Below are 62,599 nucleotides of genomic sequence, written 5' to 3'. Positions count from 1 at the left end.
TGCCCATTTTACAGTTTAAGTTCACTGAAACTTGAGGGAAGCTACGAAAACGGCATTAATTTAGGAGGGGGATTGATTGCATCCAGTGTTTTATGAATGTCCACAACAACCCCATCTGAACCACTTAATTCAGTGAGAAACTGACCTTGCCTGCAGCTGTTCGTTCATTCAACTTATTGCGCACATTTGCTCTAGACACTGGATTTCGTGCATCTTTAAAACGGCGTTATGTACACAATCGTACATACAGAATGCTACTAGAAGCGCCTAGACAAACAAGCCTATATAACACTTTGACCTGAGTGTGTACGTTCCCTAAATCTGTTCATAATAACACTCAGTGGTAATACACAAATTTTTTAGGCGGGGAAATTAAGGTTCAGAAAAGTTAAGTTACTTGCACAAGGTCAAGCAGCTTGTAAATGACCCAGCTGAGACTAGAACCCAGTCCTGTCATCACAGCCTGTGCTTCCAGGCTGCTCTTTATGTTTCTTAAGGGCCCAGAATTCGTCTTCTGAGCACAGTACAGAAATATGATTTTAGTAAGCAAAAGGAAAGGAGGATGTGGGAACAGAAATCCTTGGCCAGATTCCTTTAGGATGCCAGTTTTCTCTTAGGAGTAATTGTCTTTGAAAAAAAAGGTGGCTTCTCTTTGCACACATGTAGGGAAGTAATCATGTGAGTGTCAAAACCACACTTTTGAATCAGACTTTCATAGACCATAAGCTTCAAAAGGACAAGGGCCAGCCTATATTGTTCATCTTCTACCTTTCATGCCTGGCACATGGTCATTAAGTACTGGTTGAATAGCAACCTGGGTTTGAAACCTTGTTCTACTGTATGTGAACCAGAACAAATTATTTAACCTCTGTGCGGCTCCTCTGTAAGTACCTCATGGGGTTGATATAAGAACTGAGTGAAAAAATTCATATAAAGCACTACCATAGTGTTTCACATAAAGTGAGCACTTAATGAATGACAGTATGATTAGACTGTTTCAAGTACATCATTTAGAAGATCCATAGCAGACTAAATAGCAAGAAAAGATAGCTCTAGGCTTACTTTTAGTAGTTTGCTGCTAAGTCGCTTCAGTCATGTTCGACTCTGTGAGACCCCATAGACGGCAGCCCACCAGGCTCCCCCGTCCCTGGGATTCTCTAGGCAAGAACACTGGAGTGGGTTGCCATTTCTTTCTCCAATGCCCAAAAGTGAGAAGTGAAAGTGAAGTCGCTCAGCAGTGTCTTGACTCTTCGCCACCCCATGGACTGCAGCCTACCAGGCTCCTCCATCCATGGGATTTTCCAGGCAAGAGTACTGGAGTGGGGTGCCTGTGTAGTTTAGCAGCTACTAAAATACTTTTGTACACAATGTTAATAGGTAAGGCTATGTAGGTACCAAAGAGGAAATTAAATCTTCCCTCTGTATCCTTCAAAATGAAGTGAGGGAATGAATACTTTCCCTATTGCACAGGAGATGCGTGCATGCATGCTAAGTCACTTCAGTTGTGTCTGACTCTGTGCAACCCTATGGGCTGTAGCCCACCAGGCTCCTCTGTCCATGGGGATTCTCCAGGCAAGAATACTGGAGTGGGTTGCCATGCCCTTCTCCAGGGCATCTTCCCCACCCAGGGATTGAACTGGTGTCTCATGTCTCCTGCAGTGGCAGGTGGATTCTTTACCACTAGCGCCACTGGTAGCAGGATTTTAATTATTTTCTTGAGGCCAACAGTTTGTTAGTCACTAAGTCATGTCCAACTCTTTGCGACCCCATGGATTGTAGCCACCGGGCTCCTCTGTTTATGGGATTTCCCAGGTGAGAATAGTGGATTGGGTTGCCATTTCCTTCTCCAGGAGATCTTCCCGACACAGGGATCAAACCCGAGTCTCTTGCACTGGCAGGTAGGCTCTTTACCGAGTCCCTGGGGGAAGCTCCAGGGCTAAGATACCACCTTCTAATTTTCCATATCAACTGGAGTTTAAAAACGAAACCCCAATAGAAAAACTAGCTTGCGAAGTATGAGCCAGGTTCCTCTCACTCATTCATGAGATTCATGCATTAAATCTCCATGGAATACATTACAGATGATCCTCACTTGTAATACCACGTTTGGAAAAACTGCAGCAGATGGTTAGCTCTTCCACTGTTACTGCCCTTTGAATATAGGTATTTTCACCTCCTCTCCTGGGCAGCAGTTTCTTGAGCTCAAGGAGGACCCAGATTCTTTTCACAGCAGGAGGCTCTGCCCACTGAAAGCTCTTACTAGTGAATTACGTTGTATTCCCGCCTTTGCATCTTCTGTTGTCTTGGAAAGGACAGACTTTTGGCTAACAGAGACCTTTCCATCAAGGTTTATTAATGGCTGTATCCTGCTCTGAAGTGAATGAAATCACTGACTCCTAATTGATTTGTTTCTCTGAGTTTTATCCTGCCAGATTGTGCCACAGTCAAAGTTGGCAGGGAGTTAGGACTCTGGAATAGCATTGCTTTGAGTTTCAGAAGGCTCTTCTTGTTCTAGTCACAAGTGGTAACAAAAGGCCATCACCACTTCCAACATGCTTGACCTTGATACTGGCAGAATCATTTCATACTGGGATAGCTGAATCAGAAAAATATGTTTTACCAAATATGAGACAATGAGGTAAAAAAGTAATACTTAAGACTCCACTGAATTCTTAAAAATAATTTTTATTTTGTGATTAGGTAACATATATACACCATGATAAATTCAAAAGGTACAAAAAGTATTAAGTGAATGTTAAATCTCTCTCCCACCCCTGTTCCCTGGCCCCTCATGTCTCCTTCTCAGAACCAACCAGTTACCCACATTCTCTGTATCCTTCCAGAGACACTGTGAATGCAAATGTTTCATCCACTTTACACCCTGATGTATTTGAACCACTATTCTTGGTGCCAAGACCCCAACTGGAGTTTTACCACCAACTATGAGACCCAGAGTGAGGGGCTCGACCTCTCCGGATTCTAATTTCTTCACCAGGAGAAACTGGATTAGAACCGGATGTTCTTTATGTTCCTTCTCTGAGTCCTCCTAAGGAGTTAAAATAACTGCTATAAGCCCTAACTTTCCTTTTGATCTAAAGTTTGCACTCTTAATTTTTCATTAGAGCACAGACTGAGCCCGGCCTGCTGATCACGCCGCATACATCTTCTAAATGAGTGTTATTCTTTTGAATCTGTGTTTTCTTTCCAGACCCCTCCAGACCTATATGATACGTTAAGATTTCACAGCTTCGGAAGTGAGATTAATTAACTCAACACTGGAAGATCTTCAGGAAAAGCTGTGTCCTTCGGACACTTTTGAAAACCAATTTTCTTCCTGAGAAAGCTGGAGTGTTGCTGAGGGAGAATCTAAAAGAGATATTAATTGATGCTTGGGAATTGACACCCATTCCTCTTTCATCTCTCCTAAAAAACATTCTTTAAGGGAAGAGGAAAGATCAGTTCTTCCCATTGCCTAAGCCTCTCAATAGAACGCAGTGTTCTTTATGTGACAGTTCTGAGCTTCGGTTTCTTACACGAAAAGTTCAGTCCCAAACGCACTTCCGTACATCGACCATTTACTTGTTTCCCCTAATTCCTCGTCCTCCAAATCCCAGAACACGTCTGCCAAAGGATAGGAACTTGTGGTCAGAAGGTACAAATTAATCTCCAAATTCTAGCCAACCTCCACGGCTTAAGAGCCCGTATCTTTTATGAAGTCTGTTTCTATCATATCTCCCTTTTTTAAAAAATAAGAGGTTTTTTTTTTTTTTTTTTAATGTGAACCATTTTAAGTCTTTCTTGAATTTGTGAGAATACCGCTTCTGGCATGTGGGATCATAGCTCCCCGTCAGGGAGAGCTGTACTGGGAGATGAAGGCCTACCCGCTGGATGGCCAGGGAAGTCCCTACCATATCTATTCTGGCCTTCATTCATCTTCTTCCTTCTACCACCCAACTGAGAACTTAATATACTCACTGCTTTGCATTATTTGTAATATGTCTGTTGTTGTTATTCTATTAAATCAAGGGGCATAAACACTAATACATCCTTGAATTATGGAGAAAGCTTAGACAGCAGATTCAAGCTTGCTTAGTGATGGATAAAGGAAGAGAAAAAACAAAAAAAAACAAAAAACCTGACATTTGTTGAGTGCCTAAGGTGTACAGGAAGACACAGTCTCTACCCTGGAGGAACTCAGAAAGCGGTGAAGACTTGACTCGGGAAGCTGACAATTCAGTAGAGTTTATGAGGGGAAGCCCTGACCTGCTGGTTAAGAACATGATACATAAGTGTTTCAGGGCCACTTGCTTGCTGAATGATTTGGGCAAGTTCCTAATCGATCTATGCCTTGGTTTCTGTCACCACCTGCCTCACAGGTTGATTTTGAGGATGAAATGCGGGGCCTGATGTCTCATAGGTACTCAACAGTTGGTCTCCCCCTCCTCCACCTTCCAGGGAGAAACATGACTGGAAGTTTCTGGGAAGAGAAGCAGCAGGAGAGAAGGGAAAGAAAGTGGCATGGCTGGAGAGCGCAGCACACAACTCAGACTGTTTGGGGACACCATTATCTTCCACGGCAGCATTTCCATCAAAATTGTTTTGTCTGTTTCACTAAGACTGAAAATTTCTAGGACATCTAATAATTCCTGTGGGGTTCTTGTTTTTTTTGCTTTGATTTTGTTTTTTTTTTGCCAGCGCTGAGCTGAACATACACTTAGTATCAGCCACTGTTACTGATAGCAAACCAGGAAGCGAGGGAATGAGAACAATCTAGCATGTTGTAGGAAAGACTCCCACAGGCCAGGTACAGTAAGACCTTCTTGTTGGGGAGGCCAGAAGTAGGAGGATAAAAACAAAGCGGAGGAACAGACTGATAAGAAGCAGGAACCAAGACCTGTAGCCAGATAGCAGTTTGCTGAACTACAAACAGAGGCGCATTCCAAAAGGCCCAATCGGGCATAAAACTGTGAAGCTGGATTTGAAACACAGGAAGTAAACAGTCCAGAGAGGTCGCTAAAGAAAAGTAATAAAAAGCTCAGAGAATTGATGGTGAATTTAGGGGGTCCTGTATATCCAAGGTTTTTTCCCCCTACAAATTCACAGGGCTTCCCAGGTGGCACTAGTGATAAAGAAGCCGTGTAAGAGCCCTGAGTTCGATCCCTGGGTAGGGAAGATCCCCTGGAGGAGGGCATGGCAACCCACTCGTGTTCTTGCCTGGAGAATCCCATGGACAGAGGAGCCTGGCAGGCTACAGTCCATGGGGTCGAAAAGACTCGGACACAACTGAATGCACACGCAGGCACAAATTCACAAGGTTGTAAATTTCCTTCATGCTACAGCGAAACCAGGGATGGTGCCATCAGTTTTTAGTTTTCAGCCTGTTTTCACAAGGTCCAGCCCAAGAGTGGGTGCACAAGATAAATGGGTGTGATGCACCTGCATTCACACTCGAGCCACACCATGCACAGAGCACATTAACAAACCTGAATGCCAGCTGTGGGCTCTATCCTGTGCCAGGAGGAAGCCTCATTAATCTACCCCCATAACTCAATGCCCTTCTAGGCTCCTGCAGGGCTGCCTGCCTTTCTATACAGACCCTCAGAGCACTGGTTCCCTGCAACCTAGGTGGTACACCCATCACTCAGGCCAGGATTCAGCCAGGATTCTGACTGCAGGAGTCCTGGTGAGCTGGCTACCACTGCTCCCCTACGCCCTGACAACCTGTCACCTCAACAAGAGGACGCCTCCTGCCCATGTTGCCCAATCACCTCTTCCCAATCTGAGAAAAGCAGAAGTCGCCTTTGGGGAACTTGGGAGTAGCAGATGAAACCAAATGGGGATCAGGACAAAGTCTGGGGCAGTTCCTCTTTCCTCCTAGCAAAGGAAGTAATAAAAAGATTCAGGCTCCTGCCAACTCCACAGGAGAAGAGAGGACCAGGTCAGTGGTTTTCTTCTCTCCTCTGGTTGGGGAACAGAGAAGTAGGGAGTAAGTATTAGAAAAGAGGGAAATGTACTATACTGCTCTCTGCCTTACCCCAACCCAGTCACACTCGGGTGAGGTGTAAGGCAACACGATAAAGTCCTTAGGGTCTGGCACCCAACAAACCTAAGTGAAGGTTAGTTGTTATTATTAGTAACAATGGTTCTGAACTTTTCTGGGGCTCTGATGAAAGCCACAGACTTGCTCCCCAGAAAAACTCACCCAAGTATACACAAATCTAATTTTGCTGGTGATTTCAGGGAATGTGCAGCTATTTGTGTAACACTCTGATTAGGACCCCTTGAGGTCAGAGGGACGCTACTCCAACCAATAGACCTGCATAATTTGCAGGTCCAAGTGCAAAATGAGAATGTAGTGACCCCTTGCTCAAAAATTAAGAATTTCGTGACGACAAGAGCACAACAGTAAACCAAGTGCTGGACCCTTCTCCGCATGGCATGGCATGACTGCACAGGTCCCACACCCACCCAGCTGGCTCACCAAGACCTCAGAGCTCTAAGGCAGACAGCTGTACCTTTGCTTTAAGCAAATGCAGTATCTCAAGAATGGAACTTACAAAAAAATGCATTTGAAAGCTGGCTGCCCATAGGACTCTTACTGAGCAAGCTTGTAGACATCAAATACTTGAATGCCAGAGATCCTGCCCAGCAAAGCCTTTGCAGCCTGGGGGGAAAGACCCATAAATTCTAACAGCTGTGATGACAGGAACCAGCCACAGTTGCTGTGGACACCGAGAGTGGCCATACTTTAGGGAGGAGAGCACCCCCAGGGGCTGACTCCAGGGTGAGCACACTGAGATTAACAGGTGCTAGGTGTTCCAGGCAGAGGAAGGCGAGAGAAGGGGCGATGCTGTGCCCAGACCAGCACTCTCGTGCAAATGAGATGTCATGCCTGAAAAATCCCACTTCTGCCCCTGCTTTTCAGAAATGTCAGCAAACAGCAGGCTGTGTGCCCCCTCCCTTGGACACTCAGGTGTGGGTGAAGGCTGTTCCTTTACCACAGGTGCTGTAGAAACAAACCATGGTGAAGAAGCTAAAACTGAAAGACCTCAAGGAGGTCATGTAAGGAAATTTACCCTGGGACAAAATGCCATGGAGACTCAGTGGCAGGCGAGACCCTGCCATCAGGCGCCTCTGGGACTGAATCCCATTACCTCTAAGTAGTAGCTTGTGGCCTTGTGCCTCAATGTTTTCATCCGTAGAATAGGGATAATCGGAGTATTTATCTAGCTGGGTTATTGTGGGTATTGAATGCATTAACATATGTGAAGCATTTAGAACAACCTCTTGTTTATGCAACTGCTACATAAATGCTAGCTATTATCGTCAGCAATAGGACTGATAACAATGATGGAAAAAATGGGGGTGGGGGGTGGGGAAGCAATTGCTGAAGGGTCCCAGATCTCAGAGATGGGAAGAGGCTTGGGTGTGGGTAAATGAGGAAGCGAAAGTTGGAGGCACTGTAACCACACCCTCTCAAAGGGCAAGAACTTTGGAATGAGAGGACCTTTGATGGGACTTCTGGGAGGAACCGCTTAAATCATACAACCTTTGTTGACCTCAATTTCTCCAACTGTAAAGAAGGAATACTACGTCCCACTTACTCCTCTCCCCACCTCTAAAGAGGGGGTGCTTCTCAGGTCTCCAGCCTACACTCTACACACTCTTCTCGGCACCCATACCCACACCTTCAGGTCTCTCCATGCTGGTGCCTCATGCTCCCACCTTGAGCCTGGTCCTCCTTCTCAACCTCCAGGCCCATGTAGAAAGTGCCCACTAGGTATCTCCATATGGATACCTCAGGCACCTGCAAACTCTGTCTGTGGCTGAACTCATCATGGCCCCGAATCTCAGTGAAAGTTTCCATGGTCCACCCAGCAGAAACCAGAGTGTGATCTCTGATTCTGCCACCCCCCAACATCCATCAGCCATGTGCTTGTGCTAATAAATATGGCCCCAGTACAGCTACTTCTCTGAAGTCCTTTCACTCGTTTCCACAAATCCAGGACACCTCTCCTCTCCTAGACTCTGGCAACAACTTCATCACTCGTCAGCCTAGAAGACTTCACTCACTCCTGCTTGCCTAGCTCTTACTCATCCTTTGGGTTTCTCCTTAAAGGTCACTTCCTTTAAAAAGCCTTCCTCCACCACTCACTGAGCATTTCTAGTCGACTTAAGCAGCAACCTGTACTTGCTAAGGTCCTGTACCTCTACTGAGGTCCACTGCTAACCTCTTAAGTTCTAGGAGGTCAGGGACTGAGTTTCTTCTGTTTACCACTGTCTTGAGCAGCTAAGAGCAGAATAAAGACCAGAAGCTGAAAATGCCTGCTGAACATTGCCAAAAACCTTACGTGGTTTGCAAAGTCACACTTAGCTTCTTAACTCATATTTCCCCAGACACAGCGCTTCTACAAAACATCTGCTCCGGATGGCACCCACAACAGCACCACACTTTGGACAGTGGGGAAAAACCATGGAAACCGTTTCAAAATCCTGACGGCAATTTAAATAGAAGCCTGGTTGGATTCAGGTGGGTAGCCATCTTCGGTGCTGAGCATCCTCAGCCGAATACTCCTGTTTGGGAGCTGGCTGGGAAGTAGTGGGAGTTGGGGAAGAAAGAGCCAATACATTTCACAAGGAGGGGGTTTGGACAGAAACAGCACCACAGTCTGAATGAAAGGCTTGCTTGGAGTGGTTGGGAGTGGAGGAACAGTGGGGCTTTTTCTAACCCGTGTGGGACCCCAGAGCATTCATACCCCAGGCTTCCCCTTTTCTATGTGGGCAGAATCAAAATCAATGCTCCCCGTTCATCTCCCACGCTGTCACTGTGAGCACCTACACAAAGGGAGGCTGGCGTCTCCTCGGCTGAGTGCTCCGCACTCCGTCCTGCTCGGTGCAGACACGTAACCAGAAGTGCTGTGTGAACGCGCGGATTTCACTGGTTCAGAAGAGCTTTAGTGTTTTAATAAACCTAGCTGAGTTCATGTCCCTTCACCCTGAATTACTCTAAAGAAAAAAATGTATGTGTGTGTTTGTGCGTGTGAGCAGGCGCGTGTGTTATATAATGTTTGAAGAAGTACTAACACTATTCTGACAACGTTCCCCCACAAAACACCATTTTCTTCCAATTATAAAATACATGCTCTTTGTGGAAAATCTGGAAGTACACAAAGCTGTAAAAGAAATAATCACAAGCAACAATTTGGTCTATTTCTTATCAGGTTTCTTGCTATGCACATAAGTTTGAAATCCTGTGGGCTTCCCCTGCCCCCGACCCTTAACGTAATATCCTATTATCTTTCGTTATTAAAGAAACTTATTTTTTCTTTTTATTCAAATATTACAGCTTCACTGGAGAAAATGCTGAAAAGGAAAAAGCAAATTAAAATCATTTGCAATTACCATCCAGAGGCAATGTTAATAGTTTGTTATTTGTCTTTTCAATTTCTTTTCTAGGTATGTATTTTGGGGAAAAGACTATTAAATGCACCAGGATATTCCTTTATTGGATGCAGCATGACTTATGTGAGCATCTTCTTTTGCTGAGCATTAAGGTTGCTTTCGATCAATTCTGGTATGATAAGTGTTCTTCACAATAGCACTTTACATTGTTTTTTTTCCTTAGAAAAATTATTTCTACAATTAATTTCATACATTCAATTCTTAAGAGAGAAAACTGAAATGAAGGAACAGGGGAAAAAGCAATACATAATTTTTGCTTAAGAGTCCATCGCCATTTTAAATACATCTGTTCTTCAAACAGAAGAGAACTCTAATATAGAGGAATGGGGACAAAACTATTCTAAAATGCCAGACATATATTTTAAAATATAATTTAAATATAATTTTAAAAGCTGCTGCTGCTGAGTCACTTCAGTTATGTCCGACTCTGTGTGACCCCATAGGCGGCAGCCCACCAGGCTCCCCCATCCCTGAGATTCTCCAGGCAAGAACACTGGAGTGGGTTGCCATTTCCTTCTCCAATGCAGGAAAGTGAAAAGTGAAAGTGAAGTTGCTCAGTCATGTCCGACTCTTAGCAACCCCATGGACTGCAGCCTTCCAGGCTCCTCCATCCATGGGATTTTCCAGGCAAGAGTACTGGAGTGGGGTGCCATTGCCCTCTCTGCAGTTGATTTCAAATTTTTGAAAGACAAAATCCAGGGCCAAATCTTTGAGTCTGAGCAACAGCTTAAAATAATTTTGCATCCACATGTCAGAATATCTACCACTCTTAAAATGAAAAAGAAAACCCAAACAAAACACAACAGAAAAACAAAACAAAACAAAAAAACTGGCCAGAAGAAATAAACAACCAGGTTTATTCAAATATTACAGCAATACCCAAGGAATATATAATAAAAAATTGTTGGGTCAGTGATAAGGGTATAGACATCATTACATGTTTAAGGACAACAAAAACAGTGTTAAAAGAAACCAAGGACCCTCAGATGACATCTACATAAGCATGCCAGAAATTCTCCTGTTCTGGTATACGACCTGGTAGAGCCTGGAAAGGCAGGAAGGATGTGGTCTAGACACTTACGCTATGATTATTTCGAAGAAATCCATTGCCCTGCTCAGAGATCAGGCTTGGAGCCTGGTGTGTGCCTTTTATTTTTATGTAACCCAAGTACAAATGACTAAACAAAAGGGAAAGCGAAAGTCACTCAGTCGTGTCCAATTCTTTGTGACCCCATGGACTGTATAGTCCATGGAATTCTCCAGGCCAGAATCCTGGAGTGGGTAGCCCTTCCCTTCTCCAGGGGATCTTCCCAACCCAGGGATTGAACCCAGGTCTCGCGTATTGCAGGCAGACTCTTTACCAGCTGAGCCACAAGGGAAGCCCAAACAAAAGGGAAACCATATGTTAAAAAAAGAAAGTCAGCTGCCCCACTGGGGCCTATCTTCATAGAAAAATATAATCAGTGGGTCCTAGGGATTTCATCATTTCTTCAAAAAATATCCTTTGTGTATTATCATAATTTACAAATGATCTGTACCACCAATACCTCATATGGTAACAACCTCATATAGCAGAAAAGGGCAGGTATTATCACCATTTTATAGATTAAAAAAACTGAGGCTTGGATATTAAATGATTTTCCCAAAGCCACATTACTAGAAAGCGATGGAGTAATTGCAAAGCTAGGCCCTCTCCTAGTCTAATGATCATCCCAGGCCCACCATGTTCACCGGGCCAGACTTTGGAGGAAAGAAACACTTCAGTATCCTCTCAAAGGGCTGGATGGTGCTCCTTCCAACCTGGGCCCTGGCAGGCACTGGATCAAGGGCACTCTCAAGGGAAAAAGTGTTCGCAGGTGTTCATCTCAGATTCTGCCTGAGTTGCTGTAACAAAATGGTTCAATTATTAGGGAGGAGATGAAGAGAAAACATGTATCTGAGTTTATACCTTAACTGCAGTTAATATTCTTGAGAATTTCATACATGACGAAATAGACTCAAAGGTTAAGTGACTAGTTGGACCCAGACAACCTACTGAATTTTGCCCATGAAATCCGAGTGGGTCTCATCATTCCTTCATTTCAATGACAGTAATGCATCTCGGTGGTGACAGAGTCACAGAACCTGGCTGTTAAGGGCTTAAAATCTGTCTTTCAGTGGGAGGTGGGGGTAGATTTGAGATGGGGTAGGGTGTGGGAAGGAGGTGTCTCTGATCCCCAATTTGGCTAGGAAGTGAGTTCCTTTCTTCATCATAGGCTTTATGCTGAGGCTTCAGTAGGGTTTTGGTTTGGAGAAAATCCTCTAGGTTCAGGCCTGAGCTGCTGCCTTATTAGGGCCCTTACCTTCCCTGAGAGCTTTCTGAGCAGGATTTTCCAAACCTCCCTGGCACACTGCAGTCCCTTCAGTGCTCACATCCCTGCTGTGAGTGCAAGCAACACACGAATCTTCCTTACCTCTCTCGGTAGGAATTGAATCACACCAAATGGCAAGCAAGCCCGAACGCAAACAGCAATGTAATCCAGCTTGCCCCATTAATGTCTAACCTCCAGAAGTACAAAAATGGATTTATACAAAGTGACAGAACAAGGCAGAACTCAGGGACCTTGATCAGCCAGGGTCATGACCTCTGCTTCAATTATGCCATTAAATCGGAAATGTGTCCAACCATGATTGTGAATGAGAAGACCCCCCCAAGAGCTGCACGGACGCTACAGCCCAGGGCTGCTGTGCTGGACCCATGGAGGCTCCTACAGCTCACGCCGTGCCGAAGTCAGGACGGCAAAGGCACCACTCAACGAAAGCATCACGCCAGGGACAACGGGAGGCTCAGCTTCAAACTCATGGTGGTCTGCTGAGAAGCAGGCCGGGGTGGGAGCTCGAAAGGTTTCAGACTGACCACCAGTAATGCTGGGCAGTAGGGCCTGACTCAAAAGAATGGTTACACAGCTGCTCGCAGGTCACACGCCCCCAACCATGATCAGGGCTCCAAGACTGTGGCATCCTTTTATGTACCCACAGTAACCACCAGCATTGCTTTCTTAGATGACAAATAACAATGAAGGGTCAAATAAGTTGCTCTGATGGGAGACAGCTTGGTCATCCACAAAGGCAGAATTCTTCCCTCCCACCCAAGCCCCAGAGTCGGCTCCTGGCCAGTGGAGCAATGAGAGAGGCCGGGAGCAAGGAAACAGTGCTCTAGAGTGGAAATGAGAAAACACGCATCTCCTCCTTTGTCTGCCGCTGACCGGCTCCCTTAAACCGGGCAGGCAACCCTCCTTGTCTGGGCTGAGATTCCTTATTTATAATAAAATGATGGGGTAGCAGGTATTACTATGGTCCTTCGACATCAAATCTTCAGTGTTTTCTGGATGCCATGAAATTACCTAAAGAAGCCTGTTTGCTGCAAATGTAAAGGATGGAGTTGCCTCTTAGGGAAAACTGTTCAAAATGAAAGAAAAGAAGGAAAAGAAAGAAATGAAAGCAGGAGGGTCACATCAACTTGAAACTCTCTTTGGTCTTAAGAATAGCAAAGCAATGAGTTCAGATAGTTTTGGAGGAAAAGAAAAGTACAAACTGCAAAACAGGAAATCCATTCTTGGCTGGCTGTCAAAGAGCCATGAGTCGGTGAAAATTTAGATCCATTTTCATTTTTAATTTCTTAAATCTAATATAGTCCCCAAGTTACTGAAGTATTGAGATGCCCACTGCTAAAATACACAACACTGTCCCCGTCCCAGGCTCCTTAACCACGTGACTGTTCCGTCCCATTTCCGACAGGGAATGGTACAAGGAGCTGCTGGTTCTGGTTTGTCCCTGTGGCTGGTACTGCCCCTCTACCTGCTCAGCATCTCGACTACGTGTTTATGGACGGTGAAACGCGGCCTTGATCTCTAGTTCTATGTAGACCAACCTTACCTCCCAGTAGCCTTCCAGCTCTTGAATTTGCAGGGACCCAATATCCACTTCTTTGACTCCTCCAGTGGCTACAGCAAGCACTGAGATGTTTATTGGATGGTTAGAAATGTACTTACCAGATTCCTTAGTCATCTCAAACTACACAACCAGGTTGATCCATCCAAGCTAAATTGGAAGTACAAAATCACTTTTCAGAAAGGCCTTATCTAGAGATAGAAATGAGCTTATTTAACAAACACAAAAACCAGGTTTCCACAGAAAGCAGAAAAATAATTTATTCCAACAGATGGCAGAAATAAGAAATTCAACCCGAAAATACTTTGGTATAATTCTGTGGGTCAGATTTTCCCTGGAAAACGTGTTCTCCTACTGACTGCCCCACTGGAGACTTATTGTCATGTAACAGTTTTTTAAACACTCCGCTGATTCTCATGTTGTGAGCAGGCAGGAGCCATCTTCCAATCCATCGGTTCCAAGGAGAGAGTAACAGTATTTCTCAGAAGACCAGCACTTTCCATCTCGGAAGAGTACATAAAGATTTTACAGAGGCAGCACAGTTTAGCTCAAAGAGGCACATCATTCAAAGTGTAAAAAAGGTGACAGGAAAAAAACACAGCATTGTAGAAAAAGGCACTCAAATGTGGGTGAACGTTTAAGGCAGCTGGTGGCCACAGTGGGCACGTCAAGGAGGTGGTCTGGGTACTGAGGTGATTTTACATCTAGAGGAGTTCTCTCCGTGACCTGCAAAACAAAACCGTTCCAGTAACTGGGCCTTTCCACCATCCTCAGGAGAGCAAAAGGGTAACACCAAGAAAGTCAACCAGGCTAATCATTTCAAATATTGTATTGGCCAAAAGGTCTGTTCGTGTTTTTCTGTAAGATGGTGTGGAAAAATCCAAACAAACTTTTTGGCCAACCCTATATACAGGTGCTCCATAAATGTCTGAATGAAAGTGGGCTTAGTTAAAACGCAAGGTTCCGGCAGGACTGTGACAAGAAGTCCAGCTACCAAGGACAACGCTAAACCGAGGAGCCCAAGTCCTGGTTGACAGTGTTACGGAAAGCAGGAAGAGTGGAGGGGACTGAAACCAGTCGCACTGGCGTCTGACAAGTTCACTTGGCCTTCAAGAACCTGTATATGCACTTTTCCTCCAACAAGGAAGCCAGGCTCCCACAGGTGGGCAGGCTTTCCCTATGTCAAACTCCTCAACAGCAGGCTGCTTGGTACTCGAGATGGCTCACCATTCTTGCCACCCCAAGTGTAGGTGACAAAGGAGAACTTTTCTACAAGTTTAAAGCTGCAACACCACCTTTGCAGAGCTAGCAAGCATTTAAAATAGGTATCTTCACACAGTGGTCTCATGAACTCCTTCATGTAAAGCTGATTTGATGTTTTATAAAGTCACATATGCTTACTTTTGAAATTAAAAAAAAAGGAAAAGAAAATTAAACAAATAGTGTCTTTAAGAGGTAATTTCCACACAAGCACTGAGTTAGTGGGAAAACAAGCTGTTTATTTAGATAAACCTAAAACAAGAGGTTTATTTAGGTGCAGGTGGAGTGAAGGGCTAATTAAAATTCAGATGAGGTGTGGTTGTGGCAGGCAAATTTGACAAAGATTGAAGGCTGAAAAACCCATAGGTAGACCAGATGGACTCTTGAGATTTTCCAAACCAGTGGCACATCCAAGAGAATCCACAGTGCAGGGTGATTAAATGATAGGTTTCCCAAGGCCCCGGGGCCAAGGTGCCTGGAAGCAGACAGGAGACTGCTGCTAAGTCCTCCTGGAGCAAACCGGGTGGGCCAGTTTTCCTGGATGGTGGGAAGCACTAGACTGCTGGGGGCCCGCCAGGGCAGGACACTGGAGACAGTTAACTGAAGATGTCATTAGAGGGCTTTTTTTTTTTTACCATGTATTAAGGAAAACACCAGAGCAGGCCAGGTAGGGTAATGGCCAGAGCTACCAGTTTCTTCCTCGGCTTCATAAAACCTTGGGTGCGTGCTCGGCCACCCAGTAGTGTCCAACTCTGCAAACCCATGAACTGTAGCAGCCAGGCTCCTTTGTCCATGTGACTTCCCAGACAAGAATACTGGAGTGGGTTGCCATTTCCTCCTCCAGGGGATCTTGCTGATCCAGGGATCGAACCGACATCTCCTGCACTGGGCAGGTGGATTTACCGCTGAGTCATGAGGGAAGCCCTTCAGAAAAACTTTCCTCTGAACTGATATCATTTTCTCTTCTCCTACTTAAGCCAGCGGAACAGCCCTCTTCATAGATCTGAGTTTCAGGCAGATTATTAATTTTTCTTGAGAATATTTGAAGTAGTGAAATCAGATTGTGCGTGTGTGTTAATTTCTATGAAGAGCATACTGTGAAACTTCCTCATTGTTTAGACCCTTCTGGGCAAATGAACAACCACAAAAGAGGAAAACGAGTCTTCACTTCTGGAAAACCACGTAGAGAGAGGGGATGATTTTCCCTCAAGCTCAGTGATACCAGTTTAAGATCAATGTGAGTGAGCATTATGTCCAGTGGCACAGACTTGTGGTCTGATTTTGGAGTGAATTAAAGAAGCATATATTCTAATCGTCTCTCTGATATGAAATAGCCATTTTGGGGAACTCGACCAAAGGGTCCATGTTCTCATTTTGTAAAATAAAGGAATCACAAGGCTACTTTCAGCTAAGATTGAGAATGAAAACAACAGAAAAATATTAAGGCTAGAACCAAGAAATTTGCTCAGAGAAGAAGGAGTGGATATATTTTTTTAAACAAAGAATAGATATCATTTTTATCCTTAATTTTTCATTTCGGATAAATTCACAAAATAATTCCTTCTTTACTGTAATGTGTAATGTATATATTTATTGTAGGAGATTGACTACAAGAGGGATTTAATCAAACTAAAGGCATGAGTGCCTCACAATTCCAGGCAATGCACTGAACGGACGGCAAAACCTTCAGAGCCAAATACTCTTAGGACAGAAGAGAGCACCGTGAAGCCACTGTGGCCAGGAAACACAGTGCAGGGATCTGCAAGCTGGACATTCAAAGAGAAAACATCAGAAAGAACGAAGAGATCGGGTGAGTGGGGACCAGACACCAGGACAATGCTCACCGAGTCGTGTGTTTACTAACTTGCCTTCTGAATTAGTGAAGGGCATAGTAAGAGGCAAGAAAAGCTAAGGAAAGCTAATTAACTTGAGAAAACAAAAACAGTGTGGCTAGAACCAGCAGGTCACTGAGGAAAGTTGTGAAAAGAGAGGCTGCGAAGGTGGTTTGAGGGCAGATGTGGCAGGCCTCAACCGCTGAGTGAGAAAATGAGACAGAATCTGCAGATCAGTCATTCTTATCTTCTGTGGTGCATGGGACCTTCGTGACCCTGACAAGTTGTGCTTACAACACGTAACATACAGCATTCCAAACAGCATGTACCCATTAGAATCAGAGACCTCATGATCTACAAAAAAGCCCTACGGTAGCTCATACAGAACTATTGAGTTTCTGGGGCAAGCAGTGATGTGTTCCAGGAAGTGCTGTATCAGGAAGATAAACAAGGTAGTGGTTAGTAGATACCCCGAGTACAGAGGCAGCCACTGCAGTAATTCAGAGTTGCAGGGATCAGTTTAGAAATTAGGGTCCCAGAAAGAGAAACAATGAATAGACAGGCAGACAAGTGGTAAAACAGGCTCAAATGGATTCAACGGAGAGAAAGGAGAAAGAAGCCATCGAATGGGTTCTGACCCTAAGTGACAGGGAAGACTATGACAGGCTTAACCATAAAGCACCTTGAACTATTTAAACTTCTCACAAGTATGGCTTAATTCCAACCTCTCAATAGATCGCAAACCCCTTTAGAGCCCACAGATTCTTCTGAAATCCCCACTCATGGTGGATCACAGTGCTATCCATCTCGTGACATGCAAATATTTTTGGAATGTATAAGAAAGCAGCTCCCTCAGGGCAGAGGCCTAATAACCAATACTCTGTTCCTCTCTGGTCCAGACTTTGTAATAAAATAGAATGCCTGCCCTTTTAGGACTGTGGTAAACTATATAGACTCATCTAAATATATTACCATGATGTAGTTAACTAACTAACTTATAGAACAGTGGTCTGAAGCCACTCTGAGTAGACTCTACACAAGTATCACATCCCCAAAGCTGCAGGAAAATGCTGTTCAGTCATAAGTCATGCCTGACTCTGTGACCCCATGGACACGTCAGGCTTCCCTGTCCCTCACCATCTCCCAGAGCTTGCTCAAACTTATGTCCATTGAGTCGGTGATGCCATCCAACCATCTCATCCTCTGTTGCCCTCTTCACATCCTGCCTTTAGTCTTTCTCAGCATCAGGATCTTTTCCAGTGAGTCAAGTCAGCTTTTCGCATCAGGTGGCCAAAGTATTGGAGCTTCAGCTTCATCATCAGTTCTTCCAGTGAGTACTCAGGGTTGATTTCCTTTAGGGTGGACTGGTTTGATCTCCTTGCTGTCCAAGGGACTCTCAAACGTCTTCTCCAACACCACAGTTTTGTAGGAAAATAGGACATTGGAAACATAGCAAACTTGATGTGATAGTTCCCATAAGTATCTCATGGATCGAGGCTCTACAGGCAGAGCCTCGACTGGCAGGGGGCAGAGATGGACTGAGGATTGTTCTTCGAAGTACTGGGTAAAATTTCCAGCCAATAAACATAATGTGGTATAGCTCAGTCTATCAACATATCAAAGCAAACTACGGCAATTAAAGTGTTTAAAGTAACAAAGGACTGGCTAGCTGTAAGTGTCCTGTCTGAGATCAACGCAATTTCATCTGTATAAAAGTATTCCATAGCTTCCATAACTGTTCCTCATTTTTCTCGCTGAATACCATGCCTGGCTTACACCTCCTACTGTCCAAATCTGGCCTCTTAAGAGTCACGTGCAGAACTGAATACTTTTCCTTACCAGGTGAGGACAAGTCTAAATCTGGTTTCTGCACTCTTTTATCATCCCAGATGTCTTCAAAGTTCTAAAAGGGTTTTATTTAGCTCATTCTTTGAATTTTACCAGAGAAAAGTGAGGTTCTATCTTAAGGGTTTTGTTTGCTCCAATGTTAGGCAGAGATCAGATCTCCTGATGTGATAATTCCAAATGCCTAGAGCTGTGGTGCTATCACAATCACTCCCTTAGACGTGGGATCAGCACGACCTGACGCTCATGGCCACGGCTGCCTGGCGAGCTCTGTTTCCTGGCATTCTGCTTTCAAAGGAACAAACTGTAACCTAAGGGTTTCAAGCGGTCTTAGTCTGTGCTGTGAACCAGAGTATAAGTGTTAGGAATTCATCCACCGGGTTACAAACATGTGAAAATGAAAAGAATGGGCAAATGAAACAGATCCCCCCACACAGTATGATTCAGGGTAGAAGGGCCCAATTTACTTATGGTAAAAGGTGGAAATGAGGCTCAAAGGAAGGTAAGTGACTGTCTCCACTAGAACGAGATCCCACTCTGAGGCCTGAGGTTCTCAGCTTTAAACCCAATCAATATCCTCATAGTCAGTATAGCTAAGAGGAAGGACAGAAAATACAACTTGATGGAAAAAACAAAAAAGGCAGTTACACACACACACACTCTCACATACAAATCAGATTAAAAGAAAATCTAATTAAAAGGGAATTAAAACCCCTTTGGGCAGACAAAACTTTAAGAAAAAAAAAGTTGCCTACCTATCAGAATGCCAAAAATTCAAGCTATGAGGAAATGGGCACTCTCACACACTGTTGGTGGGAATGTAAAAATAGTACAGTCCCAACAGAAGGGAATGTAGTAAGATCTAGAGGAAGAATTTATACCTTTAACTCAGAGATTCTATTTTCAAGGACTCTAATCCAAAGATTACTGGTAAAAACACAAAAATACGAAATACATGCAGGATGGCACTGTGGCTTTATCATCAATAATAACAAAAAGACTGGAAATAATCCAAAGGGGTATTAATGGCTATACAAAGAATGGAGGAAGATCTCTATACATGGATAGGAGGAGCAATCTCTGGGATATATTTTTTAGTGAAGACAGCAAGGTACAGAATAGCAAATGTAATATGACATCTCCCCTGTAACACCTGTGTATGTCAAGGGAGGATGGACATGCATGCCGACATATACATATGTATGTGCTATCTCTGCACAATGAAATACTGCAAGGATAGAGACTTCTACGAATGTATCTTATTTATAATTTTGACTCTGGAAATGTTCTACATATTCCCAAAAAAGTAGCAAATAAAAAAGAAAAAATTACTATAAACCGAACACAAAATAAATCATTTAAATCTAATTGTATATCAAAATGATAACCACCAGATGAACTAATTATTTCAAGTAACCTCAGAAAATAGTATTTTGTTTTTCAAACAAAGCAGCAAAGAAATTCTACACTGCATTTGATAACCTTATAATTAGTAGATATATTGGTGTTATTTTTAAAATACTTTATATTACTTAATTACCACTTTGATTACCCTATAATATATAGTTTAATATGTCCTATAAAACACAGGATAATCCTATATATCCTATAACATCTGGATAATCAAAGTCAGTAAGCTAGTCTTCAGGAACCAAGATTTTCAGCATACGTGAATGAAATTCAAGTATAAAACCAAAGAAGTCAAATAAAAACCCTGTACTGTTACACGTGAATTAGAAATACCGACATAAACTTGTGATTTTTTTTTTTTTTTAATAAAAATGTGTATTTTCTGGCTTTGTCCATGGTAAAGACTTAGAAGTAACAACCCACCCTACCAGAAATGAATGCACCCAGCAATCAGATGGTTTTAAAATACTGCTTCCACTAGGGGGAGAAAAGGGTCAACTAAGCTTGAGGACTGACTCATGAACCAGGGATCCTTTCAGTCAGAAATTTAGAAAGCAACTGGAGGGAAAGCTGATTCCAGGTGAAGAAACACAGAAGAGGGGTCTAGGACACCTTGATGTTGCCAGAAGCAGAACTACCAAAGACTAACAGCGCGAGGACACGGACGCTGGTCCAGACAGGTGCCCGTGGGGCCCAAGACAGAGCTGAACCTAAACAGGGTGATAAATGTGTACTGATTACAACTGAAAAGCAAAGAATAGAAAACCCCATTGGACTCCCTGGAAGTAACTTGGGCACCAATATCTTACTCTGAAAATTAAAAGAAAAAATTAAATATATATCCTGCTTTTCTTATCTGATCTATATGTCAAGGTTACTAAATAACCCTAGTCGATGAAGAAAAGTTTGTTTCCACAGAAATCTTTCACCTAATCAAATATGTGAGTAATAAAAGAAGTAAAAAATTTCCATTTTGCAATTTCTACTGCAATGCAGGCTAAGATCATCAATGGATAAAAATCACTGGATAAAGGTTGACAGAGACCTCTTCACCTGGAGGGATCAGAATCCAGCACCTTGGCAAAGACCAGAGAGCCAAGCACTGTGTGCCTCCTGATATAAGGCAATATGAAGTTCACAGAACCATTTAAGTATGCTTGCCAAAAAAGCTGAACCTGAATCTAGGGAAGCATTTAGCACTAACCTCCATTTAACAAAATGGAGATAGAGGAACAAATGACATGAGAAGTTTTCTGACTCTTGGCCAGTGAATAAATCTTTCCACTACACCACTCCTCACTTCTCTGATGCTCAGGAAACCTGCAATTTTAAGACCAATTTTCAAAACGTATCTGTCTCTCTCTGCCAAAGCATTCACAGATACCCTTCATCTAAAATCTGTCTGCCACTTCAAGTTGCTGAATCTCGAAATACCAAGTATAAATAGTCATGTTCTTGATCTGTGCCCGAAAGACCACATGCAAAAGTAATTCAAAAATATTCTGGGTAAGAATACAATTTTTAAAAATCTTGTGGATAAATCCTTTGGTAGAGTGAATGGCCTAAGTTCTATTTCTGCTATTCAGTTGTGTTTGCTTTCTGAGCAGCCTGCCCTTGCCAAGTGTTAAAAGAAGGAAAAGTCCAGGCAGACTCTAGCTGACCGACTGACAACACTGATGGGAAAAGGTCAAGGGCATAGTCACCTCAATGACTGAGTACCAGTGAGCAGGTCTTCTTCCTCAAGGCCAATGATACTTGAGGTACCAGATGGTTTCATTTTTCAACTGTGGTCCAAAGAGAGGGTTGAGTTGGGCCAGAATTGCAATCAGCCAACTAAAAAATAACGGGGAAGGAAGCACAACAAAAAGTGGTGAAGTCATGCTGGAATAGGACCATTATAAGTTAGGACGAGGAGAGTGCTTTGGTAGAATTTAAATCTATTCTGTTCAGACCATATTTTCAATACATTTAAAGTTCATAAAACACATCATGTTTAATGGGAGAATACCTTATTAAAAAAAAAAAGGCTTCACAGACCAAATCCTGTCTTCATTTTGATACATTATTGACACACCAATGAAGCTTCATCATAGCACGCCTCTGATCTTTTCACTCATATTCTTAATTCCCTTTCCAAGTATTCAAGATCTCCTGAATTCACATGACACTGTCATTCAAGAGTGTTTTTGCCTAATCTCAGTTTGTCAAAATCATAACTTCTGGGTTCAGGAAAAATCAGTTTACTTTATCCATTCTCCAAATGCTAAGACCCACAACCAATATGACACACCCATACTTTAAAAATCTTTTATCTATTTATTTACTGACTGCCCTGGATCTTCGCTGCTGTGAGTGGAGATTGCTCTCCAGTTGTGGCGCACAGGCCTCTCATCGCAGTGGCTTCTCGACTTGTGCTCGCAGGCACAAGGGCTTCAGTGGTTGCAGCTCACGGGCTTAGCGGCCCCGTGGCATGTGGGATCTGCCCAAACCAGGGATCGAACCTGTGTCCCCTGCATTGGCAGGCGCTTCTTAACCATTGGACTGTCAGGGAAGTACAACACACCCATTTTTACTGGTACAGCCAGGGTTAAACCTCAGCCCACCATCTCCCAATTCCAATGTGCCACTTGAGCACCCCTTTTCTCATTATCATCACCACTAAAATGTGTTACATATCTGTGGGGCCCCAGTGGAGCTGAACCAAATGGGCTTCTAACTGCCCTTGCTTACTTCAGATCTGAAGTAATAAGGTATTCCCCTGTATCAGACTCGATTACGGAGGACGTATGATGGTGTTACGTCCTTACTTCAGGGTTAGAAGTGAAAAACAACACATAGCCCCAAACCAACTTTAAAGTTTTCTTCTACCATTCACAAAGTTCTGAATAAGTGCTCTTCTATCTGATACAGGAACCCACATACCCAGTGAAATGTGAAAATCACTGAACTCAGACCAAAGCAAAGAACAAAAATAAAGAGTAAATCATACATCTGATAAGGGGCTAATATTGAAAATATATAAAGAACTCATACGACTCAACAGAAAGAGAGCAGGCTAACGTCTGGCCATTCAAACCATTCCATGGTTTACTTCATTAAATAAATATTTAAGGTGGCCTCAGCACACACAAGAAGAAAATGAAATGGCACCGCCCTCGCAAAGCTTACAGAATACAGCATCAGGAAGGAAATATGGTGAGGCGAAGGAGTAGAGAATGATGGAGGCAGTACTCCTGTGATGGGGTGCGCAGGAAGGCCTTTCCAGGAAGGTACTGCTACAGGGGAGCCCAGAATGAAGCAGAACACACAGTGCCTTTAATTCCTTTTCAAAATACATGAGTTTTTATTTAAATTAGAAATAAATTGCTCTCATTTACGGGGAGGGTGTCTGGTACCCAAGCCCAGACTCTATCTGCTACAGATCCTAGAGGATGGATTTCAGCATCCTAATCTGACATCACTGTCCTGTCTGCATGGGATCCTAGGAATTGCTTTCTAAGGAAAGTAGATAACCTGCTACAGTAGTCTCTTTCTGCTATTTTAGGACTTTAAATTCCCCTAGAAGAGAGGAAGTAGCCAAACGCAACCAGGCCACAGTCTGGTTAGATCTCTTTTCTTCCATTTGCTGTAATTTTTAGAACTCTCCCAATCAAAGGATCAATAAGCTGATGCTGATCCCTGACCATCAGACTGCTGAAGAAGTCTACACACACCAGCTCTAGCAGCTTTACCTACAGAAAGAAAGAAGGTACCAGCCCTCCCAACCCCACCCCAACAGAAAGCGGTTCTGTGACAGGAAATGTGACACCTGAGGACACTGGGCCAAGAGAGCTACCTCAAGCTGACTCACTTTATAAACAAAAAGTTAATTCAGAGGAGATTCTCTCATCTGTCCCTAGAACTCCAGTATTTGACACAAACAAAACATGCGGCCTTGTAGCTGAGGTTTACCATCTCTCTGAGAAAAAGAGAGAGGAGGGCACAAAGGCAGACACACTGGAGAGCTGTGGCCACAGAGAGCACGAACGACGCGGAGCTGACAGTCATGGAAAATTCCACACAGACCCAGGGCTTTCCCGATCCCAGCAGGCAATGGAAGCAGACAGTACAAACAGTGTCCGTCCTTTCAGACTGAAATACTGGCCAATGCTTAGAAATGCTAAATAAAAACATGTTAGAGCCTCGCCTCTGTCTCTTCTCTTTACCAAAAATGTATAATACTTAATAAAAACAACCATCTCCCAGCACTTTGTACGATGAAGGACAGCAATGCCTCTTGATTCTGACTGAATGTTATAAACAGCCAGAGAGCTTTAAAGAAAAAAATCATGTTCTACTTCACAAATGACCTTTAATTTTCCCACAACATGGTTAAGGAAACTGAGAAGAGAGAGATGAGACATTCGCCTGTGGTTGATACTAATTAAGTGGCAGCAGCTCCTGAACTCATCATCAGGTCGGGATGAATGTTCCTACTACAAAAGTTACCTTCTGAAATACTTTACCTGACAGCAGTTCAGAAGGCATCAGTTTAGCTAAATCTAAACTGTCTGGGAGTTAAGGAAACAAAGAATCCATCTGCTATCTATTGGTGAGGTCCACCACTGAGCCTTTGGTACCTGAGGTGAAAAAGAAATATCCAGAAGCAAGAATGAAGTCCCCTCTGCTTGCTCAGATCAGTATTCAGAAACTTTTTTGAATTTAACTTTACAGACTATTTTTAATGTTTCAAGTCAAGCAAAACAGCTTACTTAAAACAATCACCACCACAACAAACCAAAGTTCAAGAAAATTGCTTGGGAAACAGCCCAGGTCAGTTCATTTGAAATTTCGTGGTGGAATTTTTCTCCCTTGTAACCAGCTGAGTTCTGTGCCTGCCCTTCTGGTTACTGCCTGACTTCAGATTTTTCTTTCAAGCTGATAAACACAGTGGAGAACTCGAAGGATTTAAAAAAAAAAAAAACAACAAAAAAAACCCCACTCTGAATTGATGGAAGTGGGTGGAGAAAGAGCTCATATTCCAATGAATCTATTACTTCATGTGTCCAAGAAAAGAGAACTAAATGTACTCTTCATATTTGCCCAAACTGTACCACATGTCTCCACAACCTGAAGTCCAGCCTAATAACTAACCTTCTGAGCTTATTCAAACTACCAGGGAAGCGACAGCAGTAACATCTTTCAGACAACAGTGGCGCTGGAATGGACCAGAGGTCAAGTTCACCTCCCTCATTTTAACAATAAAGAAACTATGTCCTAGGGAGCTTAATACTCCCGTGGCGAACAGGGAAAGAGCTGGAAAGGGAACTCAGGACTTGAGTCCCATGATACTGGGTTGCTTCCATGGGGCATTACAGACGAAACACATCGGGCAGCTTAGAGTTCCTCTTTTATCCCACAATTCTTTATGAATGCCACGCTCCAATGTCGGCCCGAAGGGTGCCAAAAGGAATCTCGGTCGAGGGGCCCCGCCCCCACCCCCACCCCGGGGTTCAGGAGCTTATGAGAGACAAACCAAGAGTGGTGGGAGCCTGCTTTTGGAAGAGAGAGGAATAGGGTATTCATCTACAAACACTCCTGGCCACTGATCATGAGCTCAACTCTTGGTCATTAGAATTCTTCAAGCACAAAATACCTCCTCCCCACAGAAAAGGCTATACCGAGCTCGCTCAAAATCCTGCTTTGTTCTTCTGTTCCACATTCAGATAAGAGAACAGGGAACAGAGGCATGGCTATTTCCCGGTGACGCTCAGGTCAAGCAGACAGCGGCTCGCCTTCCCTGTCGGAAAAGGGGAGCCGGGCTAGGGCTTCCCTTCCGCGTTCCCTGCAGCAAGGGCCCCTTAAGAGGCAGCAGAGACGTGACTTGCCCTGTCTCTACTGAGATGACTTCTGTCAAACACCCTCATTCCAGTCCAGTGACGCAAATTCTTTCAAGGGCAGTGATGTTATTAGATACTATTAGAAAGCATGGAATTCAGTATTAGATAGGGTTAGATTCAATTTTAACTACATCAAAAATTAGTGGATGGTCAGGGAACTAGATGCCACACGCCTGCAACTAAGAGTTCGCGGGCCACAAATAAAGATCCTGTATGTTGCAACTAAGACCTGGTGTGGCCAAATAAATAAATATTAATAAAAATAAGTGGAGTGACTCTAGGTACCTGACCTTCAACCCCGAGCCTCAGTTTTCCTCTGTGTAAAACGAAGATAATAATCCCTGCCCTAAGATGTTAAGAACCAAAGGAATAATAAACGAAAGTGCTCTTGTAGTAGCTGACAAATAGATGTTCAATAAATACTAGTCATTTCTTCTCTTTCTCTGTGAGACAGCTAAAACTGTATTCAAGCCACAGAATGAAATACAACCTATTTTACTCTACTGAGGAGTTTCTCAGGCAGCACTGAGTCATGCCCATCTCCACCTCCTCTCTCACCCCCACCCAGCCTGCATGAGGCAGAAGTCTAAGACAGTGCCCCCAAATTCCCATCCCCTTGCATATACACCTGTATAAACAGGGGGTGGTGGATATGATGGGAGAACACCGCCATGATTAGATTATGCTGTAAGATACAGCTGCCTTGACAGGGAGAGACAAATACTGGGCATCACTTACAGGTGGAATTTAAAAAATAAAACGAACTAGTGAATATAAAACAGAAACAGACTCACAGATACAGAGAACAAAACAGTGGTTACCAGTGGGGAGAGGGGAGGGGAGGGGCATTACAAAGGTAGGGAATTAAGACATACAAACCATTATGTACAAAATTAGCTACAGGGATGTACTCTCAACACAGGGAATATGGCCAACATTTGATAATAACTATAAATGAAACGTAACCTTTAAACATTATGAATCACCATGCTGTACACCTGAAACATAATATTATACATCCACTATACCTCAAAAAAAATATATATATATAGCTCGCTTTAAGAAAGGGCAATTTCCATCAACAGATAAATGGATAAAGAAGATGTGGTACACACACACACAAATATTATTCGGCCATAAAAAAGAATGAAATGATGCCATGTGCAGCAACGTGGAGGGACCTGGAAGTTATCATACTAAGTCAGTCAGATTTACTTAGTATGATACACAAGAATCTAAAAGTTTATACGCAGGAACTGCTTTGCAAAACAGAAATAAACTCATAAACAGAAAACAAGCGTACGGTTACCAAAGGGGAAAGGAGGAGAGGGATAAATTAAGAGCTTAACAGATACACACTATTATATGTAAAATAGATAATCAGCAAGGAACTACTATTAATACATAGCACAGGAAACTATAGTCAACATCTTGTAGTAACTTACAATGCAAAATAATCTGAAAAAGAATATATGTACGTGCAGGTATAACTGAGTCACTTTGCCGTACACCTAAAACACTAGAAATCAACTGTATGTGTGCTCAGCTGTGTCTGACTTTTTGTGACCTCATGAACTATAGTCTGAAAGGGGATCTTCCAGGCAAGAATACTGGACTGGGTTGCCATTTCCTGCTCCAGAGGATCTTCCTGACCCAGAGATCGAACCTGCATCTCCTGCACTGGCAGGGGTATTCTTCACCGTTGAGCCACCTGGGAAGCCCGTATTTCGATTAAAAAAAGAGAAAAGGAAGAGAAATTACTGAGTGGGCTTGACCTAATCAGGTGAGCTCCTAAAAGAGACAGGAGTCTTCCTGACCAAGGACATATGGAGTGCATATACCATTTATTAATTTATTGCCAGTCATCTTGTAATGCACCCTGTAATAAGAGCTCTGTAGTAAACACATGAGTTCCTTTTTCTCCTTTAAAGTGAGCATGATGTCAAGCTTCCTCAGCAGACGGCGCTGGAGGGGCACGGCAGGCAAGGGCCAGAAGCTGGGGGAGTGGGTGTGAAGCCACCTGGTGGAACCTGCAAGGCTCTAGCCCAGGGCACGGTCATTCTTCGAGGTAGAGGCAAGGCCTGGAAATAACCTTTCTGCAGCCCTCTCAACATGGAAACCAGAGCCCCTGCTTGGACTACATGCTTCAAGGTCCTTCTGCTCATAGGGTCGCAAGGATTCCCAACACACACCCAGGTCACTGATCTCCCATGCCCGCTCTCCTGCCTGTACTCTGGAGCGTGGCCAAGTGTTTGCCCAGCAACTCCAGGCCAACTCCAGCCTGGCCAAACCAATGAATTTCTCCGCTCTCTGGTGGGCTGAACTATGCCTTCTCCAACAAGGTCTGGACCCTCTCCCAGTTGTCTGTGCCCGTCCTTGTCTCCCCTGAGCCCTCAGGTGCCAGGCAGAGTTCCCTTCTCTCTTATGGTTGCTCTTCTGCCACTGTGCACAGTTACAGTAAACTTCCTGTGTTTAATCTACTGTATGGTTTCTACCTCCTACTGAACCCAGGCTGCTAGAGGATGAGAAGGACCGGGCAGAAAGGAAGATTCTCTCTTGCTAGCTTTGACAATGGAAGGGCAAGGAATGTGGATGGCATCCATGAGCTGAGGGCAGCCCCAAACTGAAACCCAGCCAAGGAAACAGAACGCTATTCTTCCACAGTCATGGGAATCTGGAAGAGGACCCCAAGATCCAGAGAAGCTACAAACTTAATTTCCATTAGCCTGAAGCCAACTATCTCTGCTACGGCCCTTTCACTACTACAGGGCAAAATAGGAATATGCCCTATTTTTGACAGCTCTGAATTTGAATTATCTTTCCTTTTTACTTCCATACTTTCTATACTAGGCCTTTCAGTTCAAATTCTCTTACCTGCCAAATTATAAATAAAAAGATTATATGGTCAGAATAAGATAAACAGATTTTCTCATAAAGTACATAATAATAATATGCTGGGCCAGATACCTAGATTTCCTTTCCACTATCAACAAGTCAAGACATTCTAATACTTCACACACATCCACGAGAGAAATGTAAGCAAGTCTCAGACCAAAAAAACTAAGCGAAGGCAAGTACTCCTCAGAGGGAAATAAAGTGACTACAGGTTGCTTTCCATACTCTGAGAGCATATACTAACCCAGATTAACTTGTGCTTCTGTTTTCAGACCTCACAGGACATGAAAAACGGTAGACAAAGCTCAGGGCCCATTCAAGGCAGAGGGTCTAACAAAAGTTTCATGCATACCCCCTAAAAAGCTAAGACCCCAAAGCATTCTCTCTGTCTGAAGGCAAGGATAAATAAATCAAAGAACACCCCTGAGTGGAATGCTAGGAAAATACACTGTCTCAGAGACCAATACCAAGCAGGAGGGAGAAAAACACTGCCCAGAGAATTAGTCTTCATGCAAGTCTGCCCGCTCAAATTCATACTTTGCTGTTTTTTTGTTTGTTTAGTCACTAAGTTGTATCCAACTCTTTTGTGAGCCCCTGGACTGTAGCTCACTAGGCTCCTCTGTCTACGGGATTCTCCAGATAAGAATACTGGAGCAGTTTGCCATTTCCTTCTCCAGGGGAATCTTCCTGACCCAGGAATCAAACCTGCATCTCCTGCACTGGCAGGGGGATTCTTTACTGCTGAGCCACCAGAGAAGCCCATGGTTTTAAAAAAGAATATACTGAGAATTTTATTTAATTTAATGACACTCTGCTGATGGCCTTAGGCACCTGGTAGAAGCAATGTAAATCCTTTCTGGAGGAGCCCACCTTCATACCAGGCCTCAAAGAAGTCATACAAATAAAACTAGAGAAAACAGGGGATTCCTTGGTGGTCTGGTGGTTAGACTCCGTGCTTTTTTCACTGCCCAGGGCCCAGGTTCAACCTCTGGTAAGGGAACTAAGATCCTGCAAGCCACAAGGCGCAGCCAAAAAGCAAACAAACATCTATAGGGAAAATGAACACATGACAGTCAAATATAACTAAACGCATATGGAAACAAGGCACCATGAGTGAGAGACAGCAAAAGCAGATATAAACCTGCGAGGACTTCAGATAATGGAATTATCAGATACAGACTATAAATAAACTGCCTACTATTTTTTAAGAAATAAGATACACTTAAAATATATGCAGGAAAAGAAAGGAAGAGGCGAAAGAAAGGGGAAGACAGGAAAGGAAAACAAAACTATAATAACAGCAAAAAGAACTTCTACAGAAATGAAAAACTATAATACTTGAACAGAAAAAAAAGTCAATAGGTAATGTTCTGGTTTTGGTAATAAGTAGCTTATATCAGCGGAGAAGGCAATGGCACCCCACTCTAGTGCTCTTGCCTAGAAAATCCCATGGATGGAGGAGCCTGGTGGCTACAGTCCATGGGGTCGCTAAGAGTCGGAAACGACTGAGCAACTTCACTTTCACTTTTCATTCGCATGCACTGGAGAAGGAAATGGCAACCCACTCCAGTGTTCTTGCCTGGAGAATCCCAGGGACGGGGGAGCCTGGTGGGCTGCCGTCTATGGGGTCACACAGAGTCGGACACGACTGAAGCGACTTAGCAGCAGCAGCTGGTATCAGACTCATTCTATAGACAGTAATTATAAACTCTGAACAAAATACAAAAAAATAACTAATTGATGGTACTAGAGAGTGTCCAAAGCAGGTAGAGTCTGAAGAGATTCAATCCTTGAAAGAAACAAGGAACTTTTATACAGCATTTCCCCAGAGGACACTGTCCAGTCTATGTGACGCTCAAGCAAAACACTGCAGTCTTCTTGACTTGAGGTATCAAAAGGTAAGTTCAGAGCTGCCAGAGCAGTTGGAAATTAAGACGGGAAACCTCAAAAAAGATGTCACAAGGGTCCCAAAACATGTTTAAATTCCCCTTAACTCCTTGGCTCATCCCGGAAGCAAGCATGCAAATGCCAAGTGCTGGTGGAAAACACCCCGAGGGCCGAAAAGACAGAGCAGAAACTGCTGCTGCTGTGTGTGACAGAGAAAGAGAACTTGGAGTCTGAAGTTAGAGGGGCTTGAAACACCTCAAACTTTCCACTGAAACCCCAGAAGGGCCACATCTTAATGGAGAACTCACTCTAAGGGCAAAACTGAAATAGATCTACCCCAACAAAGGGTAAAACCAACCTTCCACAGGTTTAAGGTGATCAATTAATAATTTAAGTAGAATCCAGAATTCTACAATATCTTGTTGTTGCTCAGTCGTTAAGTCATGTCTGACTCTTTGCAACCAGGCTCCCCTGTCCTTCACAATCTCCCAGAGTTTGCTCAGATTCATGTCCGTGATGCTATCTAACCATCTCATCCTCGGCTGCCCCGTTCTCCTTTTGCCCTCAATCTTTCCCAGCATTGGGTCTTTCCCAGTGATCTGTATCTAGCTTTAGTAAATATCTAGCTAGATTCAATATCTAGCATTTAGTAAAAAATACACAGGCAAAAGAACCCAAGAAATATAATCAACAGTCAAGGACAAAGGAATCGACAGATTCTGAGTCCAAAATTATATAGAAGCTGCAGTTAAAAGGTAATGTTTCTCTGACTTCCCTGGCAGTCCAGTGGTTAAGACTCTGTGCTTCCACAGCAGGGGGCACAGGTTCGATCCCTAGTCAGGAAACTTCCCCATGCCAAATGCATATGAGGTGCACCCCTCCAAAAGGTAATGTCTCTTAAGCAGAAAGTGAAAGTGAAAGTCGTTCAGTCATGTCCAACTCTTTGGGACCCCATGGACTATACAGTTCATGGAATTCTCCAGGCCAGAATATTGGAGTGGGTAGCCTTTCCCTTCTCCAGGGGGATCTTCCTGGCCCAGGGATCAAACCCAGGTCTCCCAATTGCAGGTGGATTCTTTACCAGCTGAGCCACCCGGGATTTACCCACCCAAGATTACTGGAGTGGGTAGCCTATCTCTTCTCCAACAGATCTTCCTGACTCAGGAATCGAACCAGGGTCTCCTGCATTGCAGATGAGGGAAGCCCAAATCTGGCCTACAAATGGCTGCGTGCTAGAGGGCAAGGAGCTAGAGTTCTATGTGAGGGAAATCAAGGCACAGAAAGGCAAATAAATCCTCCTCCTTCCTATGCTAGCTCATGTAATAAAGGCGTTTATTGTTCTAGAATAAACACAAAACAAAACAGCATTATAAATATGTTTAAAGACTTAGAAGACAAATTGGCTATAAAGAATGAACAGATTGAGAATCTCAGCAACTAAATTAAAACATCAGTAAAGAACCAAATAAAAATTCTAGAACAAAAAAGTTTACTATATGAACTGAAGAATATTTGGATGGGTTTACCATAGGTTGGAGACGATAGGAGAAATAGTGAACCTGATGAAAAATCAACAGAACTTATCCAATCTGGAGAAACAGGAAAAAACATTGAAAAGAAAATCAAAGTCTACCATATGTGGAATTGTAGTCTCAGAAGGACAATGAATAGAGCAAAAAAAAAAAAAAAAAAAGAATATAGACTGAAATTTTCTCAAATTTGGTGGAAAACAGTTAAGATCCAATAGCTCAGCAAACCCAACCAGAATAAATTCAAACAAAACCACACCTATGCACATCATAGCAGAATTTATACTGAAAAGCAAAAATAAAGAGAAAATCTTGATAACATTCAGAGCACAAAGAATGCATAAGGAACAATTATTCAAATTACAGCTGAGTTCTCAGCAGAAATAATGGAGGACAGATGATAATGGAAGAGCACCTTTAAAACTGGCTGAAAGAAAAAAAAAATCCTTCAAAAATGAGAATGGGGACTTCCCTGGACGCCCAGTGGTTAAAAATCCACCTTTCAAAGCAAGGGACATGGGCTTGATCCCTGGTCCAGCAACTAAGATCCCACATCCAGTAACTAGAGAGCCTGCCCAGAGCGCCTCCATGCCACAACTGCTAACCCTGAGCGCCACAGCAAGAGAAGCCCCCACAAAGCCCACAGCTAGAGACAGTCTACTTGCAGTGAAGATCCAGCACAGAAAAAATTTTAAAAATAAAAATAAATACATAAAATAAAGGGGAGGGGGAGAAAAATACAAAAGAATAGCTAAATGCCCTGGAGGAATTAAAACCGAATACTCAAAATATTCCCTTAACTTAAAGGAATGCATAAAAGGACAGAGGAGCACAAATGAGTTGAGCCAAACAGAAAACAATGAACAGTGAACCCAAACCTAGCTATAATCGATACATTACTTACATTAATTGTGTAAGGAATATCCCTTTGCCAAAAGGCAAAGACAGTCAAAATAGAAGAAATAGTAAACCCAAGCAGTATACCGTCTTCAAAAGGGCACGTTCTAAATATAAAGAGACAGATATAATGAACACAGGAAAAGCGGTACAATTACTGATACAAATAAGACGGAGTAAAAATTGAGTTAACGAGTATTACCAAGGATAAAGATATCTGATAATGTTAGAAATGTTAATTCATCAGAAGACATATGACAATCATATATATGCATCCCTCTAATAACAGAGCTGTAAAACATATGAAACAAACAAGGATCTTTCTTTTAAAGAGAAATAGAAAAACCCATGATTATAGCGCCCTAGAGCCTGTGCTCCGCAACAAGAGAAGCCTCCGCAGTGAGAAGCCGTCTAGCCTCAAAGAAGAGCAGCCCTGCCCGCTGCAACCAGAGCCCTAGGACAGTCATGAAGACCCAGCACCGTCAAAAATAAATACACAAATACAGTTATTTAAAAAAATAATTTTTAAAAATCACTGATAATAATACATTTTTCTTATTCTTCATTGCAAATTTTCACACACAGCATCATCGTATTCAAAAATTCAGCAAACCGTACTACAACATAATCAGGTCAAATATTACTCAACATAGCAGAATTAAGGTCTTCTGGTCTCCTGGTCAACATTTCTTTTTCTCTGTCACTCTGCAGGTAAGATTTACAATTAGTCACGTGCTTGCACCTTCACAATATAATACTAAATTTCTAATTTACTCTGAAGATGTGAGTTCTGTGACTTAGGGTAAGCTACAACATAACTCAAATTAACAACTAATCTAAGACCAAGAGAAGGTGTAGAGTAGTAACTAAAAGGCCTGTCTGCTTAAGAAACAAAAGTGATCTTGCGCCTCAGAGAGGGAACCGTATTTAGAGCGTTCAGGCTTTCCTCTGCTGAACTAGTAACACAAGCTGGCTGTTCTGGCAGAGATCCTGATTTATTCAGAACTCAAACAAGGTACACCCCATGGAATCTAACCTTGGACTAGAACAAACTGGAAAGAGGGACGAATGCCACAAACAGAAGGCAATTCAAAAGCCTATGACTATTTCAAAACATAGCTTTGTTTAGGAAATCTAGTTTCTTTGGGCATGTCTTACTATAAACGAGGTATGTTCAAGAAACTATATGTATAGTGCCAAACAGTAAAGGTCCCTTTGAATTTCAAATTAAATGTATTACAGAATCACACCCCTGTGTAGAATGAGGTATGTAAACTATTTGGAATTTGAATTCCGCCTGCAGATTTCAGGCAGATATTTTGTAAATAGGATAAATGATCAAATTTCAAAGAAACAAGAAAAACACAGTTGCATACAGGCTTCCCTGGTGGCTCACTGGTGAAGAACCGCCTGCTCACGCAGGAGACACAGAGTCACTCCCTGCTCTGGGAAGGTTTCACACGCCGCAGAGCGACTAAGCCCGTGGGCCACAGCTACCACGCCAGTGCTCCAGAGCCCCGGAGCCCCAAGTACTGAGCCTGCCGCCACGGCTACCGAAGCCCCTGCACCTAGAGCCTGTGCTCCCCAATCAGACAAACCATCAAAACGAGAAGCCCACTGACTGCAGCCTGAGAGGAGACTGCCCACCACAACTGGAGAAAAGCCCTCACAGCAACAAGACCGAGCACAGCCAAAAATAAATAAAATTTAAAAAGAAAAAAAGAGAACCTTAAAAAGAAATTGCATGAAGTCTATACCACCCAGCACATTTCCCCATAAAATGGCCTCTGGAAGCATTCAATGTTGCGACACTGTGTACTAACTACCTTTATTAACACACTGATGACAGTACTGACCCACTGGCAACAAAGCCGCCGCCAGCACACTGGGACAAAGGAAAACCTAGACAGCAAGAGGCAAGGCTCAACCAGTTCTCAACTAAGTCACCAAGACTCAAAGTAACATAATTTCCAACCAAGTCCAGTTATTGTATTTTATACTTGAAAATGAAGACATGAGGCATGAGACTAATTGGAAAGGTCTCCTGCCTGTTTTAAAGAGAATATCCAGGAAATTAACCAGATTTCAAAGATCGTGGAGGACCAGAAAGTCACAGAACACTTTTGCCTCATTTTTGTTTAATCTCAAGTCATTCCTCTGCACAATAATTTTCTCTCTCTTTTAAGATCCTACCACCAACCTTACTGCTCATGCAGAAGAGATCAAAGGAATGAAAAAAAAGCTTTTTCAATCACAGGACCACTCCTTGGCTCCTGGATTGATAAAGAGCTCCCTTGCTGGAATTTCTAGAGGGCATTTGATTAGGTAGGACAGGCTGGTACTCAATCACCCCTACTTAGATGAGGAATTGTTGATGCAAGTACTTCTCATTTACTCTTTAGAGCTAAACACAGCTAGAATAAGAACGTCCTCTATTCACTACCTGTCAGACTTCCATTCTGGGGAAGTGTGAAATGTTTCACACTTCAGGTCTTTCGGGGAAGACCCAAAAAAGCCTCTTCACCTTTCTAAAAAGAAAAGACTAAAACAAGGCAACCGCACAAAGTCTCATCATCTAAGCCTGCGTGTCAAGGCAGTTAAACATCACCCTCAGCCACACTTCCATCATGCTATATGATTCAGCTTTAAACACCGCAAGCTGCACTTAAGCAAGTAATCTAATGGCCAGACAGCCAAAATTCATGGTAATTTAACTCTTTGACAGGCGCAGATTTTGATGTATGCCAATAACTAGCATTGGCTCCTACCCACAAACCTCTTTGAAAAACCTCAATGCAAAAGCCCCAGGATATAAGAAATTCAGATTCAGAGCCACAGAGAACCACAGCTTTTCGTCATAGGATCAGAAGAGCTGCTCCCACCATATGTGAGCACTAAACAGCAGCCGGCCATCACCAACACTTTTCCATACAAGGAAGTCTCAGGAAACCAGCAAGCTCTCTTTCATGAAAAAGAACTGCTGGTTTTAAACCAATCAATCCCTAAAAGGATAAATTTTATGGTATGTGAAATATATCTCAGTTTTAAAAAAGAGGGACATCCTTGGCAGTTCAGTGGTTAAGACTCCAAGCTCCCAACACAGGGAGCATGGGTTCAATCCCTGGTTGGGGAACTAAGATCCCACAGGCTACTCAGTGTGGCCGAAAGAATAAATAAATAAATACACAAATAAAATTTAAAAAAACAACAACAGAATACTTCAAATGCTGTTTTGCCATTTCTAACAGTATTTCAAAAATATATGTTGAGAAATGACTTCATATATCCTAAAGCTTTCACTCAACAGTTGATACCATCTATTCAAATCAGAAGCCAATTATTATCATACTTTGATATAGTGCATAGTTAATTACTTTAAAAGATTACCCTTTCTCTGGATTACAATTCCAGTTTAATGTCTATTCATGAGATAAACAAAAGTCATAGTAAAGAATGGCTTTACTGGCTTCATAACACGATATTTAAGTGAAAAGAATAGGCTCAGATACTTAACGGAAGTAAAATCTAAAGCCATATGAAGACAATTTCCAGCTAATTACATGATTGAAATAAGTGCCAAATAAATTACACCTGTATTGCCAGAACTGGGCATCCGCACAATTCTTAGGTAACATACTGAACATAAGAAAATATCTTCTTTCCAATCTTAAGTTACTATTTCTGGATGTTACACCAAGAACAAACCCCAATTAAACAAAAGTATAAAGTTTCATGATAACCATGAAATTTAACTTGGTTAAGTTTCTTGATAACCTTAACTTAACCAAACTTAACTTGATAACCAAAACTTAACTTGATAACAATGAAACTTAACTTGATAACCACTTACTTAACTTTTAATCACACATATGATAAATACCAGAAATAACCGATTATTATTTTAGAAATAAACTACTTACAAGAGATAGCAGCAAACTGAACAGGTCACCAACATAGTGATGATAACTCTGGGGGAAAAAAACAGTGCAATCATTAGATAACTCTGCAAAAGTTGTGGGGGTTTAAGCTCCCTTCCCAGGTGATCAAGCTGGCAAAGACTGCACTGTAGGAAAATGGCTCTGATCTGCTAAAACACCAGTAGACATCAGTGTGCCCTGCGCGCAATCAGCAGAATTCTACATAAGTCATTAACATTTGTATATAAGGGAATGTGAAGAGAAGCGAAAAGCAAAGGAGAAAAGGAAAGATATAAGCATTTGAATGAGAGTTCCAAAGAATAGCAAGAAGAGATAAGAAAGCCTTTCTCAGCAATCAATGCAAAGAAATAGAGGAAAACAACAGAATGGGAAAGACTAGAGATCTCTTCAAGAAAATTAGAGATACCAAGGGAACATTTCATGCAAAGATGGGCTCGATAAACGACAGAAGTGGTATGGACCTAACAGAAGCAGAAGATATTAAGAAGAGGTGGCAAGAATACACAGAAGAACTACACAAAAAAGATCTTCACGACCAAGATACTCACAATGGTGTGATCACTCACCTAGAGCCAGACATCCTGGAATGTGAAGTTAAGTGGGCCTTAGAAAGCATCACTACAAACAAAGCTAGAGGAGGTGATGGAATTCCAGTTGAGCTATTTCAAATCCTGAAAGATGATGCTGTGAAAGTGCTGCACTCAATATGCCAGCAAATTTGGAAAACTCAGCAGTGGCCATAGGACTGGAAAAGGTCAGTTTTCATTCCAATCCCAAGGAAAGGCAATGCGAAAGAATGCTCAAACTACAGCACAATTGCACTCATCTCACACGCTAGTAAAGTAATGCTCAAAATTCTCCAAGCCAGGCTTCAGCAACAGTGAACTTCCAGATGTTCAAGCTGGTTTTAGAAAAGGCAGAAGAACCAGAGGTCAAATTGCCAACATTCGCTGGATCGTGGAAAAAGCAAGAGAGTTCCAGAAAAACATCTATTTCTGCTTTACTGACTATGCCAAACCCTTTGACTGTGTGGATCACAATAAACTGTGGGAAATTCTGAAAGAGATGGGAGTACCAGACCACCTGACTGGCCTCTTGAAAAACCTATATGCAGGTCAGGAAGCAATGGTTAGAACTGGACACGGAACAACAGACTGGCTCCAAATAGGAAAAGGAGTATGTCAAGCCTGTATATTGCCACCCTGCTTATTTAACTTATATGCAGAGTACATCATGAGAAACGCTGGGCTGGAAGAAGCACAAGCTGGAATCAAGATTGCCGGGAGAAATATCAATAACCTCAGATACGCAGATGACACCACCCTTATGGCACAAAGTGAAGAGGAACTAAAAAGCCTCTTGATGAAAGCGAAAGTGGAGAGTGAAAAAGTTGGCTCAAAGCTCAACATTCAGAAAACGAAGATCATGGCATCCAGTCCCATCACTTCATGGGAAATAGATGGGGAAACAGTGGAAACAGTGTCAGACTTTATTTTTTTGGGCTCCAAAATCACTGCAGATGGTGACTGCAGCCATGAAATCAAAAGATGCTTACTCCTTGGAAGGAAAGTTATGACCAACCTAGATAGTATATTCAAAAGCAGAGACATTACTTTGCCAACAAAGGTCCGTCTAGTCAAGGCTATGGTTTTTCCTCTGGTCATGTATGGATGTGAGAGTTGGACTGTGAAGAAGGCTGAGTGCCGAAGAACTGATGCTTTTGAACTGTGGTGTTGGAGAAGACTCTTGAGAGTCCCTTGGACTGCAAGGAGATCCAACCAGTCCATTCTAAAGGAGATCAGTCCTGGGGGTTCTTTGGAAGGAGTGATGCTAAAGCTGAAACTCCAGTACTTTGGCCACCTCATGCGAAGAGTTGACTCATTGGAAAAGACTCTGATGCTGGGGGGGATTGGGGGCAGGAGGAGAAGGGGACGACAGAGGATGAGATGGCTGGATGACATCACCGACTCGATGGACGTGAATCTGAGTGAACTCCGGGAGTTGGTGATGGACAGGGAGGCCTGGTGTGCTGTGATTCATGGGGTGGCAAGAGTCGGACACGACTGAGCGACTGAACTGAGCTGAACTGAATGGTACTGATGCCACGGTTTACAGGTCTATTCCAAACCCATCTAAAACTGAACACACAAGGCTGCAGCAGTAATTAGCTTTGATCCCCAAGTAACCGCCCTACCTGGTAGTATTCTCTGCAATGAAATGATACTATGCTTTTTAGCCTTGATCTCTCCCCATGTCCATTTCTTTCCGAAAAACAGTTAAACCTGGATCTTTGAGCAGTTGAACTCTGACATTTTAAAAAACCCAACTTGTGATATTCTTTTCACTTTCTCTTTCTAAAGGCTCCCCTTTGAAATCTCCTACTCCCGAAAAGTTCCACCACTTCCATCCCTCAGATTTGTCATCTCCTTGCTCATACCGCCCCTGCACCTGCAGTCACCAACCGACAAGGATTAGTTCTTTGTTTTTTGGCTGCTCTCGGTCTTAATTGCGGTATGTGGAATCTAGTTCCCTGACCAGGGATTGAACCTGGGTAGCCTGCATTGGGAACATGGAGTCTTAGCCACTGGAACACCAAGGAAGTCCTTAACACCTTTAAGGCACGCCCATCATCTGTAAGAATGATTTCCAAATATGGCATCTCCACACCCCACAGAATACGCAAGACTATCTCCTAGAAGGCAGGGAGCAAATATCACAACTCCTACATGTGATGAGTTTAACTTATCCTTTAGAAATTCTGTGCATGTGTGTGTGCGTGCATGCGTGTGTGTGTGTATACATACATATAGACACACACATATATATTTTCCCCCCTGTGTGTGTATACATACGTATAGACACACACATATATATTTTTCCCCCCTGTGGTTAATACATTGGCTTGTCCATTCACTCATTCAACAGACTCAGTGTCCTGCATGTACCAGGCTCTGGAGAGAGAGGAGAAAACAAAAGGGATGAAGTTTAGCAAAGAAAAGGCTCCTGGTGAGAGGGTATCAGGTTCAAAGAGGACAGAGGCCTGGGTGGCTGAGCACAGCAAGGAGTGCCTGGCAGGAAGTGAGGTCAGAGGTATCTTACAGCCTCTGAAAGGAAAAGGGAAGCTATTTTGGAGGGATTTGAGGAGAGGACTGACAAAATGGGGCTTCCCTGGTGGCTCAGATGGTACAGAATCTGCCTGCAATGCAGGAGACCCGGGTTTGATCCCTGGATTGGAAAGATCCCCTGGAGAAGGGAATGGCAACCCACTGCAGTATTCTTGCCTAGAGAATTCCATGGACAAAGGAGCCTGGTGGGCTACAGTCCATGGGGTCACAAAGAGTAAGATCCGACCAAACAACTAACAACACTGACAAAATCTGATCCAAACTGTAATAGGATCTCTCTGCAGGGTGAAAACAGACTTGGGAAGAGGAAGCAAGGTGAAAAGCAGAAAATCCAGTTAGAGGAGAGTTGCACTATGGACCAGCCTGGTAGCAATATGGGTCATGAGAACTGGTCAGACTCTGGATGTATCCTGAAGGCACATTCTTCAGCAAAATATGTACCTCACACATGAAGCTTATAATATAATACATAGATAAATAGGCTTTAAGGGTTGCACTACCAAATTTTGATAGTTTCATAATAAAAATGTTTGGAGATCTATAAAATCAAGTCCAGCTTCTCACCTGTCATCAGTTCGCTCCATTCCTCCTCCTCACCCCTCTACTTTCAAACAGCATTTCGCTCCTGAACGTGGGCGCCCTAGTGTCCCCAAATGCATCATGTTTGTTTATCCTCCATCCCGAGCTCCTGTTCATCTCCTTCCATTCCCCTGCCCCAATCCAGAACCCCTCCCTCCATCTTCCTCTTCCCCAAAAGGCCATCTCAGAGAATGGGAACAGCTGAGGCCCCTTTGCACTATTCATTTGACACTGGAGAGCAAAGGTCCCTCGTGGGAATTCCCTGCTGGTCCAGTGATTAGGACTCCGAGTGCCCAATGTGCTGGGGAACTAAGATCTTGCAAGCTCAGAAGTGTGACATGGCCAAAAAGCACGAAAATATCAGTTCCTGGTGTGATTTTTTTCTGAGTTATGGTCTGCTTAAGTGTTTAGGGGTAAAGTGTCACAATGACTGCAATGTGTGCTCAAATGGTTCAGCAAAATTATGTATGTATGTATGCACACCTGGATTCAGAGACAAAGCAAATACAAAGCAGATATGAATGCTAACATTATTGAATCTAGGTGGTGTTACGTAACACTTACACTACTCTTTCTGTATGTTTAACAATGTTATGTCTGAAAAAACTGGAGCTGTGAACCCTTGGCACACTAATCCCCGCGCTCTGTCACCACCCCCTCCCCCTCCTCCACAAGTTTTTAGAGAATCTCTGGATTCCAAGAGGAGAGTGGGAAATCATAAAGAATAGGATCGGTCAGGAACCAGCATTCCAGGTACAGACTTCATTGTACTCCGCCCTTTTTCCGGTGCAGAAAAGATGACAGTAAGGGGCTTGCTTTAGGTTACACACAGATTCAGAAGACCTTTTTCCCTTTTGCCCCCATTTTCCCCCAATTTCACGAGGTCCTGAAATCCTAATCACCCAAGTTCTGCATTTTGACATGCAGGGATCTCAGAGAAGAAAATTTAACAGCAAAAACTCCTTTCTCTCCTTCTTACACATCACCTTATCTCCTTAATGAAGATGTTTTCAATTCTCAAATCAGAAATGCTCTCCTGCATTAAAAATTCACCAGAGTCCTTGAAGCAATTCAGCTCTTCTGTTAACGTGTCTTTTCAGGAGGTAAAACAGAACCGATAATAATTTATTACTAATATTTCCATTTTACAGTGAGGAAACAGGAACATGGAAAAGTTAAATTATCCAAGGTCATAGGGATCATCCAACTGGGAGCAGTGTTTCTCAAACTATAATACAGTAACTCCTAGGAGACACCTTGTGTTTTAAGACCTGTTCGATCCTGCCAAGAGCAGGAAATAACAAGGGCTGGGGTGGAGGCTATGAATCAAATCCAGATAACATATTACTAGCAGGTCGAACGTGAATCGTAACCCTAAGACTACAAACTGAGTAACCCATGGACCACAGGAGGCATTTCATTACTCTGGGTTAGAGCAATGGCATCAAGACCCAAGGCTGGGCACAGCGGGCCCCAAATGGGGAACTTCAAGAAAGAAGTGGTCAACGCTACCAGCACATTAATAAACACTTTCTGAGCATGGAGGCTGGAAAGACAGTGGGCAACGAAAGAGCTGAAGACAGAAACACAACAAAAGAGCACTTTGTTGTTCTCTAAATCTAGCAGGAGAAACAAGCCCAAGGAATTAAATTTGGTTAACACAAATTGTTTTACTAACCTGAGAATTCTCATCTATTACAGGCTGTAAAGATGACCCTACATAACTGATGCCATCCAAGGGGGGGGAGTAGAGAGGAGCAGAATGGGTGGACCTAATGCAACCAGATGATAAATTCACCTACAATGTTTACTTTTTAAACAAATTATGATTTACTTGTAAGCTAGATGAAAGGAACGGGTCTAACACAAGTTTATTCCAGACAGTAAAAGAGGTTCAGGTCACAAACTATTAAGAGCATTTTCTTTCCTTTAATAAAGGCAACAGATCACTCAACAACCCTTTACTGAATGCCTACTATGCATGCAGAGCACTGTGAAGTCACCAATTAGTTTCAAAGACTAAAACAAGAGATGGTGTTCCCCAAAATCTGTGATTCATAATAAGCTTCACCCCACATGATCTTGCCGCTGAGAAAAAATGACTAAAAGGCAAAGAGGAACCAGAAAGAGGGTTTCCAAAGCTCCTTTGAAGATAAGACTATTTCATACCATAATAAAGTTTACTTACAAAACAGATAAAGCTCTATTTAACCAAGAAGTCGGGGGAGCGGGGGGCGGGGGGAGTCTTTCTTAACCAATCATTTTAAGAGCTTGTTACACTCATACACAAGTGCGGGAGCGCCCTTCGAAAGGTATGACGCAGGGGTTTCTCCACAATACCTCCTGCTCTTTGGTAATTAACCTCGCTCCAGATCAGGCCCCAACTAGCTCCTGGCTCCCACTAGATGCAAGGCCTGGGCTCACGCTGCGGCACAAGGGTGTGCTGTGCAACTGCGACAGCCTGTGAGGCAGAGAGGTCAATTTCTGTTTTATTTATTTGATCCGTCCCTTTAAAGTGTAGGCAAACGAGGCCTCATTTGGGTAGACAGCGGGGCTAAGGCGACAGCCGTCTGGTGACGAGCCCCAACTTCTCCTCGAGGAGGGATACATCCATTTTCGACGGCAACGTCCCCACACACGGACGTGCGGAGAAAAAATTTCCCTAAACCTTCTTCCTAAGGAGGATCCGCCGGAGGCCACCCTCCTCAGTTCGGGCTAGGAGACACTGCGGCTGCCGCGACAAGGAAGTCGGGGGGCGGCCGGGGGGTCGGGGGCCGAGGCCTGACTGCAGGGCGGGATCAGCCGGGCAAGGTCTCCGACCCGCGCCGTCGCCCCTTTCCCCGCCCTGCCCGGCGGGTTCTCACCGCGCTTCCCTCCCCAGGCAGGCCTGGCGCACTTACCCCCGGTTGGGACCCTTAGGGATGAACCAGGGCACCAGGAAGCCGACGATGCCCCAGAACACGCTCATCACGATGAGAGGGACGGTGAGGCCGGTATACGCCATGGTTGCTGCGGGAAGCGCCAGCCCCGGACCCGCCGCCGCACTCGGGTCCCACCCGGAAGTGTCAACTCCGGCCGCGGGACCTGCGCGCGCAAAGGCCCGCCCCCTGCGTCTCCACGTGACCGCGCGCGGGACTCCGCCCCGCCCTCCGCTGGGAAACCGCCGGGCTCCTGCTGTGTAAGACACTGTAGAGCCCCAGAGCTAGAGATGTGTGTCATCAGGGGCTCAGCAAAGTTTTCAGATAAGAAGGTGGCCCTTATAAGAAAAATGTAGTTGTTTACAGCCTTATCTTCTTATGCAAGAAGCATATTTAGAGAACTTCATCGTAAGTTTCTGTTCAGAATTCTGTGTGGTAGCCACTGGGTCATGAGCTTTAAGTGCTTGAGTTTCGTTTTGAACACCTCACGACAGCCTATGACGCCGTTTAATTATTATCCCCACTTTGCAGGTGAAGAAACTGAGGCCCAGAAAGGAGGTTAAGGATCTTGCTCAGGGTCACATAGCTACTAAGTAGCAAAACCAAGATTCAGCCTTTGTTGGTGTGATTTTCAAGGCCAGTGCTCTTAACTACTGCCCTGCTGAATGACGTGGATTGTGCCAGGTTCGGAGGGTTACAGGAATCAGACACACCTACCCACAGGGAGTTCACAGGCTGGTGAAAAGACGGACATTGAGCAGGCCACTGAATGCAGTGTGAAGGTAGGTTGGACCACAATGCATGACTTTTCCACCCCAAGCCAGTCTTGAGCTGAGCCTTGAAAGAGGGGTAGGGATTAGCTAGGGTAGTAAGAAGAAGTTAACAAGGAATTTCTGATGCTTGCCAAGGATTTGCACACATGTTCAGTGTATGTGACAGCCTTGTAACAAAGGAAGAACGTAATTCTCAGAGAAGTTGATAGAGCTTTCAGGCAAAAGCAAGATGGAAAGCGAATCTATAAACCAACCCAGTGTGCTTTACCCTGGACCATGATTTCCCTGTGACAGTCACATTTCCCTCCCTTGAATTACTTCCTGATTTCTTTCCTCATTCAACTAGAATGAATTTTTGGATTAAATGGGAAGTTGGACCAAAGATCTTTGACATCTCTTCAAACATAATTTCATACCTTTACCTGAAGGACAAGGTAGGAAACCAGTTGGTCTCTTGTGTGCTCATCCTGCCCCTTCCCAACAACTCAGTCTCAGCAGAAATTCTGTTGTTCTTAAGTTCCATTCCCGGCACCACCTTCACAAGACCTGTTTCATTCTGTTAATACATGTCTTGTGGCCTTGTACTTGTTTGTGTGTATAAATCAACCAACCCTTTAGTAGAAGGCAAACTCCTTGAGAATGGGTGCTGTTTACCTGATCTGTCTTCCTTAGAAGCATTTTATGCCTAGAATGTGCTCAATAAACATTTGTACAGCTGCAATGAATAGTTAAGAAAGGGTGACATCAGCCAGATCTAAATTAGAGAAAAAAGCTTGGTCTTTCTTTCCATTTCTTTTTTTAAAAGCTTATTTCTAATTGTGGCATACAAATATACATAACATGAAACATACCTTCTTAACCATTGTTAAGTGTACGGTCCGGTAGTGTTAAGTATCTTAAAACACAGTTGTGCACCAGATCTCCAGAACTATTTTATACCCACTAAACAAGTCCCCATTCTTCCCTCCCCTGGTTCCTGGCAACCATCATTCTACTTAATTGTTTCTATAAGCTTGACTACTCAAGATACCTGATGTAAGTAAAATCATAGAACATTCGTCTTTTTGTGACTGGCTTATGTGTCACTGAGCATAATGTCCTTGAGATTCATCCGTGTGGTAGCACATATCAGAATTTCCATCCTTCTTAAGGCTGAATAATATTCCACTGTATGTACACACCACATTTTGTTTTTCCATTCATCCGTGATTGGATAGTTGAGTTCCTTCCACTTTTTTGGCTATTGTAAAAGATTTCCCCCTTTCTTAAATTAATGCAGGTGTTTTAAGTTGATCTTGGTAAGTCTACCTTTTGCCTTGCCTTCCTGGCAGCCTCTCTGAGAAGCAGATGTCAGGAGCACAGGCATGTAGCTCTTCAGACACTGGTTCTGTTCAGACACCGGGCTGAAATCTGTTTCAGCCGTTGTGAAAGAGAAAACACTTTAATCTGGGTATTAAATATGTGGGCTAGTATTGGCCAATAGCACCCTCTATCAGTCAGTCTGTCAAAAACATTTTATCACACATTCCAAGTGAAAGCTGTGGAGAAGGCCAAGAGCTAGGATTGTGTGATGAAGAAATATTCTCTGGTTTCAGGTCTCCTGCAAGAAAAAAATGAGACTTTGGGCAGCATGGTCCCAGGACTGCTGGAGAGTCCTAGAGACTCTCCCAGTGGGTCGGCCAGGTCCTCTCTTTTCTAACCACCAATCGATGTGACGCTGAATTTGACACTGAATTTTCTTCCTTCTCTTCACCAAGAACATCATTGCAACAGGTTGATTGCAGAAGCATTATAAGAATCCATTTGTTTTCTACTAAGCCAGACATGAAAATCTGTATGCAGGTCAGGAAGCAACAGTTAGAATTGGACATGGAACAACAGACTGGCTCCAAATAGGAAAAGGAGTACATCAAGGCTGTATATTGTCACCCTGCTTATTTAACTTCTATGCAGAGTATATCATGAGAAACGCTGGACTGGAAGAAGCACAAGCTGGAATCAAGATTGCCAGGAGAAATATCAATAACCTCAGATATGCAGATGACACCACCCTTATGGCACAAAGTGAAGAGGAACTAAAAAGCCTCTTGATGAAAGTGAAAGTGGAGAGTAAAAAAGTTGGCTTAAAGCTCAACATTCAGAAAACGAAGATCATGGCATCCGGTCCCATCACTTCATGGGAAATAGATGGGGAAACAGTGGAAACAGTGTCAGACTTTATTTTTTGGGGCTCCAAAATCACTGCAGATGGTGACTGCAGCCATGAAATTAAAAGATGCTTACTCCTTGGAAGGAAAGTTATGACCAACCTAGATAGCATATTCAAAAGCAGAGACATTACTTTGCCAACAAAGGTCCGTCTAGTCAAGGCTATGGTTTTTCCTCTGGTCATGTATGGATGTGAGAGTTGGACTGTGAAGAAGGCTGAGCGCCGAAGAATTGATGCTTTTGAACTGTGGTGTTGGAGAAGACTCTTGAGAGTCCCTTGGACTGCAAGGAGATCCAACCAGTCCATCCTAAAGGAGATCAGCCCTGGGATTTCTTTGGAAGGAATGATGCTAAAGCTGAAACTCCAGTACTTTGGCACCTCATGCAAAGAGTTGACTCACTGGAAAAGACTCTGATGCTGGGAGGGATTGGGGGCAGGAGGAGAAGGGGACGACAGAGGATGAGATGGCTGGATGGCATCACCGACTCGATGGACATGAGTCTGAGTGAACTCCGGGAGTTGGTGATGGACAGGGAGGCCTGGCGTGATGTGATTCATGGGGTCGCAAAGTGTCGGACACAACTGAGCGACTGAACTGAAGCCAGACATAAAGGAACTGTGCACAATGTCACTCTTTTGGCTACATTTTTTGGTTTTGTTTTGGAAAAGGGAGTTATTTTCTATAAAAACATTAACATGTTTTGGGTTTTTTTTTTTTAATGAATTAAAATCTTACAATGTTAATGTCTAACATGGTGAGTTATTTTGATAGATGTAATCCACATAATAAAGGTCTTTGGGTCCTCAGTAACTTTCATTTATTTTATTTTTGACTGATCTGGGTCTTTGTTGTTGCGAGTGGGCTTTCTCTAGTTGAAGTAAGTGGGAGCTGCTCTCCAGTAGCGGTGTGCGGGCTTCTCATAGCAGTGGCTTCTCTTACACGGAGCATGGGCTTTAAGGCGCATGGGCTTCATTCAGTAGCTCTGGCGCTTGGGCTTAGTTGCTCTGCAGCTTGTGGAATCTTCCTGGACCACGAATTGAACCCGTGTCCTCTGCATTGGCAGGGATTCTCCACCACTGGACCACAGGGAAGTTGCTCAGTAATTTTTAAATTAGAGGAAAAGTCTCAGAGGCAACTTCAGTAGGATAGAGTAAACAGGAGTGGACTGAAACATTACAGTGCAAACCCCAAGGAGCTCCTAAACAGGAATACGGGGTTACAAAGCCACAGTCGGAAAGCTCCTTTCCAAGTTGATTGAGAAGGTTAGAAGTTAGTGGAGAAGCAGAAACTCCAGCATAATTCACTGCTGTTTGCTCTGCTCATATATAGGGAAAGTGTACTGTGGGCTGACGCCACCGATTATGGCAGCTACCATTTTTTGATGGCCACTCATCAGTCATTAGACAAGGTGCTCTGAATTACCTGTCTCAGTGCTCACAACACCTAAGTAGGTGTTATTAAATTCATTCTACATGTTAAGAAAAAGAGGCTCAGATTTGTAACTTGCTCAAAGACTAGCTGTTTTAAGAGATAAAACTGGAATCGGTATGTAAGTCTTTGTAGCTCGTGTTCTTCCTAGTAAACTCTTCTATCTCAAATAGTAAATCATCGAAAGAAAAAACCCCTTAAATTATATACTACTTTAAAAGATAGAGACATCTAACACATAAGATGAGACCTTTGAAAACCTGTTGCAGAATTAGCTGCCCTCATATTAGGGATAGGCTAGGATGTGGTTGATTTAGTTATTTCTGATGGACAAATAATATTTTACTTATATTGATGTGTATTTGTATTGTAATTATGGTGTTCAGGAAATAAATCAACCTCATATAGCTATTTACATTTGGATGACCTGCCATTCTCATGAAGACTTATTCATGGACCGACTTTAGTAAAAACCCAATCATGTATGTATAGAATATTTCTAGAAGGATACCAAAGACTGGAAACAGTGACTGCTTCTGGGGAGAACTGAGTGACTTAAGAGTCAATATGACAAGGAAACCTACTTTTCACTGTATACCTTTTGTACTTTTTTATGTTGTACTGTATATGCATGTGTGCATACTAATCGCTTCAGTTGTGTCCAACTCTTTGCAACCCTATGGACTGTAGCTTGCCACTCTCCTCTGTTCAGTTTTTTTCTTTAAAAGAAAAAAACTAATTAAAAAGAACAATGAACAAAGACCCAAGCCATTACCAGATTGGAACTGCTCAACTCTATAGTCTATAGCATCAGCAGAGTACAGAGGACTAAAGTCCTGCCTGGTTCCCAGATCTGATTACTTCCTTGCTTACCCAGCTCACGTGGAAAGCCCTGTAGCTAAACATCTCAAACCCCAGTGCACTGTGAAAGCAGACACTCAGAAGGAGTTATCTGAAGTGTGAAAGTTTGGAGTCTTTCCAAAATAACACAGGGGGACTCACTCACGTAAGTGGACATCTACAAATTTGATGAAAAGGTCAGTAGGAAACTACTTAATTCAAACTCATTCCAGGAAACATGCTAAACCCCCCTCCCCACCCTGAACCTTGATAAGCAGGCCCATCCAGCTGGCATTCTACAGCCCCAATTTCCTGCAGCAGCCCAAGCACAATACTGCTGCCTTTAAACCCTCCCGCTTTGGTCAAGAACCAGCATTTATCCAAACTCCCTGGAGAAAAACTTTTCCCTGTATTCCTGCAGACAAAGCCACTGCAATCTCCTCAGAAAGACAGTAGCTATCACTTGCTGAGTTCTCTATGCTCTACACACGGTATCTCAAGTAGTAAGTCTTGACAACTCTATTTGGTAGGTACTCATTTCATCTCCATTTTATAACCATACAGGCCCAGAGAGGTTAGGCCATTTGCCCAGGGTCACACAGCTAGAAGATGACAGAGCTGGGGTTAGCTCTCAGTTGATGCCGAATTTCTGCTCTTGATCATGCACTACTATTCACGTGACTGATGATAAGAAGTCTGGTGTGATTTGGGGGAGATGACAGTTCTCAAAACTTACCTATCACTTGATCATGTTGCTGAAAAGAAACCAGATCTGATTCCTAGGAAATAATCATCATTTAAGTGTAATGGTGAGAGTAACGGTTGGAGCCTAGGGCCGAGACCAGGAATCAGAAGATACTATCTTACTATAAATTTAACCTAGTTTGAAATCTTTTATTCAGATTTGGGGGCCTAAAACATGTGTTATCAAGAGTGAAGACAAAAAGAACAAACTCCAGCCCTCACTGGTTGACCTGTTCATTACACCTGCTAGACACACAGCTCAGTGCGCTGATACAGTTGCCATGTTTTGGGCACCTACTGTATTTTATGTGCTGTGATTTGTAGACATCCTGATCCACAATTTCCCAAATTTACCTAGTCATAAGTATCATACAAGGGCCATGTGAAGAGGTCTGAATAGACCTCTCTCTTCAGACCTACTGCATCACAGAATCTCCAGGCAAGGAGGTAGAGACTGTTAGCAAGCACCCACATTGACTCCTAAAATCAGGAGGGTCTGGTGGACTGCTACTTTAATTTTCAGTCTTGAAGATCAGTGTTTCTAGCTTCTTACATAAAATAGGGAAACAGAGGCTCATAAAAAGGGCTGACCAACGACCAGAACAGGACTTGATTCAAGATTCATCTGACTCCAGAGCTGGTACCATTCTGCTCACTGTTAAATCAACGCTGCAGTCAGAACATGCATATTGAGTTCTGTGGTTTGTAATCTTATCCATCTTCTGTGAAAAATCATTACTTGAGTGCAAGGTGAATGTTAGAACTGGAAATACTGAATAATAATAGCAATATTAGAATTTATACACTCATACTTTCAAAGTGTGCTCAGTAATAGCCCATTTGATCCTGGCATTTTATTTCTGCATTTTCCATGAGACAGGAAGGCAGTGCAAGTATTATTTTCTTTTGGCTCTGACAGTAAAGAATCCGCCTGCAGTGCAGGAGACCTGGATTTGACCCCTGGGTGGGGAGGATCCCCTGGAGAAGGGAATGGCTACCCACTGTATTCTTGCCTGGAGAATCCCACGGACAGAGGAACCTGGCAGGCGACAGTCCATGGGGTCACAGAGTTGGACACAACTGAGCGACTGACGTCTTCTACCGAGAAAATGGAAGCTGAGATGAGCAGCTTGCTTGAAGACCTCTGACCACCCAGTGGCAGAGCCGCAACTGGCACTTGCTGGCTGGTGACAGTGCTCTCCCCACTACAGCACTATTGCTGCAAACACAAGTTCTTCTGTTCCAGACGTCTAGGCTCTTATCAGACTCGAATAAAGGGTTGCTAAGAGTAGAGGGAGGAATACCAGAGGGGGCTGATGCGGGAGCTGAATGTCCTTTGATGCACCGAGGTCTGGGTTCAAATCCTAGCTCTCTTATGCTCTCTGGGATTTGGGCACTTAAACTAAACTCATTTTCTTCAGCAGTCAAAATGGAAAATAATGGAATCAGTCAACATGTATTAAGAAACATCAGTGTCAGATAAACCCTGTGTTACTCAGATCAGATCAGATCAGTCGCTCAGTTGTGTCCGACTCTGCGACCCCATGAATCGCAGCACGCCAGGCCTCCCTGTCCATCACCAGCTCCCAGAGTTCACTCAGACTCACGTCCATCGAGTCAGTGATGCCATCCAGCCATCTCAGCCTCTGTCGTCCCCTTCTCCTCCTGCCCCCAATCCCTCCCAGTATCAGAGTCTTTTCCAATGAGTCAACTCTTCGCATGAGGTGGCCGAAGTACTGGAGTTTCAGCTTTAGCATCATTCCTTCCAAAGAAATCCCAGGGCTGATCTCCTTCAGAATGGACTGATTGGATCTCCTTGCAGTCCAAGGGACTCTCAAGAGTCTTCTCCAACACCACAGTTCAAAAGCATCAATTCTTCAGCGCTCAGCCTTCTTCACAGTCCAACTCTCACATCCATACATGACCACAGGAAAAACCATAGCCTTGACTAGACGGACCTTTGTTGGCAAAGTAATGTCTCTGCTTTTGAATATGCTATCTAGGTTGGTCATAACTTTCCTTCCAAGGAGTAAGCATCTTTTAATTTCATGGCTGCAGTCACCATCTGCAGTGATTTTGGAGCCCCCAAAAATAAAGTCTGACACTGTTTCCACTGTTTCCCCATCTATTTCCCATGAAGTGATGGGACCGGATGCCATGATCTTCATCTTCTGAATGTTGAGCTTTAAGCCAACTTTTTCACTCTCCACTTTCACTTTCATCAAGAGGCTTTTGAGTTCCTCTGAGAGCCATAAAAGGCTCAGTTTGATGTATTAATCAATAGATTGTTTACCACAGGGGCAAGGGAGGATTTTAGATGTGGCTCTGAAGCTAATCTTAAGGAATGATTAGAAGTTAGATTGGAGTCCACTGAGGACAGGAAGAGTCCCCTGTCTCCACACACTGATGCTGCGCAGCTGAGGGCCTCACGCAGCCAGATGAAGCAAAAGGTCTGGATTTCTCTGTGCTCTCGTTACATTTCATATGTTGGAAATTAATTTTTAAAGTTATGAAAACAATAGGACCAAAAAAAACACAAAAACCTGTGAACCAAGTCAAGTCTTGCCTGTAGGGCATCAGTTTCCTGAACCGTCTTTAGGAGAGGGCATTTCAGTCACACCAGATAGCGCTAGCAATGTCAAGACTTGGGCCGGGCAGCCGGGTCAGGGAGCTCCACGTCCCTGGGTCGGTTAGGGTGTGGAGGAGAGGAAGCTGGCCAGAGGGCAGTGCGGCAGGCCAGAGAGGGAGTGCTGAGCGGCACTGCTCTCGGTGGGGCCTTGTGCCTGCCAGGCACAGGATGACTTCCGTCGAGCAGGGCAGACCTCTGCATCAGGAACCAGAGCCCTGTCCTGTCCACCCTGTCAGCATGAGGGTCTAAGCAGCAGCAGGGCTGTCTTAATCTCACAGCTACTACTGTGCTGCTCTCTGTAGATTATGAAAGACTCCCAATGGGGAACTGAGAATTAAGATGGATTTTACCTATAAAGCAATAAATACCATTCGGAACAAGAAAACATTTCCAACTTTTATTCATAAAATTATTAATCAAAACAGAAAGTGGATTTACAGAACCACATAAACAATAATAACAAAACAGGAAGGAAATAAAATACTCGAGAGAGAGACATCTTGAAAAGTCTTAAAGGCCTACATGCCAGGTAAAAAACCTACAGATAAACCATGGTTGTGCAACAGGGTATATTCATTCCTGCATTTTCTCAATAAGTTCCTCCTTATATTTTCCTTTCTCTTTCCCAACCTGTCGAGATTTGGCTTTGCGTTCAAGAATTTTTTTCCGATCTTTGTCCAGTTTTAGCCTGGTGATGACCACCTGTTAGGATGAGAAAACAAATAGATCTTGATTTCTTTTTCAAGGGGAAAGGACTTAAAAGCATAATTATCTCATACAGCAGATTGTCCCTCAATGATAGCAGCTTGGGTTCCTTCTTCTGCTACCCAATCTCCAATCCCTAACTCCTGTGGGTCTAGGGACCATTTATGTAGTTTAGTGATACAAAGATTGAAGATTATACTACCAACATGGATGGTTTGTCTGTCATCCCCTGGCTGGCAAAATACATTGTTTTTAAAAATACTGCATTCCCACCAGCTACTGGGCGATATAGAGATCACACAGATGAGTGAGACACAACCATTCTGCCCTTAAAGGATCTGAAACTCTGGAGGAGAGACTCTACAGCGTACAAGCTGGGAGTTTAAGAGAGGAACGGTCAATTTCACTAGCTGGGAGTGAGGGCTGAAGGAAGAGGTGTTCTCTCTAGTCCCTCTGCACACTCCCTCGTGGGGAAGTCATGCCTGCAACACTCTTGCTACCAGCTTGCAGACGGGCTGTCACCAAGGATGACAGAGCACACAAGAGAAGAATCTGGATCCTTGATGCTGCCACTAGCCAGTGAACCAACCAAGCCTGCCTGACCTCCCTCTGAAGTCCTTATCACATCTGCCTGTGTGGGCAATACTGATGCCCAGCAACTTCAGCAGGAATGCTGGGACACGCAGCCGCTGCCACTGTGTGGCCCGGGCCATACCTGCTGGGGTGAAGGCCCACGTGGACAGTCGTGCCGTCAGCCTTCTCGCGCTGCACCCGTTCAATGTGGATGACGTACTTCTTCCTATACACCTGGACTACCTTGCCGATTTGCTGACCTTTGTAGTGTCCTCGAACCACCTGAGAGAAAATACAAAACTGAATTCTCCCCATTGCTAATGCCTGAATATCACAGTAAGGAAACTAATGATTAGCAACATAATGGCTAACAATGAAACTTTCTGCACAAAAAACAGATTAATCTTGGCAGTCAAATTCAGCCTTTTTCCCCCCTCCCCTGGTATAAATCTGCTCTGTGTTATTCTAAGTCAGGTGGAGGTTCTTCACCTGGATTTTTTCCTTCTCTTACCTGAACAAAACATTCCTTGAAGTAGGTCGGTCATCACACAACTAGTCCTGAGAATAAAACTAACGCAACACTGTAAATCAACTACACTTCAATTTAAAAAGAAAGAAAGAAATTATATTGACATTCTCACGTAACCATCTAAAGCCCATGTTTTCAAAAAACAATTTATGACCTAGGGAAATTTTCAAGATATGACCTTTAAAGAAAAAAGAATACAAAGCTAAAAACAGTACAGTCTGAATCTTGTGTGTATATGCTTCATACATATGGGATACACAAGATGAAAATATATCCCAATGTTATCTAATGTTATCTATCCAATGTTATCTAATGTTATATATCTAATGGTTGCCATTAGACAGGAAGTAGAATTCTTAATTTATATTAGTCCACATTTCAAGATTTTTCAGTTAATACAAACATTTTATCAGAAAAAAATTAAAATGTCAAATTAAAACACTGTGGGCTATTTTCACACATTAAACATCTGTTCATACTGTAATTCTACTCTAAAAATCAACTAGATTATGGTTTTCCTAAAGGCACGAGCCTATTACACAGCAGCCACATGAGCAGAGAAAATGCCACATGTAAAGAAACGGAGTCTCAATACTGTCATCAAGACTACAGACAGATGTTAAAAAGGAGTCAACATACCTGTGATAACAAGTAGATTAAACACGACACCCAGTGAGGAAGCAGACGGGAAAAGACTAGGTCAATGGACTGAGAGGGGAGGGGCGTGGCAACGAGGACATCCAGAGTCCAGCTGGGCACCTGGATGTACGGGCCTGCCTTTCCCAGAGGCATGCAACGGGGTGATTCCATACACGGGGAAGGCCAACTGGGCCGGCAACAAAGACGTGAGAGTCATCCAGACGTGGCAACTCAAAGCCTGAGTTTACTCAGGGAACTGCTGGTATGACACAAGGGCAGAATGTAGAAATCTAAGAAAAGCCAACATTTTGGAAGGGTTTACAAGAGACTGAAGTGGCCTGAAACAATGGGAAACCAGGGAGTTTCCCTGGTGGCTCAGGGGTGAAGAATCTGCCTGGCAACGCGAGAGACACAGGTTCAACCCCTGATGTGGGAAGATCCCACATGCCACGGAGCCATTAAGCCTGTCTGCAGCGACTACTGCGCCTGTAGGCCACCACCACTGAAGCCCGAGCTCCTGGAGTCTGCACTCTGCAACAAGAGAAGTCACCACAGTGAGGCCCACCTATGAAACCAGAGAGCAGTTCCCGCTTGCCACAGCTAGAGAAAAGCCCACATAGCAATGAAGACCCAGCACAACCATAAATAAATAAATAAAAGGGAAACCAGGGAGTATTGTGTTACAGGAGCGACGAGAAGAAGGTCAGATGCTGTGGAATGGTCAAGAAGAGAAAGGATTAAGTAACAGATGACAACAAGCTGGTCACTGGTGGTCGTGGCTACAGTGCTTTTGGTGGAGCAGAGGGACGAAAGTCGTTTATGGTAAGGCTGTGAATTCACCAGAGGTGGAAAGACGAAGATGAAAAAAGCCTGGCCCAAGAAGCCTGGATCTGAAGAGGATTGGAAAGAGGACATGTGCTCTATGGGGATGTGAAGTTAAGGGATAATTTTTTATTATTTAAGAAGGGGAAACATTAATGTGTTTAAATGAACAAGTATGGAGGAAAAGGTACAGGAAGCTGTAGAGAAAGGAGATAATGGATAGAAGGATCTGAAGAGGGGAGAGGGGAGAAGAGAGTGGTGGGTGTCACATTCAGTGGCAGAGGGAACGCTTCAGATAGAAACAGGATTTATAACAGGAGAGAAGGAAGACAGGAGGGGTGGAAATGCAGGTATTAAGCCAGAGGGTGTGGAGCCAGGAGCTCTGGAAGTTCCTGGATAACAGTTTTAATTCCCTCTGTAAAGTAGGAGGAAGACCCAACTACTCAGAGAAAGAGGCAGATGAGACTTAGAAGATACCAAGAGAGAAAAGGCAGTTTTAACAAACCTAATTGGACTATTTTACTTTCCTGGCTGGAGACGTGCTTACCCCAAATGACCTCTGGAGTTAAGAGACCTGTATTCCTGGCCTGGACACTCATTTTCTCTATTACTCTTTATTATTTTACCTGAGTTTCACTGTCTTCATATCTAAAAAGGAAACAGTTCATGCCCCCTTTTCTTTATCTCACATTCCAATTCCATCCAGATTGTGCCCCTGCTGTGTGCCAGGCTTTGCACTGAGGTCAGAGAAGTTCTCTGGCCTCAGGGAGCTTGGTCTGATGAGTAGTAAGCAGCTAACAGGTAAACATACAGATATATGATCCATGAACAGGGCACATGGGAAGATACTGAGATGGTAAGACCTGCAAAATGAGGAGTTAAGTAAAGGGGAGAAGAACACTCCAGGCAGAGGGAGCATTCTGGACAAAGACTCTGAGCATTCTAAGGACCTGAAAAGATGTGTTTGATGTACAGTGCAAGTGCGGGGCTTGTAAAATGAGATGAGGTTGGAGAATTAGGCCTGGACTGGATCACTGGAGCCTTATCAATGATTTAGATGTTACAGTTAGCACATCAAGCACCATTGATAGGTTTTAAGTAGGCTCTGATTTGCAAATAATTTGTCTGTAGAGAATGGACTAGGGTAACAGTGGAAGCTGAAGATGCTTTGAACTAAAATGGAAATACATAAAGAAGTGTCAGATTTAAGACTTATTTTGAACGTAAAATCAACAGGACATAGTGACAGAAGAGAGGGGTTAGGGAAAGTTAAGAATAACTTAAAGGTTTATGGTATATACAGGTGGGGAGATAGAAGCATCACTTATTGAGGTGTGAAAGATGGGAGGAGAATCAGATTTTAGAGGCAGTGGGAATGTCAGGATCTCATGCATAAGAAGCTTGAGATGTCTGTGAGATATCCAAATAAAGACGTTCAGCAGGCAGTTAGATCTTAGGTCCGTGGTCAGAAAAGTGGTTTGAACCAGGATATAAAGTAGGAAGGTGTTAGCCTAGAGCAGATATTTAAAATTCTAGGTGTAAGTATTACCACCTAGGTAGACAATGTAGGCCAGCCAATGGAAGAGCAGGTGCAGGCCCTGAAAACTCTAGTATTTAGGAATCAGACAGAGGAGAACTAGCCAGCAATAGGGGCTGAGAAGCTGGAAGTAAACTGTGAGCTTGAAGTGTCACAGAAGCTAAAAATGGAGACAATTTCAAGAGTAAGCATGCCAAATGCTGCTGAAAAAGTCAAGGACAGTCAGATGAAGAGGGACCGTTGAATTTAGTCATAAAGAGGTTTTTGGTGGTCTCAGCCAAAAGCAGTTTCTATAAAACAAAGAATCCAGGTTTTCCAGGTCTCACAAAACTGGAGAATCTGACAACTGAAGAGCCTGCATACCCCTAAATGGTACCTACAGGCGTTTCTGCACGTCCCTGACTGGCACCTACAGGTGTTCCTGCGCGTCCCTGACTGGCACCTACAGGCGTTCCTGCGCATCCCTGACTGGCACCTACAGGCACTTGCAATCCCTGGTTCCAGAGCATGTCTGATGGGAAGGGTCCAGAAGACAAGAGGCTGGACCATACTTCCAAATTATTTTTTCCACTCTATTCCTGTCACATTCTCAACCTAACTTCTCTCCTGCTTCCAACCTTTTCCTCCTCAAACCTTCCAAGTCCCCGTCCCTTACAGATACACCAAATTCCTTACTTCATTCTCTAAAATAATGGTTCTCAATTGGGGGAGGTTGTCAGGGGTGAATTTTGCTCCCCAGGGACAATACCTGGAAATACTGATAGCTCTGCTTATCCTAACTGTGAGAAGGCGCTACTGGCATCTAGTGGGGAGAAGCCAGGGATGCTGCTAAACACCCCACAGTGCACAGGAGAGCTCACCACAACAAAGCATTACCCAGCCCAAGAAGTCACCAGTGCGGAGGCCGGAAATCCGCTCTCAAATGCGAGCCCTACTGCAACAGGGACCCTGTGGATGATGTTCACCACTAGAGTTCTAGGGAACGGTGCCTGGTCTGGTAAATGCTCAATATATATTCCTTCAAGTTGTGAATATAGCTCTGCTCTATCTTACTCACCTTCACTTCCCTTCCCTACTAAACATTCTAAGCTCCAGTCAGAGAACAGACAACTTATACTTTCTCAAAATTTCACGCCTCTGATTTGCTTCCCCATTCTCCCTGCCAAATCCAGCACCATCAAACGTTCAGCTTCCACTAAACCCAATGATGCCAAAATCTTACTCTTATTCCAACACCTTCCCCTGCAAAGATCCAACGCACTTCCCCCAAGCAGTGTCTGGGAACTAGCAACCTCTGGACTAAAAAACAAAGCATTGTTTTGCTTGGCTGGCAAAGCAAAGCAAAACTTCTCAAATTTTTATTATTAAAGAATTGAGTTGGAATGCTCTACATTAAGCTGGCAGGCGCTCTCTGGTGACTCTGTGCCCCAACTCCCGTCACCTGCAGGGTCACATCATCTGCCCCGGTCCTGAGGGCGTGTGAGTCTCTTGACTCCTCCACGTCCAAGCACTGTCGACACTCTCCGGCAAAGGCAGCGCCCGAGCGCCACGCACGTGGTTAACTAGAGCCCGGGAGACAATTACCTGGACCTCGTCGTCCTTGCGGATGGGCATGGAGCGGACGTTGTACTTCTGTCGCAGCTCCTTGGAGAGTGGAGACGACATGATTTTCCTGCGCACGTGGGAGGGGGCATTGAAATGACGTTTGCGGTTTTTGCTGCGGTCCGAGGTCACGAAGGGGTTGAACTTCATCGTGTTCGTCTGCAAATAGAGACAAGGGAAGGAGCGAAGGGACGCTGGGTGGGGTACCAGGGCTTTCTCTCCATCCGGGACACTTCTCTCCATCCCCGCCCAGGGGTTCTAGGGAGGTGGCCTCGGAAGGAGACTGAGGGAGGAAAACGAAGGATATGAAGGGTCTGGGTGTTAAGACAAGCGTGGAGGGCGCATGCTGAACTAAACGGGGGTGGGCAGGGGGCGGCACTGGGGCCTTGAGGCTGAGGGACGAGCGCTCAGACTGCAAAAGAATGCACGGTTGGGGGTCATGCAGAGAGATCTCTGGGGAGGCGGGCAGACCCCCGGGCAGGCAGGATTGAGTCCAGTGGAGCGGAGGGCTTCCTGGCCAGAGAATTCACCGGCTCCACTCACTTACCGAGCGACCGCCAAGTTCAGAGGATGCGCGCGTAGGGACGGAAGTGAGGCTTCCTTGCTGCGCAAGCGCAGAAAGAAAACAATGCTCCATTCCCATCAGAACGAAACTGAATAGCGCCCCCTGAGGCTTGGGGTGGGATCGCAGTGGCTCGTTTCCAGGGACCCTGGATGGCTTAGGCGGCTCCGGGGATCACGCCCGGAACCCAGTGACTTGGTGCCGCCGGGGAGAAAGGCCAGATTTGTAGGGCTTGCAATAAAGCCTTGTTGATGTTCTCTTTATGTGTGTGTTGGTCGCTCAGTCGTGTCTTAATCTTTGTGACCCCATGGACTGTAGCTCACCAGGCTCCTCTGTCCGTGGGGATTCTCTAGGCAAGAATACAGGAATAAGTTGCCACGCCTTTCTCCAGGGGATCTTCCCGACCCAGGGATTGAACCTGGGTCTTCCGCATTGCGGGCAGATTTTGTATAGTCTTAGCAACCATGGAAGCCACCTGTTCTTTTTAAAGGTACATTATTAATAGTCTCTTTCCCACTCAAAACTCTTTGCCCCTGTTACCCTCCTCAGAGGTTGTTTAGGCAAATGATCGGGGTGATTATACATCGTGGTGCTTTAAATGCAATTGGCTGACTTGCTTCTTCACAATCACTGAGAAGTCTGTTCAAATGCAAATTTTCATGTTCCACTACAGCCCTACAAAATCAGACAGTATTAGGTTGGGGTCAGGGGCTCTGAATTTAGAGCAAGCACACCAAAGACTTTGAGGTGCACCAATGTTTGAGGGACATTACAAACCAACCATTTGTCTTTTGCAAAACTTCCCCCCAGTCTTTTAGAAAAGCTGGGGTTGTAGAATAACACATGAACTCAAGTGGCTCTTCAAGTTGCTGAGCCTTGGGGAGATGCCTCCATGTTTCTGAGCCTGTTTACTTATCTGTGAAATGGGTGATCTAAAGTAGATGACTCGTTGAATTGTTAATGAAGACTAAGTGTCTTAATCCGGTTTTGTGTGTTTAGAACAGTATCTGGCACATAGCACTCAATTACAACCAGCTATTAATGGCAGCCCACTCCAGTACTCTTGCCTGGAAAATTCCATGGACGGGGGAGCCTGGTAGGCTACAGTCCATGGGGTCGCAAAGAGTCAGACACGACTGAGCGACTTCACTTCACTTTATTATTCCTAAGGGCTTCTCAGGTAGCTCAGTGGTAAAATAATCTGCCTGCCAATGTGGTTTGATCCCTGGGTCAGGAAGATTCCCCTGGAGGAGGAAATGGCAACCCATTCCAGTATTTTGCCTGGAGAATCCAGTGGACAGAGGAGCCTGGTGGGCTACAGTCCATGGGGTCGCGAAGAGGCAGATATGACTGAGCATGCAGGCAGAGAGATTAGTCCTAGAGAGCAGAGGCCTCTTTGTGGGCCTTGCTCCACAATGGCCCTAAGGGCAGGCCACACCAGAATCACACTTTGGCCATTAACTCCCAAAGACGCAAACTGTAAGCTTTCTGTGTTTGATCTAACACGTGCAGTGTGCTCGTGCCAACTGAAGCTGTGCTCACTCTCCCTTTTTAAATTCTGTGAGTCTTTAAAAACTTGGTAGCACAGCTGGGATTCTTCCGACTAGCGACCCTGAGGGTTTGGAGCCATTGCCCTGCCCGACTCACCCTGGGCCCGCCCACCCTTGCCCACCTTGTCCCCACCTCACCCTGCCTGGTCGTGCCAGAGCTCCTCCTTCCACTCTAGGTAGACAGACAGACAGACAGACAGACACACACACACACACACACACACACACACAAACACACACACACACCATTATGTGTGGTGTTGGAGGTGTTAACTGATGCTGTGGTAATCATGATGCAATATGTAGGTATATCAAGTTAACACACAGTACGTCTTAAATTCAGAATGTTATAGTTCAATTATATCTCAATAAAGCTGGGGGTAAAAAGGAAGTCACTTCCAATGGGCAAGGCGGGAGCAAATGCCATTATGACTGAGTGCACATAGATGGTCATAGAGTTTTCAGAGCAGCCCTTACAGCGTTCATCAGACCCAAGCACCCAATAAGTTGTTCATTCATACATTCATTCATTCACTTGCTCAGTGGCCCCTTCTTGGCTCATTCATTGTTTCCCTATCACATTCATTCATTTACCCACACATGCATCCATTTGCTCATTAATTTATTTGCCATGTATGTGGTACCTACGTGGTGGCACAAGTTTAGGGCTAGAGCAAAGAGATATGGGAAGGAGTGAAATCTGGTCCCTGCTCCCAAGGAGAGCAGGGCCTCACTGGTGAGGGGCAACCATGTGAGGGTAGATCCTTACAACCCAAGATTATCAAGATATAGTCACCATCAACTGGAGAGGACAGCCATTTCTTCATCCCCACCCTCTGCCCTCTGCTTTAGTCATGTCTGATCCTTTTCAACCCCATGGACTGTAGCCCACCAGGCTTCCCCGTCCAAGGGATTTCCCAGGCAAGAATACTGAAGTGGGTTGCCATTTCCTCCTCCAGGGGATCTTCCCCACCCAGGGATTGAACTGGCATCTCATTTATGTCTCTTGCATTGGCCAGTAGCGCCATCTGGGAAGCCTCTGCCTCCTATGGCTCAAAAGAATTAAGGGACATCACTAGATAAAATGACAGAAGACAGAGGTTCTCCGTTCTAACAGGATTTAATAGATTTAATAGATAGAAGGTTACTACCCTGCCACATGCCTACCTTGGAAACGCGCACAGAGACTGGCATAAAGCCCTAGGATCTAGCATAGTGCCTGGCTCAGAAGGAATGCCAGGGGAACATTTTTATGCCTCCGAGGCAGAGAGTAATGTGGTGGGGACGTGTGAGAGCCCTGGATTCTGACTGCCTGGGTTTGGATCTCCACCACTTACTGGCCTGGGAGCTTTGGGTGACATATTTAGCCTCTTGGTCACTCACTTTCCTCATCTGTCAAATGGGAATAACAACAGTCCCCACCTCCTGAGTCTGGTGTCAGGATTCCGTGAATCTTTAGCACAATGTCTGGCACAAAGTAACCACTTAACACATGGTAGAAATAATTTGCTTTTTTTTTTTTTTTTTTTTGCCACTTTATGTGGCTCATGGGATTGTAGTTCCCTGACAAGGGATCAAACCCAAGCCTTCAGCAGTTAAAGTGTGGAGTCTTAACCACTGGTCTGCCAGGAAATTCCAAGAAACTATTATTTCTTAAATGAGTGAATTATTACAGCTTGTATTAGGTTGAGCATTTACTGTCAGACATTGTGCTTTATAAACATTACCTTATTTAATTTAGTAAACAATCCTTTAAAGTGTCCCTTTTACAGGTGAGAAAACAGGTTCTGAATGAGATGGGAGCATGATTCACTATCAGATACCTAATCATTATTGCTATCTTGCAGCCAATAAGATAATGAGAATATCTACTGTTACTAACACAGGAAGGTATCTATTACATGAGGAAAAACGCAAACTACAAAATAATGTTAACAGCATGATTCCATTTTGTTTATGGAAGAATATCACAAAAGTATTAAAAATGATGATCCCTGATTAGTGAGTGGGATTATGGGTGACTTTATTTTTAATCCTACTTTCATTCAGTCTTGATCTTTAAAAAATGTA

At 43.8% G+C, this 62,599-nt stretch overlaps 2 protein-coding genes and 1 long non-coding RNA gene across 5 annotated transcripts; 1 reads left to right on the top strand and 2 right to left on the bottom strand.

Annotated features, from left to right (window-relative positions):
* Positions 1-13,626: 13,626 nt before the first annotated feature.
* Positions 13,627-43,570, bottom strand: ATP6V0E1 (ATPase H+ transporting V0 subunit e1). Of its 2 annotated transcripts, XR_011562388.1 has the most exons (5): positions 43,369-43,570; positions 36,747-36,794; positions 32,834-32,933; positions 21,443-21,572; positions 13,627-14,118 (listed from the first exon to the last, which is right to left on the bottom strand). XR_011562388.1 is itself a non-coding variant. In XM_019983026.2 (4 exons), exons 1-3 carry the CDS (start codon positions 43,470-43,472, stop codon positions 21,479-21,481), a joined length of 246 nt encoding a protein of 81 aa, XP_019838585.1. In that variant the 5' UTR covers positions 43,473-43,561; the 3' UTR covers positions 13,627-14,118; positions 21,443-21,478. The 2 variants fall into 2 exon arrangements, 1 of the variants encoding a protein (XP_019838585.1); XM_019983026.2 differs by lacking the exon at positions 32,834-32,933 and having other exon boundaries at positions 43,369-43,561.
* A 9-nt stretch (positions 43,571-43,579) lies between these two features.
* Positions 43,580-50,392, top strand: LOC139177978 (uncharacterized). 2 transcript variants are annotated; one of them, XR_011562390.1, is made up of 4 exons: positions 43,580-43,794; positions 43,918-44,168; positions 44,506-44,593; positions 45,755-50,392. It is a non-coding gene; the product is annotated as an uncharacterized lncRNA (long non-coding RNA). The 2 variants fall into 2 exon arrangements; XR_011562389.1 differs by having other exon boundaries at positions 44,506-50,392.
* A 2,001-nt stretch (positions 50,393-52,393) lies between these two features.
* RPL26L1 (ribosomal protein L26 like 1) lies at positions 52,394-59,079 on the bottom strand. Its single transcript, XM_019982664.2, has 5 exons — positions 58,965-59,079; positions 58,400-58,576; positions 53,431-53,570; positions 53,080-53,089; positions 52,394-52,712 (listed from the first exon to the last, which is right to left on the bottom strand). The coding sequence occupies exons 1-5, from the start codon at positions 59,058-59,060 to the stop codon at positions 52,584-52,586; spliced, it is 552 nt and encodes a 183-aa protein (XP_019838223.2). The 5' UTR covers positions 59,061-59,079; the 3' UTR covers positions 52,394-52,583.
* Between the last annotated feature and the right edge of the window lie 3,520 nt (positions 59,080-62,599).

This window comes from Bos indicus, chromosome 20 (assembly GCF_029378745.1).
Source record: "Bos indicus isolate NIAB-ARS_2022 breed Sahiwal x Tharparkar chromosome 20, NIAB-ARS_B.indTharparkar_mat_pri_1.0, whole genome shotgun sequence".
In the NCBI taxonomy this organism is placed as follows: Eukaryota; Metazoa; Chordata; class Mammalia; order Artiodactyla; family Bovidae; genus Bos; species Bos indicus.
The sequence above is the reverse complement of the archived record's forward strand: the minus strand, read 5'-3'. Positions and strand labels throughout refer to the sequence as shown.

Bases quoted from the DNA above. Each gene is read 5' to 3' on its own strand.
- ATP6V0E1 (XM_019983026.2), bottom strand. From the start codon at position 43,472: ATGGCGTATACCGGCCTCACCGTCCCTCTCATCGTGATGAGCGTGTTC. The intron at 36,795-43,368 runs GTAAGTGCGCCA...TTTTTCCCCCAG, and splicing joins CCTAAGGGTCCCAACCGGGG to AGTTATCATCACTATGTTGG. The intron at 21,573-36,746 runs GTAAGTAGTTTA...GTTATTTTTTAG, and splicing joins TCAGTTTGCTGCTATCTCTT to TTGGCTGATTGCAATTCTGG.
- RPL26L1 (XM_019982664.2), bottom strand. From the start codon at position 59,060: ATGGGAATGGAGCATTGTTTTCTTTCTGCGCTTGCGCAGCAAGGAAGC. The intron at 58,577-58,964 runs GTAAGTGAGTGG...CTCTATTTGCAG, and splicing joins CTGAACTTGGCGGTCGCTCG to ACGAACACGATGAAGTTCAA. The intron at 53,571-58,399 runs GTAATTGTCTCC...ATTTTCTCTCAG, and splicing joins GCAAGGACGACGAGGTCCAG to GTGGTTCGAGGACACTACAA.